A 70242-nucleotide genomic window follows, 5' to 3' on the forward strand; every position below is an offset into this window, starting at 1 on the left:
ATCGATCGGCTGACCGGAGCTCCTCAGGATAATAAAGGCAAAACCCAAAAGTGAAAATCTGAGGGATTTGAACAGCGGGTACGCCTCGTCTGAGAGAAACTGAAAACACGCGCTGAGTGTGGGATATCAACGGGACTCACCTCTGTTGACCGAGACAATATGTCCCGCCATTTCTTGCAGAATCTCGGCGTCTCCAACCCCAGGTGTCCTGTGGTCTGATATTCTCAGGTCCTTCCACCAGCTGACAACGTGCATCTTAAACGCTCACATACTCCACATTTGCATGCAAGTATATCTGAGCTAACCAACAATGGAGGTTCTCCTCTCTGGTCCGACGGGCCTCTGCGTGCCCTGAGAACCCGAGGTCAGATCACTTCCGGAAGAATCCAGACTTGACTCTCGATTCTCACGGTAAGTTGCTGACATCACCGCGTCGCCGACTCCGGCACATGAAAAGCTTCGTATGAACGCCACGGAGCTGCTGCTGGAGCTGAGCGGGCGGGATCAAGTTACGAAGCGGCAGGGCTGCCTCATCCCGTCCAGAATTCTGTCGCCAGGGTTGTTACCGGAGCCTCAGAACCGGAGCGGATAATCCCCGGCCTCGGATCGTCGCGGTGGTTTCCAGTTTCCGGAAGCTTCAACTTGAACGCTCCGCAGCTGATCGGTGAATCACCGAGGAGTTAAGACCCCGTCAACAGATCAGCGGCAGGCGGCCTGCCGGGATCACCGCCCGATTGGCCGCTCGTCTCCTGCGGGGACTTTCGAGGCGACGATCAGGACGTTCTTCAAAGCTGCTTTTAGGACAGCTCATTGTGTTACCTTGATATTTTGCTACGGGGTTATTATTGATTTCAGCGGGATTATTTCCACACATGGTGGCGCAGCGGTGTTTCCTCCGCACAGCGAGAAGGTCCCCGGTTGTATTTCCACAGGGGGCCTTTCTGTGAGGAGGCCGCAGCCCCTCCACCTCTCTGACTTTCCAGAGACATCACGGTAGTGTCTTTCCACTGCTGTGTCACAGGAAGCCGATGGAGATCCCCCATCTCTCAACAAAAATCCTGTTCTGAAACCATGTCTGCAGTGATTACAGCCTCTCTTGCGTTCTCTAAAAGTCATCTAAAACATCTCGATGTTTGAGAATCCTGTGGCCACAGGAGCCTCCATGGATGCATCAGCATCTCGCAAACGTCTTTCTGTGAAATTTAAAGAGTTTTCACAGAAAGCATTGCAGATATTCCAGACATTCTCAGATTTTGGAAAAGGGTGGGGCAGGAGAGCTTTACCCCGATGACGCGCTGAATCTTATTGCTCTTAAAAAATGTTGGACTGTCTTTTGAAACATGGTGTATCGCCAAGTTTTCTATATTAGGAAATATTTCTGTACTGTGGTTTTGACCTTCAGGTCCACCTAAGGTGTGAAGGTGTCAGATGGGATTACGGACGCTTCCTCCTCACATAAAACACCGGTATATCTTCCGGTTTTGTTGAAACGCTGACGTCTCTCCCGGGGATGGAGGTTCCACCCTCACACGAGACCCAGCGCCGTTAATCCTCTCACCCATGTGGCCACGCCGGGCGGGGAGTGTGACGCTCGATCCGAGTCGGACCAAACACTCCACCGCACGCCAGTCGGGCTGAGTCAGGCAATAAGCTGACGGTCTGTCATCTTAAAAGGTTCGGGTTCTGCAGCAGGTTATTGGCTTTTCCCTGACACACGCTTGGATGGTGCGGGAGGCCTCGTGTTCTTCTGCTGCACATCTTTTCCTGTATTGACTGGTCGAACGGCTCCGGCGGAAATAGGAAGAGTCAAATCGCATACATTCAGCCTGGTGACTCGTGATCACGGCGACGTGCCTCCGTGCCTGTGGATTGCCAAGACAACGTTCACCTTTAAATACCTGCAGAGCTGAGAACAATCCCATCTGCTGTGGCTCAGAGGCTTGCTCAGACGCCGATCTGCTTATATAAGGAACCATGTTTGCCCGGTGTAAAGTTCTGCCCGTGTTCATGTCCAGGATCCAAAGGATGCGAGGTTGATATGGCAGCAAATCCACTTGGTTTCCTCAGGAAAAGGAGAGGAAGGCAGAAGGGCCAAAGATTCAAGCGGCTGAATCGAAACGCTTGGGATTCAATCGGCCGGGGGAAAGATGGCTCTTGCATTCATGGAGATGTGACAAGTCTTGTCTCCTTCATGGGTCGATCCTCAAGCAGATCAGTATGGTAACCATGTTGAGGGGAGGCCGGTTCTTTAAGGAGTATGGAGACATGGGAAGATGTCACTGTCACACATTAAAAGCGATACCTGTCTTCGACGGCGTTTTTCTACTCGCATTTACCGCACGCTGTCTCCACCTCAGTGAACTTGCCGGGATTAAAGTACCTACCTAACATGACCTCACCAAAGGATGTTGGGGCGAAACTTCCCTCAATCATGTTTTCTCAGGCATCTTCTCTCCACTGTGGTTCAATTCAGTCATACCCATTACCTCGGGGGAAAAAAAATGCAGTCTCAAAGAACATCTCACTTAAATAAAAGGTGACTCCGTTTGAAAAGAAGACTTCAGGAGCTGAAAAAGTTTTTTTTTTATTATTGCAGCAGCATGTTATATATACTGTACATCTGTCTTCTCAAAGATCGGAAGAATAAAAGGGAGGGGGACTCATTTACAGAGAAGTCGGACGAGTGTTTAGTCGCCATCCTGTGCCACTTAAACACATTTTCCATATTCAGAGTGCTTTTAGACAGAAGACATGACAAACTGAAGTAACCAAAGTACCGTTATGACTTACTGCAGAGATGACAACTACTCGACACCCTTGAGTTTGGATTCAGTAACAGCAGTGTTCCCTGAATCCAGAGGTTCCCCAAACCCATTTTGTAGCTCAGGCAAGTAGCTTGTTGTTCTGGAAATTGAGGGAACCATCGTGTTCTTTTCTTGCTTTAACAGTCCTATGCTAAATGAGACATTCAGTTATTAAACCCACAGGTTTGGGAGTGTCCACAAAAAGATAAGTGTTCATCAAAGCGTGAAGTACATTTTCTTCATCTGGTGCAGAGGCAGTGGAAAGTTCTCCGAACACGGACGTCAGAGTGAAATGTACTGATTTTACGGGTTTTGTTAGGGAGATTACTGGCACGAAAACAAGTACACTGAAGGTCTTCAGAAAACTACATCACTATTTAATGGTCTCCTCTTCACTCTACAAGGTGGTTCCATGGGGACAGGAGTGAAAAAGCCAGAGTGACGGATTCTGGCGTGTTAAAGCGTCTTATCAGCAGCACGAACTGGTACGAAGTAAGGCCCCGGTTATGGTGGTTCACAGCAAAACGCCCACTCAGTCTCTAATGACGGTCCTTCTCTGCAGAGCCTATTTGAACATGGTGTTGAAGCCTCGCCCGATAATCAGGCGGCGTATTTCGCTGGTGCCCGCTCCGATTTCATACAGCTTTGTGTCACGCAGAAATCTGCCGGTGGGGTAGTCGTTGATGTAGCCGTTACCACCTGTTGACAGGGGCGACAGAAGCCATCCCAGGATCAGTTACACTTCAACACACCGAACGTACAATCCGGACGGCAGCGCAGAACATCGGGAGAGAGCAATTAGAAGCCCGAGGGGGGGAAGCAACGGAGGATAAGAAAGTCAAGGTTTAATTTTTGTGCTTCCACGTCACAAAACGCGAACACACGAAGTGAGGAAATTCAGCATGAACCAAACTCCATGCATCACATTTGAGGTCAGTGAGCCACCGAGTCCAGACAGAAGCTGATCCGACTGAAAGACAGCAGATCTTGGACCTGAGCTGGATGAGACATCCAGCAGTGACTTTGGCATCACTTGGGAAGAGGAGTAAAGCTCATGTCTTGGCGATAGATATTTTTCACACCTTTCTCCTCCAGAATGTTCTTGATTCTGGCGAGATGACGTAAAGATGGTCTTCACCGAGGACAGTTTCCTGTAATCGTCCCTTTGAGTTGTTTCTTAGGCCTTCTAATGTGACTGAGCTCGCTGGGATATTCTGTTTAATAATGCAACTAATTGTTTACTTTATTAGTTCTTGAAATTACATGATGTGATCCCGGAGCATTTAGGTGACAGATGTGAAAACATGTCAGTCACACAAAGTGTAACCATGAAGAACGAACAGCAGACTGGTTCCAGAGGGCTGCTGTTTCAATGCCAGTCTGATGCCTGCTGACTCAGTGTCAGGGTGTCATTTCACTTTGAAATGAAGGAGAGGCATAATAGTGACACAAGCAGGGAACTATAATATCTCCACTATCATTAGAGTCGGGTACTAGAAGTTCTCCACAGCACTTCCAAGAAAGGGTATGTGTTGAAGCGGCTGCTTATAACACTGAAACCCATTGCGCATCTCCGAGGTCCACCGCACAGTGACTTCTGCTTGCACAGCCGCCTCTACTGTCATGACCTGTAACTCACTGGCTATTCAACATCATCAAATTGACTTGTGTAATGCATGCACGCATGCACAGAGAGAGAGAGATAGACAGAGAGAGAGAGAGAGAGAGAGAGAGAGTGTGAGTGTGTATGTGTGTGTGTGTGTGTGTGTGTGTGTGTGTGTGTGTGTGTGTGTGTGTGTGTGTGTGTGTGTGTGTGTGTGTTTGTTTCACTGCCGCCTCAGCACTCTGTGCCCTGGGAGAAATGGATTCAAATTACAGCCTCCCAGTGGATCTGGCACTTCTTGAGCAGCACACCTTGCTAATAATGCTGTCTATGAAAGGGGACTGAACAACAGATTACTTTCAATGTAAGACTAGAAATTCAAAAAAAGCCTACGCCACAAAGTATTCTGCCTATTCAAATGCCTTATTCCGAAAACATGGCATTATATTAGTTAACCTTCCATTTGTGTTTACATCCTGCACCTGTGGAATCCCTGTCCTGTGGCAGAGCGAAGCCCTAAGCTTCTGATACCAACCCAAACACCCACCCTGGCTCTCAGATCGGCAAACGGTTCCATCACTTTCTAATCCATGTTTGATCGGCTATTGCTGTTTTTTTTCCCAGAAGGGAAACCATTTTCTAATAGAAACCTTATACGGCTGCTTCCTTCAATGGGAGTCTGGCCACTTACCCAAACACTGAATGCCATCCAAAGCCACCTGAGTGGCATTTTCGGCGCAGTATAGAATTACTCCGGCGCAGTCCTGCAACAGAAGCACAGAGCAAGAGTCACCCCGTGGATTTCAGAACGATTGGAGTATCTTGAATACAGTGATTACGTCACAGTGGATGAACAGCTGACCATGGCGTTGAAGTGGCCCTTGTCACACGCCCGGGCAACATTGTACAAGTACTGTCGGCAGGAGCTCAGCCTGGTGTACATGTCTGCCATCTTGCCCTGCATTAGCTGTCAACCAGACCGACAGAAAACACGTTCATGGAACGCTCATCATCCCGCCTTCTGAAAATGTGTAACCCCAACCCCGAGGGTCGAACCTGGAAGTGTCCGATTTTCTGTCCGAAAGCTTCCCTGACATGTAGGTAGGGGACAGCGTGGTCCAGAACAGCTTGCATAATACTGAGAAGTAATGGCTGCATGTTAGAGGCTGCAGAAGAATACGGATCTCCGAGTAGGATGCTGTGTGTGCGTGGTTGAGATACCGGCGGTGACAAACATTACAGCCTCTAAAAAGGCAAATTCATGTTGTGATATGAACTTACCCGAGGGGTCCGGATGCCAAAACCAGCCTCTCCAGGTCCAGACCGCTCATCATCACGTACACACCTTTGTTGAGTGGACCCAGGATGTTCTCCTCTGGAACCAGCGGGAAAGACAATAGCCGGTGAACAGCTGACATGTACAAAGCATATTACCGACTCGGAGATTTTGGACTTTCACATTTTGACACCAAGAGACTGAAGTCTTGTTAGGTAGCCGCTAAGACATTTTCAATCCATCGGCGACAGAAGTGACCATGTTTGGACAAGAGAGCGGGAGAGAGGTGAACACGAAGTATCTCCTGACTTATCCTGAGGCTTCCTCCGCATAGGATCGTTTTTCACAAACTGACTTCTGTGTTGTATTGAATAAGACATAAACATCGGCGATTCATACCATAAACCCATAGCTGAATATTTCCTGCTGTGATAAGTGAAGTACGGTCATATTTTATTTGCCGTTTATACTGTATAACGTTTTGCAGTTAACCTTTAAACAGGATGAAGGAAAAAGTACTTGAGGGATTGTAATTGGACTTGGCAGCGAGGCTGGACTGGGGAAGGGGGGGGGGGGGGTTAATGACACAGTGGACTTTCTAGCAGACCCATTTCTTGCCTCCCTTTTTACAATAAAGTTCTGAGCTTTTGTTCACTTTTGCTACCACTTTGAGAACTTCGAGACCCGAAGATCGACATGGAGAGGAGGGGTGGATCCTCGGGTCTTCCAGCGCCGTTTAAGAGGTGACTGGGCCAGCGATCCATTCCTTAACCCGTCGTCATGAAGAGTTTAGCTCAACTGTCTCTGGACGAGGAGGACTAGCTATAATTTTCGTCGACCGAACCTCTGAGACGGCGTGCAGTTCAGAAACACACCTGGGACTTTGCAGTCTTCAAAGATCAGCTCACAAGTGTTGGATCCCCTCATGCCAAGTTTGTCGAGCTTCTGAGCTGTGGAGAATCCTGGCATCCCCTGCAGGACAACCAAGACCATGACAGATAGGGCTCACTAGGAGGGAACAAATGGCTGCGTGAAAGCCAGAACGTATGTGAAACCGGACACAGGAGAACTGCATCCCACACTAGCTGGACTTACCTTTTCAACAATAAAGGCGGTGATTCCTCTTTGATGGGCCTCTGGGTTCGTCTTTGCATACACGATGAGGACGTCGGCATCTGGGCCATTTGTGATCCAGAACTTGTTGCCATTTAGGACATAGTAGTCCCCTGTGGAACGATTAGAAGAAAAGACTTGAACTGAAAGGATCACTCGAGTTGATTGACTGTGGTTGCCGATCAGGTTTGAAGCCGCGGTATCGCTGCAGCTCGCCCGGGTTGTCTTACGAGTCTTTGTTTTCGTGTACACACTAATAATTAAGTACATTTAAAAAAAGCATGAAACGAAAACAAAACCAACCAACCACTTCTGAGCATTCAACGGGTATCTTTCTCGACACTGCTCTTCGCATAAACCATTCAGCATCCTCTCTTGGCAGTAACTTAGTCGTCATGGTTATAAAACTGGCCATCTTAAACACACAGTCTGCACTGATCCTGCAGACTAGCAACAGCTTCAATACACCGTGCAGAACATTTGAAAGTCGTTGACATTCAAAGATTTACACCGGACATGATCTGACATTTACATTTCTCCAGCCTCTTTCCATGAGCCAATCAGGCCGACCCTTTTCTTTCCCATCATTGACGGTGACACATCACACTCATCTCTCTGCACCCCACCGAAGAAGGGATACTTAATTCTGCCTTTTTTAAGAGTAAAAAAATGTTCATACTGTTCAAATATTTTACTGTGTCCCCATTAAAAACAAAAACAAATATGTTTACTGAGACAGCTCAATGTGAGGCTTTTGGTGTTTGTGAAAAGTGCATTCAGGAGGTTCAATAGTGAAGTAGTAGGGAATTTGGACTTGCTCTGACTTGCAATAGAGGCGAGTCACGGCCACAAATGTTCATCGTCCGCAAAGAGTCTTTACAACCAGCGACTTATCCCTACCTGTTCATGATACGATTACTCTAAATTACTTCATGTTATGGGGTGCTTAAATGGCCTTAAGTGGCCACGCCGCCATGGCAATAAGCCAGTTGAATATTATTCTAGATGCTGTTTCAGAACATAGTAAAGGGGCAGCTTAGACGTACCTTGTGTTAATCTGATCTTGCGTTCCTAGCGTGGGCCCGTATAAAACAGATTCAAAACGGAAAACAGACAGGTCACAAAACTGTTTTTCGGTTACCACACCTTTGGTTACAGACACCACTGTTTTTAACTGATCTATCATTCACCTGTCAGCATCTGCTACATTAGCCACACAAACAGACAGAACCACAAGCAACCTGTGCACACACACACACTCCTCCAGTATCTACTGGCAGACCGCCCTGCCCTGCTGGCCTGGCGTATGGTCTCTTTGATAAGGCACATGTTGTGTACTTGATACAGACCAGTATCCACACAAAGGGATTAATTCACACAATGGAAACTTCCTGGTCTAAGTGTGACCAGCAAATATGTGACCAAGGAGAGACAATTGTTTTTGGAACAAATCAATGTGGCGTCAGGGCGGCACGGGCCAGTGTGTCCCTGAGCCGGTCCCAAGCCTGGATAAATGCCGAGGGTTGCGTCAAGAATGGCATCTGCCGTAAAACTTTTTCCAAAACCAAACATGCCAATCAAACCTAATAATCTTGTGCCGGATCGGTCGAGGCCCGGGTTAACAATGACCAACATTGGTACCGATGACCTACAGGGTAACGATGGCAACTGGTCTACTGTAGGTCAAATAAGGAGAGGAGGAGGGCATGTTCTGAAGCTGAGAGAGAAGAGGAAAGGCAAGAGTCTGGGACTGAGAGTGAGGACTTTAAATATTGGGTCTATGACAGGAAAAGGAAGAGAGTTGGTTGACATGATGCAGAGAAGGAAGGTGGATATACAGTGTGTCCAGAAGACCAGGTGGAAAGGTAGTAAGGCAACAAACCTAGGAGCAGGCTTTAAGTTGTACTATCATGGTGCTGACAGGAAGAGAAATGGAGGAAGAGTTATGTTGACGGAGGAGTTTATTAGAAATGTTCTGGATGTGAAAAGAATGTCAGATAGACTTATGAGTCGGAAACAGAAAATTGAAGGTGTGTTGGTCAATGTTGTTATGGATGTAATGAGAGAGAATATTAAGGTAGTTGGTGTGCGAGACGAGGATACTGGGGTTAGATGGAGAAGGTTGAGTTGCTGTGGCGACCCCTGAAGGGAAAAGCCGAACAGGAAGAAGACACTTTGGGACAAATCTAGAATAACTTCATTGCTAATTTGTCTGTAGAGGTTCTCAGTCATCCAAGTCATTGTGAATTGTTGTTGAAATCTACTGACAACAGGACTTGAATAACTTCACTTGAAAACATTTCACCCCTCATCCAAGAGGATTCTTCAGTTCTAATGACCTGTTGGGAGTTTCTGAATATAACTGCCAGTGTTTTGGGCGGGTCTAGGTTAATGGCATCTTGTTATGGCAATGTAAGATGTGTGAACGCAACAGTCCAAGAAGACTTCTTCGTGGACTGCTGCCTTCACATCCAACAGGACAGAAACCTGGACATCAGGAAACCAACAGACACCGCCCAGTGTTTACTTTTCAACTCACACCACCCCCTTGAGCACAAACTGGGGGTAATCAGAACTCCACACCACCGGGCCAAGAACATTCCATCAACCGCCGAAGGCAGAAAAACATTGGGAAAGCCCTGAGATCCCGTGGCTACCCTTATTGGGCCTCCACCATATCAGAAACCACCAGACGCAGGAACATAGAACAGGAGGAAGACCTCAACAAATGAAAGAACATTGTCATAACATATGTTGCTAATGTTTTGGAGAAACTCTGATGGGTGTTTAACAAAGACCATATACCGGCACATTTCAAACCCCACAACACCCTGAGACAAAAACTGGTGCACCCCAAAGACAAAACACCCCGGCATAAGATCGAGAATGTGATATATGCGGCAACTTGCATTGAAGATTGTGATGATGTCACCAGAGCCAGCCCCTGGTTACTTCTTCATGAGCCTCAGTTCATGTAATCCAACAGGTGTCACTCCCTGGTTCAGCTTTACCTTTTCAAATTCCAATCCAGAAAAATGTTGCAACCCCCTTAGACCTCGTTTCCATCGATTTACTATCACATTAACATAACAAGCCAACATAACCTCGACCCGCCCAAAACCCTGGCAGTTATAGGTGGAAACTCCCCACAGGTCATTAGAACCTAAGAAGACCCCTGAAGAAGAGGGGTGAACCGTCCTCAAGTGAAGAAATTCAAGTCCAGTTGCCGCGACAAGAATTCATTGCTAATTATTCAGTTCCTTAGTAGGGCAGCCCACTTTGCAAAGAATTATATAACTTGATTTCTTCTGTCCCTATGCCATTTAAAATAAATAATCAAATAAATATCAAAATAATAAATACTTCACTTTAAAAAGCACACATGATGTGAAACACTTCACATGAATACATAAACAACAGAGTATACTCAATTTAGCACAGGATTCAAATCTGGTCCAATAGGATAGAATGCCATCTTTAACTTGTTGAACCTGCATTAGCCTGGACTGTAAAGAGCCACCAGCCTCTCTTTGAAAAGAAATACAGTATTTGGAGAAAAAAAAGCAGAACTGCAGCGCTATTCAAATGCAGCCAATTGAAACTGCAGGTCTATTTACTGATAATTATACAACATGAACATGAGAAAAATTAGCACCCACTGTACAGAGTGACAGAGAGAGAGTAAACACACTCCACATCCTACCTTGTTTTTTAGCTTTGAGTTTCATGGACACGACGTCAGATCCGGCGTTGGGCTCACTCATAGCCAGGGCGCCAATGTGCTCGCCCGTCATTAACTGGAAACAAAACACAAAGAGAGATGAGAACAAAAACAGGCAACGCGCACGCACACACACACACACACACACACACACACACACACACACACACAGGACTACAAAGCATACGGAGGTTGTCTTAACCTTTGCCATGTACTTCTCCTTTTGTCGTTCATTTGCGTGGCGCACCATTTGGTTGACACAGAGATTGGAGTGAGCCCCATAACTGAGAGCTATGGCTGCAGACACCCGTGACATTTCCTCCATGACGATGACGTGATCCAGGTAACCCAACCCCGTTCCCCCATATTCCACTGAAAGAAACACAGTGTGCATGTTTATTCATACAAGCTGCCATAAAAAAGTGTACTTTTTACTTTGATAGGACAAAGAGTCACAGAAATAGGGTAGAATCCTGGGGAGCACTGCTTTGCATCAGTTTATACATAAAGAATATTTCTCTCCGTGATGTCTTACCTGGAGCAGTGATGCCAAGAAGACCCATTTCCCCCATTTCTTTCCAAAACTCCTGGTGAAGACAACAATCAGGTTATTTCAATAAATCAAGAGCCAGTGGACCCTGAAAGTGAAAATTTCCTAAAAAGCGCAGCACAGCAGCATGATCGTGTGTTATCTGGAATGTTGCAACACAGACTGTTCCCTCAAGGAGGGAATTTAACTCACCCGCATTCTTGGGAAGTCATTGTTCCGGTCAATCTCGTCAGCGTGAGGCGCAAGTTTTTCGGCGCAGAATTTACGAACCGACGCCCTCAGCTGTGCAATTGACACAAGACAGATTTAAATTTAGCTGTAATCAACACAAGAGGACCGTCAGTTGAAGTCAAATACTAAAACACACAAGATAAAACAAGGTAGGCATGTTTTCATGCTTCTAGTAACAAATATCAGTAACATATTCTCCCTTTCTAGGTGTGCCCAGAGACAAATTGTATGCAGAACTCCCTGTCCTGGACACAAGACAAAGCTATAACTTGGCAGGTGACAGAAGTGATGGGATGATTTACTGGATGGATGAATTTGCATTCACACTACAGCAGAGAAGGAGTTACAAGATTAAGAGTCCAAAAATGCAAAAGAATAATGCGCAGATTAAGGAATCTGCACAGAGATTACAAAATGCATTCTCCAGAGTTTATTAAACTTTTGTGACTAGTGTTCCAAAGTGAAAACAGTGGATGTAGGATATATTCTTGGATCATGCAGGGAGAATTGACATGAGAGGCCATGATGGAAAATGTGCAGAAAGGAATAACAACAAAAATCAGATAGGGGAATGGCTGGGCCTGAAAACACAGAGCTAAGAAGGAGCTCAAAAGTCACCTGTGGGCTCAGAGGCCGAAAAGACACTCCACGACTGCCAGCCAAAATCTCAGCAAATGAGTAGCGGGGAAATCTCAACCAATCAGATCCTTCATGAAGTTCCCACCCTACTGTCCGGCCTCTCTCTCTCTAAAACACACGCGTTGCCAAAACACAACTGACCTCTCATGTCACTGAGTGTATGACACTTTGAGTCCCAGACTATCAAAAAGTACCAATATACGCTTGGGTTCTCTTTATCATTCACAGTGCATCCACTGTCATATATCGAAAACAGTCATGATAATCCGACTAACTCACCATTTTGATTTTTACGGGAGATTACAGTGGTAATTCGAACCCCAGCATCGTCATAAGAACTCTTAGCTGGTCCACGTATAGTGACCTTTTTCACTTCTTTCTAATGACACCAGATGTTAGCTCGGTCGGCTAACATCAGATGTTGGCTCTTAGCTCTGTCCGCTAACATCTGATGTTAGCTCTTAGCTCGCTCGGCTAACATCAGATATTAGCTCTTAGCTCGCTCGGCTAACATCAGATATTAGCTCTTAGCTAGGTCGGCTAACCCAGGGTGTTAGCTAACGTTATGTCATCAAGTCATGTGCCAAAACAAAGGTTTCCTTTGACCTTAAACCCACGTCCACCCGCGGGTATGCATCCTGCTAGCTTCTGCGAGGGTCAGCGAAAAAACAACAGAAAAGCAACCAGAACTCAATGTTGTTTAGCAGTCGACCTGTATTTGGTCGTCGGTAAGTCCGTTCACGACGTCGTCCACGGGAATGGAGGCACCGGCGCATCCTCTCCTTGCCACCGCCGGAATGGACAACCTGGAGCCGAGGCGCAGTGCGTTTCTGGCGGCTAACATTTTACTTCACTGCTGGTAAGAGAGGCTAAAGGTGTGGAAGAGAAGAACCCCCTGAAATAATATTACTCTGGGGAGAAAGTAGGAGATCACAGCCTGCAGCTCCGTCTCCCGATGCACCTAGACTCTGAGTGCCGCTTCTTCCTCTTCCTCGAAAGGCAAGCGGAGGAACCGTCACCCGGGCTCTTTAGCGCCATCTACAGGGCTCCAGCTGGTACTTCAGCTGCCCTACTGCCCTGGAGAAAGTCAAACAGACTGGAAATCTGACTTCATCTCTTCAGTCATTCATTCAGTCGATATTGGCACGCAAGAAATAAATCCAACTCTGCAAATAGTTATTGATTTTACACTTTTACACAAGTGGACATTGTGGACACCTATAAATACCTGGGTGTCCACTTGGACAATAAACTGGACTGGACCTTGAACACCAATGCCATCATCAAGAAGGGTCAGAGCCGTCTGTTCTTCCTCAGGAGGCTCAGATCTTTCAACGTCTGCAGGACCATGCTGTAGATGTTTTACCACTTGGTGGTGTTCAGACATGAATGAATGAGAGAAAATCCTCAATGTGTCATCGCCTGTTTTCATGTTGTGTTTAATGTTTTCTTCCTGTGGCTGTTCAGCTGCTGTTTCCTTTTCGGCCAATCCTCTGACCTTCCTTCCCTAAGGGCGCTCATAAAAAAATGTGCTGTGAAGTCAGATGCACTTTATCTGATCTACAGGTGCTTCCTCTCTTCTTTTTACTCGTAAAGTATCTTTTTTGAAGCTTCTTGGTGATTGTAAGTAATGCTGTTTCTCCCTGCAGCTGGCAGACGGAGGGTGGTTATAATGGGACATGCAGCGAAGTGCTGCGGAGGGGCCTCATGGAGCCTCGACCCGCCCACGGCAGGTGGGGGCGGGAGGCGACAGAAGAGGGTAAACGGCTCTTGAAGCCTGCGTGTGCGCGTACATGTGCGGGAGAGGGTTCCCCTTCCGACAGCGCGCCAGAGACTCCGCGCCCAAGGAGCCGCGGTGCAGGAAGTGCGCGGCGGACCCGCGGGAGGTTGTTGTTCGAAGCTGACGCCGGGAGATATCGCGGGACTTCCTCAAAATGCCCAAAGAGTTGAGGAGGAAGACCTCCGGGGGCCCCGGACGCTCCGGCGGCGCACTCGCCCAGGCGGCCGCCGTGGACGCGCCCCCGGTGCCGCAGGTCACCATCACCCCGGAGGCGGGCGGCTGCTCCCGGGAGATGCAGCCGGAGGACTGGGACGGCGCGACCGACGGGGCGCTGCGCAGGAACCCCTCCAGCTCTTCCATCTCCTCCGCCGGCTCATCCGCCGTGGAGTCCGAGGACGACCTCCTCAGCGACAACGAGAGCAAAAGCAAAGGCATCATCACGTTGGAGCCGCTGGCGGACACCGGGGAGGTACGTGAACGCACCACCGCGGTGTTTCCGTGTGATTGACAGGCCGTCTATCAATCGAGCGCGGGTTGAAACGGTGGGGTAAACAGGGGTACAGGTCCAAATGTCCCGAACTCTGAAAATAATCTGCATCCTGTAATTACGCGGTAATAGTGGGTGTGTTGTCGATGCCTTTTCGAGACTGTAACAGTGTCCCCCAGAGGCCCACACTCTCACTGGTGATAAAGATCCGTTTGGCTCGACTGCCACTGAGATATTCAGGAAGACGTCCCCTGGAGACTCTGCCCCACTTTGGGTCTCTTCTCCAGAAGTTGTGTTTTCGGAGGAGATGTGAGCTACAGCTGCCGTCTATGTTCTGACTCCGGGAGTGTGCGACTGGCACAGAGCTGGGGGGGCGTCTCCAGGACGGATGGCCTCCTGGTTCTGCTCAGCACCGCAAGGGAAGACACGCTGGGCCTTACGTTGACTTTGCATCGCTGACCTGCCGTGCGAAAAGTCCCAGTGCTCCTGAGTGGGAGTGGGTCGGGCTGTGCATCTGTTGACACCGGGGCGTGGGTTTGTTGACTCTGCACATTCTTCGTGCGTCTCGGTTTGACTGGACATTCAGAGCAGCAGGAACCTTCTCTGCTTCATTTCCACCTCCAGTCAACCCTTACAGCTTTTGAGACGTTCACTATCTTCCTCTCTTCCTGGCAAGCGAGTGTGTTTTCTATTTCCAGCTCACAATGGAATCTGCTTCTTGTCTCTGGTTTTACCAGTGAGTGTGTACGTGTGTGTGCATGTTTGGGCTGGGTCCTATGTCTTTTTGCCTTCTCCATACAAGGTCTGACCTGTCACTTACTTTAAACAGACTGAACACACACCGCCTGCCTGTGTGTGTGCTGGAATAGAAGGTGCGGCGGGACCAGATCTGTTCCTGTGAGCCTCAGCAGAGTCCCGCCCTAAACCTAAAACTGACAAGTGTTAATAATAATGATAATAATAATGAGGATGATAATTAATAATTATAATTAATTCAGTCATTTATTATTTACACCACATTTCCTGCAGTCAGGGTCTCAAAGGGCGGAGCCTATCCCAGCTGTGATTGAACAAGAGGTGGGGTTCCCCCTGGACCAATCACAGAGCCTCATACAGAGACATGCAACCTATTCACCATCTCATCCGCACATCTGGACAATGTTGGGTCTCCAATGAACCTTCTGCAGGTGTCTAGACTGTGGAAGGAACCTAGAGAACTCTGAGGAACCCCAAGCAGACATGTGGAAAACATGGAGGCTCCACACAGAAAGGCCTCCTGCGGGAATCCAACCAGGGACCTCCTGGCTGGAACCTCTCACCACTGAGCCAATGTATTAATTATAGTGATAAACATATTTATAGAGGACATTAAAGTGCTGTAGAAATTAGCAACATAACACCTCTCAAAGTGCCTTACACACACACACACACACACACAAACACACACTCACAAATGAAACCACAATGCTTTCCGAAGGAAATACCAAGATGTTTTGAGAATGAGCATCATCAAGGAGGATTCCTGGATTCCCTCATCCATTAGCTGAGGTCCTACAGGGCCCGTCAAGCACAGACGTCTGAAAGGGACAACCAAAACAAAAAGAAGGGAGTAGAACAGAGCTGCCGGAGCAGGAGGAGGAATCGTCCTGCTCGCCTTACATAGATTCTACTTGTTTAAAGGCCGAGGTTCAATCCAAACCAGGGAAATCAGTGTTTATTGAAATAGAAGAAAAGAAAATAAAAGCATTTTGTGATTCTTCTTCCTGCTTGGCTGCAAACCTCCCGAGCCATGTCCTCCACCTCCACGCCGCGGCTGGCTGTGAAGCAAACAAAGACTTCCAGACCTCCCCTCTCCCTCCTGCCAACGGGTCCCTGTGTGTGTGTGGTGTTTGGTGGACGGTCTTGCCCGACCCACTGTGTGATCTATGCAAACCACACTCCACACAGTCGGGTTCTGCACAGGGACATCTGAATCCATCTGGGTCCTGCGCGTGAGCGTTTCTATATTTCAACCTAAAGGTCTTCAGAATTGCACTCCAGTGTGGTGTTCAGGTATCAGCCTAGGGTTTGCCCTTGTGTGGAGGCACTCCACCTTCAGAGGGGTGCAATCAGTCGAGCATATCACCTGACATTTGAGAGGAGAGGGCTCTGAGCGGCCGAGTTCTGCTTTCATTGCGGACTGTGAGACACACACACACAAACACATATGCACACACATGCCGCAGCCGGAGTTTCATTTCCTGTTTAAATCACCACACAAACACACACGTACAATGAAGTGACCTCTCCAGCGCCTCAATGCACGAACAAAGCGCAGGCGACGGTTTGGTTTCTGTTAAACATGTGAGCTGCTGTGCTCTTTCTGCTCCCCGGCACGTGTGTGTGCACGTGCATGTGTGCACACATGTGTGTGTGTATGTGTGCTAATACAGCGCTTCGAAACATGCGGTAAATTATTTTCGACAGAGGACAGCTGAAATACATCATGCTAAGCTAACACAGTGCTGTCTGGAGGTGGTGGTGGGGCTTTATCTCTTCACTTCCCACACAGAGAAGAGGAGATCGTCCATCTTCTCCTCCTCAGAGGGAAGTTGACACTCGTTTAAACGTTTCCCTCTGCAGGTTATTTCCCTTTTTGCGTTCTCCTGTTGGTCAGAGACTCAGCTCTGTTCCTGCGTGTCCTTCCAGAGCAAGCCCTGGTGGAAGCTGAAGACCATCGTCCACTGGCCCTTCAGCGCCTCTCAGCGGAGGAAGGTCAACTGGGTGCAGCTGGCTGGGCACAAAGGTAGGCCCGAACACCTCGCGGCTGCACCAGAGGACACGGCGGGCGCATGATCAGGACCCCAATCTCGCCCTCAGGTAACTTCAAAGCTGCGGATGAGGGGACCATTCTGAAGAAGTTCTCTGAAAATGAGATGCAGTGCTTTGAGAAGCTCAGAGGGGACGCGTTGCTCCCGTTCGTGCCCGGCTACCACGGCGTTCTGGAGAAGGACGGAGAGGCTTTCCTCCACATGACGGACCTGCTGGTCAACTTTGAGTCTCCCAACGTCATGGACTGCAAGATGGGTGTGAGGTAGGGAGGAGATGTTCATCCTCCTGAACACGCATGGACTTCTTTCTGATCTCGTGTTCCATCTGATGTTCGGTTGAGGGTTTGGGTTCCGGAGAGCAGCGACAGCAAACCTGTTGTTCAAAGCGGTTGTATTCGAGAAAGGAACACCTGTCGGAGGCAGGCTACATGCTTGGCTTCCTGCCACAGTGTGCCGTGCTGCCTCACATGAGCACACACACACACACACACACACACAGAGGCATGCACGCATACGCGCCAACCGAAGGCCTCGTTATGTGTGCAGTTTGTGCCTTTGCATGTGTCACTGTGCAGTCACGGGGCCGGGGTGTTCCCTGGAGACTCCCCTCTGTCAAAAACAACGTTAACCGCAGAGTTGCAAACCTGCTAGGTTGCACAAGCGCAGGCCTGGGCAGCCTCCTACATGCTGCGCTGTGCGGGCAGGAGACTCCTTTCCGGTGCAGAGAGGAAGCTCACAAACAGAAACTGAAATTGACATCTGTTCTTGCACAACATGGACAGAATCCAAGGCGAGCCCAGGCAGCTGCCGGCCCGGCGGCAGCTCAATCACAAAACACCAGGAGCAGGAATGGTGTCACAAAGGGTTAAAATGAAGTGTGTCCCCCGTGTTTTCAGGACGTACCTGGAGGAGGAGCTGGTCCGAGCGCGGGAACGGCCCAGACCGAGGGAGGACCTCTACAAGAAGATGGTGGAGGTGGACAGCGAGGGGCCGACCCCCCAGGAACATTCCCAGTGTGGCGTTACCAAGCCTCGCTACATGCAGTGGAGGGAGACCATGAGCTCTACCAACACTCTGGGGTTCAGGATCGAGGGTATCAAGGTGAGGAGGGGGGCAGAAGACAGGAGGACTGATGTGAAAGTTAAAAATACATTTAGTTTTATGCATCTCTTGAATGCGTGTGGAAATAAAAGTCACACGGTGGCCCTGCACAGAAGCACTCAGGTCAGCCGGTGAAGACCAGAGAGCGGAAACTGAGCAATGAAGACAGTGTGTGTGTGTGTGTGTGTGGGGGGGGGGGGGGGGGGGGGGGGGGTTGAGGGAGTGCTGGGCCTGCAGTTACCAGGATGTTGTCTCTTCCCTTTCTCCATCCAGAAATGTGACGGAACCTGTCGTACCGACTTCAAGAAAACCAGATCTAGGCAGGACGTGATCCAGGAGTTCCAGGACTTTGTCGGGGGGAGTGTCACCATCACAGTACGTGGCAGGCTGTCAGCAGATGCCGCACTTACCGTGCTTTACCGCGGAGCCATGCATGTGTGGAGGCCCGCTGTGAGCCCACAGCCGATGGCCGCGTCCCTCCGCCTGTCGCTTCCTCGGTCGGCACTGATGGACAGGCTCGTTTCCATCACACACAAGAACATCACTGAGGGTGTTTGCTCGGCATAGACAAACGCTTTGAAGGGGTGCAGCCACCGGGCGCAAAGCAAACACCCCGCCCTGCTGTTTGACTTTACCCTCGCGACGTTCCTTAAGACACACACACACACACACACACACACACACCATATCCTGCTGCCTGCAACGGCCGAATCCTCTCTGTAGCTTTAGTAAATGACAGCTAATTTTTGTTTGATGTTAAACACAGAGGTCCTACCTGAGCCGGCTGGCGGATATCCACCGCGCCCTGAAGGCATCGGAGTTCTTCAAGAGACATGAGGTAGAGGCTCATCCTTCCGGTCCATGGGTGGGACACACCTCCGCCAGACCTCCACCTGATCTATTCTAGTCCTTTTACCGGCGGTTAGAAATCTAACTGTGTGGTTTGGTGTGTTGGTATGTGGGAGCATGTTAGTGAGGTGAAACCTAGGGAGGCCTGCTGGACTCTCCTGGAGCTGGAGAATGTGTGATCCCTTCAGGAAAATAAGAATCTGGCTTCGGCTTCTTCTTTCTGTCTTCCTTTTCTTTTCACCGGATAAAACCATATTGTTTGAAGCCAATGCATTATTCTTTGTTTGTGCAAAGCTGATATTTCATATCCCTTGTCCTCTTCCTCCTTCTCCCCGCCAGGTCATCGGGAGCTCCCTCCTCTTCATTCACGACCACACGGGAAAAGCGCAGGTCTGGATTATTGACTTTGGGAAGACCACCGCTCTGCCAGTGGGCCAGATGCTCAACCACAACATTCCCTGGCAAGAGGGGAACAGGGAGGACGGCTACCTGTGGGGGCTGGGGAACCTGATGGGCACGCTGGAATGTGTGGGCGGCGAAGGAACCGGTAAACCTTGTTCAGACGGCGAAGGAAGCGAGCGGGAACAGATGGACAGTGACCCCTGACGTGTCGATTGCTGGGAGGAGCTCCGCCTGTTGGCGCCGAGGGTTCCTGAGCGCTCGGCGAGCTGCCGGGTCAATGCTCGAGGGGGAAGGCACAGCTGAACTGACAGAGCCGAGAGGAAGTGCGCCCATCCCGCCCCTATAACGCCATCAGATTATGGGATAGAGCGGCCCGTGAGGAAAACACGTCGGGGCTAGCTGTAAATGGTATCACACACACACATCAGCTGAGGATGAAGAAGAGTTGTACATTGTCACAACATGACTGTACACCCTCAAAGCACAAACAGTTGGAGTGTCTGGAGGTGAAAGCGCCCCCCTGTGGCCGGGGGAGAACCTGCCTGGGCCGATGTACAGTGGACGTCCCAGCACTTTGTGAATAAAAAAGGAACTACGCCTTCGATGACGAGATTTAATTCCCCAATATTAAAGGTTCTGGTCGGTTCTTGACTCATGGACGTCCCGACCAGAGCCGATCCGTCGAATCCCGGACTCCAAAAGCTGAAGATCGTCGCCATCTTTTTGGGCATGAACTGCTCACAGTCAGGTATTCAACCCCACCTCCCGTCCTCCACCCGTTGGCCGTCTTCGTGTCCCGGTCGGCCTCAGAGTCGCCGCTCACACTTTAACCGCTGTGTTTGTAAATGGAGGTTCAGAATGGAGGGGTGTTTGTGGCAGCAGTTTGCTGGATCTGCTGGGTGACCTCGAGACGATTTCTCAAAAAACGAATTTGACCCCGAGACTCGTCTGCAACTGATCAAACTCACACGAGGGGTAGTTAGTACACGTGGGTTTATTCTGGGCACAGTTAGGCAGGTAGGTAGGTTAGTTACACACCAGTGCGAAGGGCGGTGGATTGCATAGAACGTCGCCGCACATTCAGTAAAAATATAAGAAGTGAACGATTGAAATAAAACACACAGGGCTGAAACGTCTGTTTGTGTGCGAAGGGGATTTCTCCCACGTTGAAGAAATCCCAAATGAGCCTCTAACGGGCACACACCTCCTCCCGAAGGATAACGCATCTCCGACATGGGAAATCGAAGTGTTTTGGCTCGGTATGGCGAACCACGGCGGGAACGAGTATTCAATGCGGTTAAAAAAAAACTAAAGGACGATTTGACGGTCCAGTCTTACGTCAAGTGTTTCCAAATAAAACACACACAGCAGCTTGTTTGGTACTTGACAGCTGACCCCCCCCCACCCAGCTGAGCACTAGTAGGCACTACTAGTACTGCACCGTGGGATGCACCTGCAGTATCCAATGGCAGTGATTGAGCAAACGCTACAAATCAATCATAAACACAGCCAATAAAATGGGAAATAAAAATATAAAACACACGCCAATAATGCAAAGGGTTAGTCCAGTTTAGAGGATGTAAGTACAAAACTAGCAAACGGTTTCACAGCTACGGGGTCATCCTTATCTTCGTCATCCTCGTCGGACGCATAAACGAGAGCTTCTGCGGTCCGGGTGGATAATGGGACGCGACATGTGGCAGAAGAGTCAAGAACATTCCCTAACACGCGAAGACAATTTTCTGCCGCTCGGAGAATATACGGCCGTCAGCATGTCACCTGAGGGGCTCAATCCGCCTGGGCTACTCACTTCCGGATTTGGACAGCACTCGGCCTGCACCTTCAGAAGGTGTCCGGGCACCTTACGGGCTGCCCCTTCTGAGAGCCCCAGCAGGCAAATGTTGGAGATGCTACAATTCATTTCTGGCACAAACACCAAGAGGCTGTTTCAGATCTGCGGGGTCTTCATTGTTAATTTTCCGGGAGACCACTGGTCAGTCCAAGAAGGCACTACGCCCACCAGAACACTAGCAGACGGGGTTACATAGCTACTTGTGTTCCTGGAATATCTACCATGAGGTCTTCCACCTCTGCCCGAATCTCAGTGTAAATAAAGATGTTCTCCGGAAAAGGCGCCCCGGCGAGGCCTGGTAAGGAGGCGGAAGGAAACCCAAACAGACGTGCCGCCTAAACCAGCAGAAGACGAGGGCACAAGGTGGATCGGGGTTCGTGTATTTCCAGGGCATGGGTGTGGAAAGGTGTGGAAGATCCTGCCCGAACAGTGGCGTGACCACAAGGGAGCTGCTCTCAACCCACCGTACCTTCTTTACCACCTGGGGCACAACTTCTTCTGCAGGGCAAAGCTCAAACAGAGCGGTCGCACTACACACTGATAATGTCTCGCCGTGTCAACACAAAGTCTACAATAGAAAAATAGGAAAACATCTGCTTTCAGAAAATAGACATTATTGCCCGGAGCTTTCACATTATTTGGAGGGAAAGAAAATAGGACTTCTGCGACTGTTACCCAGAAATGTGTCCTACATTCCAAAGCTTCTGGATGAGTGATTGTGGAAATCAAAGGCTCTCACAAGCATACCCTGGCTCTGTTCCCCATCGGTAAGTATCTTCTGGCTTCTAAAAAGGCAACATGAACACCGACTGAAAGGAAACACCAAATGAAAAAAAACGGAATGTACTGCTGCCAAAGGTCTCAGGAAGGAAGAGAAGCAAACAGAGGAAGGTGGAAAGGGCTCAATCTACAGCGGTGCTGAGTGGAAGCTGCCGCCAGCATTTTGGATATGAAAGAGTTCAGCTACCGGTGGACCGGAGGCCCCGGGCAGGGCTCGGGTCCGAAGAGTCCAGCTCTCTGTATCACAGTGCAGATGAGTGTGTGTGTTCCAGCATTCCAATAATCGACCGGTGACTCCGACACAAGACGCAGAGCCCTGGCGGTCGTGCTGGTCTGAAGTTTGTGTTTCCTGCAATGAGAAGCGGCTCCAGGGTGAATGGCAGAGCCAACCATTAGATCGGGGTGACGCTGAGGTCTTCAGACAGAGAGAAGCCAGAGTCGCGGTCTCGGGCAGGTTTCTCGGCTTTGGTGTGTCTCTTCACGTCCTCGTGCCCGTAGCTGGCGTGTCGCTTTAGCAACAACTTGGGCATACATGAGGAAGGAGTGTGGAGGCTTAGCGCGAGCCCCAGGCTGGTCCCTGAGGAGACGGCGGGAGCGGAGCCGGTGCTGATGACGGCCTCTGGGGCTTTGGCCACGACCACAGGCAGGCTCTCTGCCTCGTAGCTCTGCTCATCATAGGCATAGTTCACGTTGCCACAGGGGAAACTCTGGAGCTTGGCCAGGTCCGTTCCAGCCCTAGAGGCTCCGGCCACGGTGCCACTTTTTGGACTCTTATGGAAGGATGTGCTTGGTGTCACTGGGGCCTGACAGGAGGAAGCAGGAGAGGCGGCGGTGCAGAGGCTGGGAGGGATCCGCTGGGAGCAGTTGGCACTGTCACACCCAATGGCAATACAATCAGAGGCTGCACTGCAGGACGGCGGAGCCTGCGTACCTGACTTGGTGGATGCAGCACCGGACAGGGGCATAGACTGAGTGTGAGAGAGGCTTTTCTTGCCCCTGAAGTTTTCCAAAACCCAGGAACCGTAGGTGGGGTTCCACAAATTCTTGGTTTTGTTCTTCAGCTTTTGACTTCCTGAGGAGGAGCTGTTTCTGGAGCACGGTCGGTGGTGTGGAGGCTCAGGGTGAAGCCAGTGGCCCGGGGCAGGAACAGTCTCTGCCCAGGATGGCTCTGCCACCTCACGGTACGATGTGACTTCGTGGTGGACGGGCTGGGTTTTCTGGAGGAGAAGGTGGGGTTTGGTGGGCTGGGGCAGGAGCAACGAGGGACCCAGGCCCAGAGGGGAAAAGCCCAACTGTGAGGAGGAATCCAGGGAAGCGGGTGAAGGGGTGAGGCCGGTAGGCATGTGACCAGAGGGGCGAAGTATTGGCCCGCTGTCATTGTCCGTGGCGGGACGATGTTCCACCGGCAGGGGAGTGTTGATAACATCTGGGTCCTGAGATTTGAGACGGGAATTGTAATGGGAAAATAGATTTACTGCTAAATCGTTTGCATACCTCACTCAAATATCTTCCCTTTTGACATGCGTAACGGACAATTATTTACTGATGGATTGTTGAATCATTCGTATTTCTCATTTGAACATCTTCCCATGACGTAATTATTTGCCGATGGACTGCTGAATTGTTCATTTGTCTCACGTGCATATCTACATAAGATATCGTGACACGCGGAGTAGGTACGGAGAAGAAACTGCAGATTGTCTCGAAAAAGTCCTGTACCCAGCTGCATGCAAGATAAAGGCACGGCGCCCTGACTGACGAAACCCTCCCGGACACCTGACTCTGAAGACCTCCAGGGACTACAAATGAGTGACCTGTCCTTCTCGCTAGCGAGATTTGGGTGCAGCCTTCCTAAAAACTCTGTATTATGCTTTTCCCCTCTTTCCCCTCTGTAAGATAAAAGCAACATTGCACTATTTCTTGGGTGTCCTGACTCTTCTGTTGTTTAAGAATCTCTCGGCCTGGGGAAATTTCCACGACAGAACGAAACATACAAATGGAGTGTAATGAAGAATCAAGAAGCCACTGAAACAACTGGTGCAGTCATGCCAGAGACTGAGTCGACTACTCTCATCCTACCTGAGTGCAGTAGTTGATTCTCTCAAGTATGGTGGAGAAGTTGGGCCGGTGCTCGGGACAGTGCTGCCAACACTGGGTCATGATCCTGTAGCTTCAAAGATACAAGTACAGTTTTAAGGGGCCATGTCTTTGAAAAGTTGCACAATAACACTTGGCTATGAAAGTTTCCGACCAGAGCACCTCTGGGCGTTTACAGGCTTTTTTTTTATTTGCATAGACTAACATGCATCTCCATAAGTCGGAAGACGCGGAGTAGACGGTACACTATGTTACTCTGCAATGTGACGGATGATGTTCAGTCGACGCACAAGTACCTTAAGCTTGAAATTAACCACACTCTTTCTTTTCCTTTGGGCTGCTCCTTTCAGTGGCCCCAGCCGATCACCTGACTCCAAACCATCTCAGTGTGACTTTATCTCCGGAACATTTAAAATGTGCTGTCCCTCTGATGGACTCCTTCCTCATTCTCTCTGTTCTCCTCACTCCACATCTTCATCCTTGCCGCCTCCTTGGGCTGATACTCTTTTTTTACCTCTGACACTTTTCTCCATCCACTTCAACTTGCATGCACATGTTTCTCCACCTCTTCTCCACCCTCTCCATTGCTGTGGGCCATTGATCCTCGGTACCTAAATCCTCCACCTTCTTTATCTCCATTCCTTGTAGCCCCACTGTTCAACTTGGGCCCCTCGCATCCACAAACACAAATTCCGTCTTGCTGCAGCTAACCTTCATCCCTCTCCTTTCCAGAGCATACCACCAGAGCATACCAAAGCCTCCACCTGTTCCCTTGCTTCACTAAAGATCACAATCTTCAGCTGCAAACATCGTGGTTCATGGAGATTCCTGTCCAGCCTCATCTGTCAGCCTGTCGCCATCACAGCTGCAAATAAGAAGCAGCTCAGAGCTGATCCCCGATGTAGTCCCGCCTCTACTTTCTTCTCTGTCACACCTATAACACACCTCCCCACCATGGCATACATGTTCTGCACCAGTCCAACATACGTCTCTGTCACTCCAAACATCCTCATACAATACCATAGTTCCTCTGTCGGAACCCTGTTGTAAGGTTTTTCTATAGATTTACAAAGGCATCATCCCTCATCAGCTCTCTCCGACCTCTCTGTACCTTTCTACCGGCATTCTTAAAGCAAATACTGCATCTGTAGCACTCTTTGTAGGCATGAAACCACACTACTGCTCACAAATGCTGCCTCCTGCTCTGAGTCTAGTTTCCACTTCTCTTTCCCATAACTTGACGGTATGGCTCATCGCATAATTTATGCCTCTTTAATTCCTGCAATTCTGTACGTCTCCCTTGTTCTTTAAAATGGGCACAATCACACTGCTTCTCCATTTTCTCACTCTCTAAGATCCACTTGGGTCCCTATCATCCACACAGATGTATTCTGTCTTGTTGCAGCTAACTTTCATCCCCCGCCCTTCCAGGGCATACCTCCCCTTCTCCACCAATGAACTTCCATCTCACTCATCAAATAACTAAAACCGTTGTAGCTCTTTTGGAGTTGAAGTTTTCTTTCTACGGTTCAGTACTCACACAGGTCCTGGGCAGCCCTCTGGGGGGTCCATCCTGCCCCCGCTGGTGACGAACTCCAGCACCTCCTGGTTGGTCTTACAAGGATACGGCATGTAACCCAGGGAGAGGATCTCCCATAGTAGTACGCCAAATGACCTGTAGGGGGCGACAGAGTTTAAGACTTCACGTATCCCGGCTTTGCGAACTGAATGCCTCTCAGCCATAAAATCAATGCTATCATCTGCATGAAAGAATGCAGGACCGGCCACAAATGTAGTTTCACCTTGTCCAAAACCAACCCCCCCCCGGCAGTGTCACTCCGACCGCCCTCTTAATAAAGATGATTGATGATCTCCTCCATTGATGGTCCTCTGACAGGATACAGGGGAAAAAAATCCGTGCCAGGCTTTGGAGGATCTACACACCACCCTCCCCGTCAACAAGTCCATATTTTAGACAGGTCGGACTGTTGCAACCACATGACGAAATTTCAGATGAATCCATGTATTTATGAAAACGGGATTCAAGAAATGAAGCAGGAAGCTGTCGCGTGTTATGAACCACCATATTAAGCATCATGTACTCTGTCAGGTGTTGGTGTGTGTTTGCAGCGTGAGGCGCCCCCTCCTAGCTCCCTTCCATTTTACACCCGGGTTGCCAGGTTAAGACACAGGTTTCAGCCTTCCCGTCCTCACACCGGGAAAAAATCTCATTGAAATTGAGACGCCGATTATGTTCTTATCCAGAATTCAGATTTTTCCCTGCACGAGCTGAACATTTGACCGGTGCTGTCATTCCTGAGGTGGCCCGAGCCTTCAGTCACATTCGGTCCCGTGTGTTTCCCCGGGTTTAGCTAACAGCTGGTTCTGTATTGTAAATGTGTTTTCTTCACGCTGCGCTTTAAACCTTAGGTTCTCTGTAGGTCTGGTTTTGTTCATGCATTAAACACGTTTGGAAATATCTTGTAAATTAACTGCTATGTGATGTGAGGACTTTTTTTTGGGCTCAGAGGAAAATACCGTTCAATGAAAATCTGTAAAACCTCTGGTATCCATTGTTTACTGTCTTGGAATATTAACTAAGACACATGTCCGACGGGATATTAATCGTATCCATTTCTGCCAATTGTTACCAGACCCGCGGTCTCATTCGCACCATGTATCTGTCTTGCAGGTGAAGATGCCCTCCATGAAGGCTTCGGGAGGCATCCATTTGACCGGCAGCATGGCGCGGCCGCCTTTCCTGTAGTAGCTGGCTCTGGAAAAACAAGAGCGGAGACACCGGGATGTGAATCTCCCGGGAGCTCGGAATGAAACTTATCTGCATGCCTATATAGCACGCCATACCTGTAAATGTCCCGGGCCATGCCAAAGTCTCCAATCTTGGCCACCCGCTCGGCCCCGGGGCAGGTGAGAAGGCAGTTTCTGGCAGCGATGTCTCTGAAATGCACAGGGTTTGTTTGTCTGTCCTGAAATTTCACACGTGCCAAAGGTTGTCCGCTTTTTTCGAGTTAGCTTACAACGCGGGACGATTATGTAATACTATATCTGGAGTTTTACAACACACTGTGCGTTGGCTGTGTGTTTTTTGTGGAGAAAAATTTTGGATTTTTCCCTGGGAAAATAAAGCAGTAGCTTCATCCTAGCAACCTCCAGCAGACCCAATATAACTCGGCCAGCTGCGGAGCTGCTAGGCGGAGGGTTTAGAGACCGCTTCAGCCTTTAGCCTCAGGACACACGCACATATTATTTTGAAGCTGGAAGGCGGTCAATCAGGAAATTCAAGCTGAGCGTCGACGAGCAAACCTGTGAATGAAGTGGTTCTCCTCCAGGTAGCGACAGCCGCAAGCAATGTCCCTGGCCATCTGCAGGAGCTCACGCATGGTGAGCGTCCGGGCCTGGCCCTGGTGAGGGGAACGGGGGGTTAGTGCGCCATAAACACATAAACGCCGGGATGGCGGGGGACACACACGACACATACCGCTTGCGGACGGTTCTTTCGCAGGAAGCTCTTCATGTCTCCCCCCGTCATCAGCTCCAGCAGGATGAAGCGCGGCAGTATGTTCAGGCTGACTCCGATGCAGCGGACAATGTTCTCATGGCTGAACTTGCTGAGAACGCAGAGCGCAGAGCGTTAGCGCGCCGTTACTTCTGTGTTCTCACAGTGGAAGTTAACATCTGCAGTTTGCCTCTCCGCTTCCCAAACATCAGGAAAATGTCCGGGACAATTAGCGACGGGTTCCTACTCTCAGAGAAAAACTGGACTCTCCTCCCCAGAGGAACGCGGCTGCAACAGCACAGTTTCCTCAGACATGAATCACCCTGCCAGAGCTGGACGACAGGCCGCTGAGCCTCCCCCGAGGAGAAAAATGATAAATCTCTTGGAGGGAAATAACAGCGGGAGAAGCACAAAGAGATGTGGGACTGATGACGGAGTGCGCGTGTCTCAGGAGGAGACACATCCCAGAGAAGAACAGGGTTCCACTTTAAGCGTTTGATTGTGGTTGTGAGAACGTGTCTGACTGGGACAGATGGGTTCTACGATCCATCCAGGATTATGTCAGAGCTTCCGTCTTCAAACCGAGCTTCGGCTAGAGCTTCGATCCTCAGAAGGACCTTCAGTCAGAGCTTGTGTTAGAAGAGCTCAAAGATGCGACAGCACCCGGTCATTCTGCTTGAAGGTCCCACAGAGCCGGGCCCAGGACCGCAGCGCAGGCCGCTGGCCCAACACGCCCGGTCAACTAGGCCCTCCTTCCCATCACGTCACAGTTTGTCTGTGATGAAGATCTTTGTCATGGGGCTAGAGAAGAAGATGGAATTGAAACGCGTGCAAACACTAAAGAGCTGCAACTACACAGAGAAGAAGCGGTTTCTCCTGGACGGATGATCCAGGTGTGGAGGTTTAAGTATAGACGGACCTCAGATGAGCTCAGAGCTTCACTGAGTGGTTCCTTTCAGAAGCAGATTGAAGGAAGCAACAAGTGAACATATTTTTGGCAGGTTGAAGACTTACTAGTTCCTACAAAGTCACCCTTTTCTCCTCTGGCGTGCTCCCTTCAGTGGTCTCCACCGCCAATCATCTGCCTCCATCTAACCCTCTTCTCTCACACATCCCGTCCTCCTTCCCTCCATCCATAAGCCACCACTATGGTCTCCCTCCAGACCTCCTCCAACCTCAGCATCCTTTTACCCAGATCTTCAACATCCCTCCTCTGTCCATGTTCAAACCATCTTAGTGTGACTTTATTTCTAGAACATCTCCCTTGCTCCTACAAGGTATTTCCCCTAAACACTTTGAATTCAAAGTGAAAAATCCTCTGGAGATAAAAATAAATAGACAGAGACGGCCCCTTTGAAGGTCCTAATCAGATCATCCCCGTCTGGAACGACCGTGTTTCTGTTAATTATACGAAAGGCCAGTGCGGGAAAAAGTGCGTGTAAAACACTTTAACGACGTCTGAGCTTCTCCGGAGCATCGGCCCATCTGGCACCGGTTGTGTTTTCCTTCCAGCGTGGAAGAAGCTGCTAAGCGGAGCCAGCTGCGGTGCCATCTCCTGAGCGCGCTCCAGACGAGCCTGCTGCTTCACTCGGAGCCTGGACGCGGTCATCGAGGTGTGCGCGATGCAAGCGCTTACCTCATGATCAGCGCCTCCATGAGGAAATCCATCTCGTCCTGTTCGGAGCAGATTTCGGGAAGAGTCTGTGGAGCGGAGAGAGGACAGAGGTGAGAACATCGACCGCACCTGTAAACCTGCTCGGCGGGTCCAGATCCGAGGACTAAGAGAAGCGGCGATCCCGACCTCCTCCCTCAGAAGAACAAATATTTCAGAGCTGCGGGAAACCATCTGGGTGTGCAGATGTTTGGATGGATTACTTGGGTGGGGTGTGGTTTTGGGGTCTCTCACACGGCAAGTCGACTTCGAATTCATCGGAAAGAACTGGAATATGTAAATTCAGGTGCTTAACGCTGACGCCTCTCCGCAACAAGATCCCTGATCTGATTCCCACCTTCCTGTGTGGAGCCTTCATGTTCTCCACATGTCGCTGTGGGTTTCTCCCACAGTCCAAGCACATGCAGGAGGTTCGCTTGAGACTCTCCATTGTCCAGCGGGTCTGAAGCGGCTTGCTACTTTTTTTAAAACCTCATAATGTTTAGGGTCTATTTTATGGGTCAGAGGAAGAGGAAGAGAAAGAGGAGGAGGTGGAGGCTGTCATTGCAAGGGTTTGTGTTTCGCAGATCTGAAACTGTAATCAGAAACGTTGTTGTTTCCTGGATCAGATTATATCTCCTGTATTAACCAGACTTGTCTGTTTTGTGCGCGTGACCTTCGGATCATCGGACTCTGGCGACCCTGTGTTCTTACATAACATTCAGACGTAAAGACCGAGCGCAGAGGTCGGGGCTGACCTTTACGGCCACCTGCATGGGGCTGTTGTCGCTGCTCATCCCGAGAACCCTGCCCTCATAGACCTCGCCGAAGGCGCCGTGGCCCAGAGCTCTGCAAGGAACAGTTGGACGCGGGTCATTATTGGGTCGAGGACCGGTGGCCCGTAGGCCCTGCACCGACCGGGGCGGTCTCACCTGAGCAGCGTGATGTTTTTCCTCGGCACCTCCTTCAGTTCGCTGAGGGAGGACGCCTTCCCCGCGAAGCAGTAGTTGGGGTTGTAGTCGGTCATGATGGTGGACGAACGGATCTTGCTCAGCTTGTACTCGGGACTCTGCAGGCGCCCCCTCACCGCATGCAGGTCATTTTTCCAGCGGTACCACACTGCAGACACAGGCCAGACAGGAGTGGTGAATGTCTCCGTGCCCCGTCTCCAGGAAACGGTCAACCTCACTGAAATTAAGATCCCTATCTTAGCTAATGCAGGAGCGGTAACACAAGGAGCGGTCGGCCGGCCAATGAGTGCTCCCGATGTTCGGCCACTACGGCCAATCCCCGGGAGGCTGTTTTTTTTTTTTTTTTTTTTTTTTTCAAAAAAATCCATCTGTGCTCAAATATTTCTGGGACGTCTCCGTGGTTACCGTTCCTTGACCGTCGGCGCCAGTGAGTTTGGACTCACCCGCTGTGGAGGCTGCCCATGTCCCTGATGCAGGTTGGTAGTCTGCCAGGGAGGGGGGGCGTTGCGTGCAGGTAAGAGTTGCCGTCGAGCCATCGCCCGGTGCAGGTGCTAGGGTCTCGGGGATTTGGGGTGAGGGGAGGGTGGACACGGGATGGATGGAAGGAAGAGGAGGGGGTAGGGTGGGGGGGTCAGGGGGGTCAGGGGGGTTGGGGGGTGGAGGAGATGGGGGCGCCCAGGGAACAGACTACCTCCCTGCATGGGGGAGAGCTCAGGTGAAGACACACCATTAACCTGGAGGGATTTTTGTGTATGTGTGTGTGTGTGTGTGTGTGTGAGGGTGTGTGTGCGCTTTGCAGAAGTGGCTGGTCACTAACACAACCCTGGGGCTGCCTCAGTCAAGCCTGGGGAAGACATGGTATCAGTTAACCCTAGTGTTTTTGTTAGTAAGTTGCAAGACGAAGAGGAGGAGGATGATAGTTGTAAGAGGAAGATCCGAGCCCCTTCCCCTCCCCCTGAACCAAGCCAGCGCTTTGTCACAATGACAGGAATGTCCACGTCATCTGTGTGTGTGTACTTGATTTATTTCTTTAGGAGCATAATCACATGGTTACACAGCTGCAGAGCTTCTTGTCACCAAGGGAGCAAAGCCAACTCCTGCCTGCTCGGAGGTGAGGAGCGTGTTGTCGTGCAGTCGCACACCAGGCGTGTGTGTGTGTGTGTGTGTGTGTGTGTGTGTGTGTGTGTGTGTGTTTGTACTAAGGCCACGGCACAGGCTGATACTCGGGCGCCTTCTACTCTAGAGGTAAAACCGACAGAGGGGCCGGCTGCGCCTCATGTCGCTGAAAATGTGAGTTTACATGTCGGAACACATCGGACGAAGTGTACCTCTGCGTGGGGGTGGGGCGGGTGGAGGGTCCGGGCCGACACCAGGATCCATCTGCCGATGCTCCGGCCTGGATCTTGTTTCAGCCCCGAACCATAAATCTGACTAATATTCAATAACACGTCTGGGAAACGTCTCCTTCCGTTTTTTTTTGTTTTTTTTTCCAAAGAACAACTGGTTTCTCCAAATTTCCTGAAAAGCCAGCGCACCACGGAGACGGCGTCTAAATGGCTTCCATGTGCAGGAATACAATAAAACAAATTTCTCAAGCGCTCCGGTGCATTTTTTTCACTGTTGTAATGAAACCATGGTGTTTTTCCCAAACAAATACGAATGTACAAATGTGAGCAACCACATCCTGGGAACATCATCTGAAAGAGCTGCTCGAGCAGCCGCCATTGTTAATGTCAAGAAACCCAAATGTGACACTGCGTGAGGCGACGCAGAGGAGCTCTGAGAGACCGGAGAGAAATGCTGCGGGTGCGTCCGACGACACGGGGGCCCGACGGGGCCGAGGGCCGAGACGGAAAGCGGTGAAGCAAAAAGGTTGAGTTTGGATGGAGAAGAGGGGCCGACGGCTATCGGAGCGTTGGAGCCGAGCGGCGCTGAAACAGAGCGGGACGAACGAATGGATGAACGGACCGCTCAGACATCCGGAATCCCTTCCCGTCGGCAGACGGCCACGATGCCGAACCGATCCCTCATTGTCCCGGTTGGTCGAAAAACGACGCTTGGATAGATGTAACATATATCTTCAGTTAAAAACAGGGTATAGAGGAGTATATAAGTTAACACTGAATCGACTATAGCAGCTTTAGAACACACGACATTAGAACTATCAGCCAATGTTATAGAAAAGTTATGCCTTTCAATAAACGGCGGTTATCTTCCCTCCCTCGGACTCCCACATTCAAACTAAGCACTATTTCGTCCCAAAATTCCTCCTGTTTTTGTTTATGTGCAAGAAAGCCCGGCTCCTCCTGGGTCGCATCCGCTCCCCGCCGCGGAGCGAGTGCAAACAAACCGGAGAGATAAACAGAAACCACGAGATGGAGGAGGCAGCTCTCATTCGTCATCTGTCTCAGCTACTTTCAGGTGGATTGGTCCTGACCGCTGAGCGGTCCGAGGACCCTCTCGAAAGTCCAGGAGTGTGAGATTGGATTAGCGCGGCGAGAGGAGTCGGATACGTCCGACTTGGTCCGAGCAGTCTCTCTGCCGCCGCACCGAATAAAGCATCCTAAAACGATGAAGCCGCGTCCTCCCGTCAGCTTGGCTCTCGGCCTGCTGTTTGTGGAGGTTTGCGGAGAACCGCTGAGGGAGTTCATGTTCTGCTTTCTACACATGTGATGGTCTCTGGAGAACAACGGCCCCTCCAGAGCCCCGGCCCACGAGCGGACCCGCGTCCGGCACCGTAACATCTGGAGGCCGGGGCTCACAAGCGGTGGAAGGTGGAGGGAACGGATTGCACACAAAACTGGAAGAGTCTCTTACTGAGGATGACGGCGGCGCAGATCAGGGCGACGCCGCTCGCTGTGGTGGAGGTGACCACGGTCAGGATCAGGGTGGTGGACATCTGGCCCTGCGGGGAGGGAACCTGAGGAGCTGCTGAGAGAGGAAGAGGTTGCCGTGTTCATCGGGAAAGGAGCGGAGAAGGAGTCGGGAAGCTGCTGCGGCAAGCGTTACCCGCGGCTCCCAGACATGTCACGTTGTCGCTGGCCAAGACTTTGCCCTCGTGGCAGAGACACACGACCAGGTGGCTGTCGTCTTCCCGTCTGCAGCTCTGGGACTGACAGTGACTGCAGTTCAGCTGCACCTTGATCTCACACTCACCGTGACTCTCCATGGCTGGGAGGAGGAGGAGCGAGACACACACACACACACACACACACACAGAAGATAGATATTTGAACGCTGTGTTTTCAAATGATCAGAAACCAAAACCAGCATATCTGTGATCGCACTTCCACACCTTTACACACTCCCACACTGCGATAACCACATAAATTAGACTCCGATAATCCGAGAGGCTCGAACCCAATCCAAGGAGTCGTATATTTGCCCCTGAAACTCAATTATGATCCTTTGAAGGTGTTTTATGTCGCGGAGGCGGCAACAGCAACGGGACAACGGGTGACTGTGTGTGAGGCCGTGGAGGGAAAATGGCAGCGTGAGGCTGTGAATTAGCCCGCCGCCTCCCTTTCCCGCCAGGAAATGACAAGAGTCACGTGGGCGGTGGCGTCACGAGCTAACCCACCGTCAAAAGTGCCGGCCCAACCTCGGGCCTCGGTGCTGAGAGGCCACATGTGAGCACTAGACGTGAGTGTGTGTGTGTGTGTGTGTGTGTGTGTCAGTCTCACCTGCAAGGGGCTGCAGGTAGATCTCTCCCAACGGGTTGATGAACGAAATTCCGTCCTGGCCGTCGGCTGTTATGTCATCGGTCGCCGCGGCGTCGCCTCCTGTTGCAGAGAGCGGGCCGTTAACTCCGACTCCGGGGGGTGGGATGATTGCCGGACATGAAGTGAGAGGAATCGAAATAACCGCTACCTCTGTAACCTCCGCCACCTCCGCCAGCAGTGCAAGCACCGCCTCCGCCTCCGAACCCCCCAAAGGTGGACCAGCTTAGTTTGGACAGGGCCAGGGGGCAGGAGGAGCCTCCCTCCGCCCCCTCCACCAGGGACCTGCCGGCCCTCAGGTCTGAACTCGAGCTGTCCCTCCAGCCTCCGCCTCCACCTTCCAGAAACAGACAGCGGAGAAATGATCCCAAAGCGGCTCTCAGGTGAAGAGGGAGACGATCAAAAGCCATCCGTGTTGGATCGAAGAGGAAGCCATCTAAATCAGACGGCCAAAAGTTTCATTGTCAGAAGAAGGATGTTGTGGAATCGGTTATCTTGAGGGGATCCTCCATCCCCCCGGCTGAGACACGTAACAGAATAAATAATAGAATAAATACAGTAAAAGGTTGTTTAGATGTGCTGTCCAGCACATCTGTTTGTGTGTGTGTGTGTGTGTGTGTGTGTGTGTAAGAGATACACTTCTGTCATTTTAGAACACTGTGAGAAACCACGCGGTAAAACTGAAGACAAACTCCTTCTGGGTTTTTTGGGTTAGCCGGAGGATGTGTTTGGTCCTGCAGGCATAGGCCGAGGACCTGAAGGACCAGGACCAGGACCTTACCGGGAACCCTGCTGGATCCTGGTCAGGTCTTTAAAGATGTTCAACTAAGCCATGAATCCATTCAGCTCAGAACATCTGCAGTTTCACAGTTTGACCTTTGACACTGAAATGGAAGAGATGACCTGTCATGTGATCTGTTAAATGTAATTTAACTTGGTATGTGTGTGTGTGTTGGTGTCAAAAGCGGGCTCTCTGCCACAATCGTTTTTGTGAAACGTTCTACTTTCTTCGCTGCGCTAACAGGCGGCCATGTTGTTCTTCATGTAGCGAAGATCCACTGAGACCTGGAGAAGGTTGCACCTGATGTTCTGCCAGGAAAGACCTTCACAGGAAAACTCAGGCTGAGTGAGGAGCGCACACACAGTGAGGGTTCTGGTACTCAACCACGTATTTAATCTGCTCTTTCACGGTGGCTTGCGATTATTGGATCTGTAACAATAAAACCCCCAGCTGCATCTCGTCCGCCGACCTCGTGCACGTACAAGCACACATCTGTGCCCGCATTCGTACATCTTGGTTTAAATGGACCAGAACAGCAAGGTCGGGGAGGATGTAAACACGCCCGCGTCGCCGGGCCGAAAGAGGCTGCGGAAGCAACACCTGGCAGCAAGACATCATCACTAAAAACTCATTTCTCATCCATGAATCTCAAGATTTTCACTCACTCCATTCTGTACTCCTCTCAGCCTGCACTCGGGGTACTGGAGGGGCTGGAGCCTATCCCGCCTTTGATTGGATGAGAGGTGGGGTTCACCCTGGACCAATCACAGGGCTGGATATAGACGTACAGCCTTTCACCCTCTCATTCACGCATACCAGAGACAAACCACACTGTCCTAATCTTTAAACAGAAAATAAACATGCTTGTGTTTATTTCCCCTTCATCACAAACGGCGGTGTGAGTCCGGGGGGTGACGGATCCTTGCTCAGCATGCAGGAGGCCACGTGCACGACAGAAATGCCAACATTCTCAGGATATTCTCCGGAGAGAGGCATCGGCGTTTAGTTTGCGTCGGCGCGAGCGCGTGCGGAGGAGTCTCACTCCGAAAGCGTCACAGCTTCGACTACCCTCATGCCACCGAAGTTTGATGACATTTGTCGAAAAAAAAGCTTTTACACAAGTGTAAATATTGTAAAAGCGCTGACTTAACGCATGTCGGCTTGGAGGAGGCCACCATATTCGGAATATGCGCGTCTCTTCCAGCTCTGGACCAACTCGGACCGCTGGAATGCAGCTAGAGATGTTTCCCTCTATCTTCTGGACTCACGTGCCCGTGGGCGCAGAGGTATGGGTGCATCCAAATTATTTTCTCTCCCGACTCATAGATGGAGCAACAGGGATGGAAAAAACACACCTGTGAGGGCTGGAGGTCACCTGCCTCCATCTGTCCAACGGCCAATCGGCTGCCTCCATTTAACCCACAGCCAATCACCTGCCTCCATCTAACCCTCTCACACCAACTACCTTCCTGTGCTCTTTCCCCTCCATCCATAAACCTCCTCTCTGGTCTTCCTTCAGACCTCCTGCCTGGCAAGTCCAACCTCCTTCCACCCAGATCTTCTCCATCCCTTCTCTGTCCATGTCCAAACCATCTCACTGTGATTTTATCTCCAGAACATCTACCATGGGGTCAGTGGACTTGCTGCCACATCTAAAGCGTGATGGCTCCACCCTAAGATCAGACATGTGGGTCTCTTCTGGTACCTGCAGCTCCAGTTTGCCCGTTGATGCTGAAAGCCAGGGTGCTGTTCTCCAACTGCTCCAGGGGAATCTGGTCCAGGCTGGTCTCCGGATCTTCCAGGTAGGCGTTCCCTCCTCCACCCGCCGCGATCAGCAAGGGCACCATCTCATCACCCTCCATCTGGCAACACGGAATCACCCGCTCACTGCATCTCCATCCTTATGGGTTTAGAGAATGTTCTCTAAACGGGATCCGGGATGCTCGGCGAACGCGTGACGAAAGAAACCGAGCGGGAGTCGGGAAAGCAGCCTCGTGGGGTTCGGGTACAATTCTTCAAAAATCAGGCACCGTGTTATATGCCATCACCTTGAAGATGTAGGTAGCTCCTCCGCCGCCGCCTCCTCCTCCAGCCCACTCGGCGCCGCCCTCCCCCCTGGCTTCATCTTCAATCACCGAAGACTCCCCCAGGCAGATCTTCTGGGTTTGGGTGTTTCTCTGCACCGAAGGAGGTAAGACAGTCAGAGGCGCAAAGGAGAGATGATCCTCACAGAGAAACAAATCCGCCAATATTTCATGGAGCTCCCGTTCCAGGCTGTCTCCTCCCCCGGGGGAGATATCGAGCCGGCGGCTGGTTCTCGGCACACTCACCCCGGGGCACGCGTCCTCTCCTTGGTGACCCACCAGGATGTAGAGTATATCTCCTTTCTCCAGAGGAAACACGGCAGATATGAAGATCCCGTGGTTCCGTTTGTTGTGATTCTTGGCTCCTTTCCCCCCGACCGCCCCGTAAGCCGAGATCCTGAGGAGGGTCAGAAGACCACGGGAGGGTCAGGCGCTGTGACCGGAGACGGGCCCTCCATCGGGCCACGTTCCCCGGGCATTACCTATCACAGGGGTGGGCAAACCACGGCCCGCGGGCCAAATCCAGTCCGTTGGTCTTTTTAAACCGGCCCGCCAAAGATCGGGACAGATTTCATACTTGATATGAATGATTGAATGATTGGATCAATGAATGTGGGAGCTCAAACAGGAGATTATATCATTTTTGGAGCTACTCGAGAATTTTCCTGAGCTGAATGACACAGATTGGCCTTGTGATTTAGCCTTTACTGTGGACATACTGACACGCATGAATAAAGAGGACGTGGAGCCATAAGGGAAAAAGCAGTTTGTGCATGAAATACAAGAAAACGTCAGAGCCTTCAAAAACAGGCTGGTTTTATTTTCAAAGCAAATGTCGGAAGAGTCTGATGTGTAACTTTTAAAAGTCAAAAGGTTTGCCCACCCCTGCCCTATCAGGTCTTCTGGTGGCACCTGGACTTGGTTTCTCTCTTTGAAGACTCCCCTCTTCTCGTTCCAGAGGGTCCTCGGTTCTACCAGACCGTAGCGGATGAACACCGGAGATGCCCGACAGTCTGTTAGAACTACAGAACGACTTCGAGGAGAGAAACTAAACTAAGGCTGGAAGTCTGGAGGAAAGCGAACTCAATGCCATCACCCTGACAATAAGCTTGAATCTGATCTGATCTGATCCAATGAGACCTTCGTGGTCTCATTGCCGCTTTGCTTTCAGCATGAAAATGGTGCTCTCCTTCTTTTCCAAACCTCACTTCCATCTGGGCATGCATTTAGGAGAAGCAAAACTCTCACTGGTATCTGTTGGTGGCAGGAACCCTCCACATTTGGACCCCTTTCAGCGGCCCCTCCTTCCCCACCGTCACGTTGACGTTCTTGTTCCTGTAGGTGCTGTCACACTGGGCCTGGGTTGGCCCGTATGGGCCGCTGGCGCCGCACGAGTTGAAAACCCAAGTCATGAGGGAGACCTCTGCGGGAATACAACCGGGGACCGAGTCAGCGAGGTGCTGGTTCAACCAGACAGATGTCAGAAGGCTCACGTGCGTCCGGGTCAGGGGGTCGGCCGCCCGCGACGAGTATTGATTTCGAGTTGATATTATTTTAGATCGAAAATTGTGGCGATGGCGTAACATTACAATTTGATGCTGCTCAAAGTAGCACATGACTTACTGAGTGTTTACAGCTGTGACGTGCAGACGCTGCGCTGAAGAGGTTCACGAGAAAACATCACATTGATCGGATAAAGGAACATGTTGATTGGCTGTTTTTTTTGCATATATATATTTTACATCGTTCAGTGAGAAAGAAGTTTTTATCGGATTGACAACTGATTGCACGCACAAGCAGACGCCAACTTTGCTCCTAAATACAAAGAGAACTCGAATAGACAAGTATTTTATTTGGAAGTAACTTTCAAACCAGTGTCTTTTTTTTCCCCACTTCAGTTTTGTTGCATGCAGAAACGGAATTTCATTTTCTCCGTGGATTTCATAAACGTAACACACAATAGTTCTTTTTTTTGCATATGTAGGAAAAAGGTAAGAGCTGTTCAGAATTAATCCTGCATCCGATGCTACCTGAGGCCGACGGCTCGGGGAGGGGGCTCAGGAAGTCCTTCAGGTCTGCCATGGGCATGATGGAGTTAAGATCTGCAGAGAAAAAGCCAAAAAATATCTGAAAAAATAAAACATTGAAAGAAACAGTCGTATTTGAATGTCAAAGCAATTTCATAAATTGAACATCATATCGGTCGTTAAAGTCTCACCCAATAGGAAACAACCACATATCACTTTTATAAGCGAGCTTCTCCACTATCATTCAATAGCAGCTGCGTTTGAATTGGACCGAACAGAAACAGATGGGGCCACATCTGCTCTTGGTTAATATTAATGGTCAAATTTGTCAGCCGTGTATCAACCATGGGAAAAGCTGAAATCCATCTTATACCATCTCCGAGGAGCGCTGAGGGCTTTCAGCGTCCTCTCTCATCATCTTAAATGTCTCCCTGCGAAGAGAACGTGCTACGCGTCGCCACATCGGCGATGCCTCGTCGTTTGGACTTGCGTCCACGTTATCGAGAGCTCCGACGCTTCACCTGGATGCGGGCGGATTTTTCACCTGAGCAAATCCCACAGGGTCTCAAAATGGCTTCCGGAAGGAAGGAGCACGCCAAGCTGTAGATTACATCTAGTTCGTAATGAATGACAGAGACCTCCTTGCATAAAGCCGGAGATCACACGGCAGAGCTAACTTTTGTCTCTTTCCGCACCAACGTGATCACTTCCATATTCTATTATGTCATCGACATCGATGGGACATTGAGACATTTCATTGTAATCGCCTTGTTAATTCTTCGGTCGTGTCCGAAATATGTTGTGTGATCTCGCGTCGACTTTTTGTCTTTTTTTTTTTTTTTTCCCATCCAAATTGAGAACATTCGCCCTCAAAGTCCAAGATGAAACTCCGAGCGAAATGTCAAGACATTCCTATCGCGGGAACATGTGGTGGTACGAAGAAACAACACAATGACACCGCCGAAGGAATGCGGGCGGACGCTTTTACTGTCCTTTGGAAGCTGCGTGCGCGCAATAAAACGCATCATTATTTACCCTTATGTCACATCCAATCCTTGAAATTGGCATCAAACGCACTGGCCGGAGCGAAAGACAGCAGTTATCAATTAATCATCTGCCAGCCTTAGCGTGCAGGAGGAGTCCTAATTGGCTCCATCAGGCATTTAGCTTATCATCGTCGAGCAGTTAATGAATCACCAGCGGCAGCGCAGTCAAATGATCACTTCTCCGAACATGAATATCTCAAAGTTCCCGTTGAATAGTAACCAGGCGACCCTTCAAAAAGCATACGATTAAATGCCCGGGTTCGTTCTCGAGAACTTCTTGAGATGTTACGACTCCACGCAAGCGTCAAGCGGCAACCGGGAACCGGCTTCACACTCGCAAGAACCCTTTACCTGTGTCGAAGCAGGCCGCGCCGACGGCAATGTCATCGAGGGCGATGTCAGCCACCGAATCCCGTCCCCACACGGCCTTCACCTTGATACGGAAGCTGGAGCGCAAAACGTCACGTCAGTTGGAGTCCCAAATTGCGAGATAAGAGTCCACGGGTGTATCGTGTACTCGTCGTTACCCGTGATGAAGGCCAGTCAGCTGTAGGATGACATCCTCCCAGTCGTCTCTGGACTGGCGGTTCCTCTCCCACACCAGCGGCGCTGAGACGGTTCCATTTTCCTCGATCGCCACCAGCAAGGAGCCGTTAAAGTTTCCAAACAGATACAAAGAAAAGTGCATCTGCGCGGAGAGAGCGGACGGTGAACCAGCAACTCCCTTCGGGGAAATAGACTTATTAGGGAAAAGGAAGGTTTGAATTATGAACCTGACAGGCAGCGGAGGAGACCGGGGGCGGGAAAAAGGAGCTTTGAATGGACGCCTCTTGCACAGAACTGCTCTCTTTTACCCGTAGAAGCAGAAAGTGCCCTGGAGGAGGAAAAAGCCCAACAGCCGTGAGTGAATATACACTTACACCTTATGAAGTCATCCAGCAGACGTACTACACCGGTAAAGAAAATAGCAACGTGGTTGAATTTCAGATTTGAGTCGATTTTCCGCCGACTGAAGGGGAAGCCGGGATCGTCCGGAGGGGGAGTATTTTGTCGGTGCCTCGGATGGATTTGAAATGATACTAAACAGCCATTGCTGTTGCGCTTACTTTCATGCTGGCTGAAGATAACAATCGGTTTCAGCGGGCACGCTTGTTGTCAAAGATTTCTAGAAGGTTGGGCACCGTGGCGGACCGGGAGATAGATCCAAGTCATACTTCTTCTTTAAGATAAAGCCATCAGTTAATGCTTAGTTTGGCCGGTGCAGACATATTGCGAAGCTAAATTCACGTGACCTATATAAACCTCCAAGGTCATAGGGGGCTTATGCCTGTGGCTGAACTACAGCAGGGTGGCTGTCTGCTTTGTTTGCGGAAAGTACGATGACAGACGAGAAGAAAAATAACAGCTGATGAAACTTTGGGATGTTGATTTATTATGTCCTCACCACTAGAGTCTTATTCAGTATCACTAACATTGCCACGGTGAGTTACACTCCAATAATAGTGTCTCATTTTCAGCATGAATATTGTTTCAATGAAACAGATGTGTTCTGGAGTTCCAGGAATGCGTGTTCAACGAAGTGAAGCGAGAGTGTCTTTAGGGGCAAGGTTTGTGTGAGGATTGTTTTTGGGTGGCGAAACCAGTGCCAGCGCATCCAGAGAGCCAGAGGAAGCCTTGTTGCTCAGTATGACTGAGTGATCTCATATGGTAGCAGCGCCGTGAAGCGTGCATTTCATCTACATCTGGGCTTGAAAAGGAAAATCCTGTTTGAGACAAACGGGGTTTGACACGAAGGTATGAGCAAACACACATGCACACACTCAACCGACCTGGAGTGCTCTGCAGAGTGACGCCCTGCACGTCCCCTCTCTCCAGCAGCTCCTTTCCAGCCACCCTCCTCCACGCTGAAGGTTGCCTGGACACGGACCACCCACATGCGTCCTGGTCAAATGAACAGTAGGAGCCGAACGGAAGAGCACCTTTGGAGGGGAGGAAGCAGACACAAACAAAGCTTTCAGCTCGTCCACCGACTCACCACTTGGAGTGTTCGAGTCCCCTCGGAAATAATCCGCACCGAGGCGAGGATCAGATCGAGTTAAAGTCGTTGTAAAACGGCACTTTGTTTACTTCCTCACAGAAAGGCCCATCGTCAGAGGCTACTCGAGGATCACAATTCAGGTGAAAATAATCAGGATTCAAAGGGAAAGGAAACGGCTGTTAGATGACATCTATCGTGACACCAGAGCAGAGAAGGGGAACAAATGCCCTGCTGAAAAAAATTCATTTGTAAAGGATATGATACCATAATGAGGGAACTTGTATCAGTCAAGGGTTGTGGCTAACCAAATGCCTGGGGCCGACGCCTGACCGGGTCATCAAAAACCGAACCTGTAATCCCTGTAATCGACCCAAATTTGTGGCCTTTGGGATACACCCCGCCGTCCCGGTGCTTCCAGTGCGTCTTCGTAAGTCAGAGAAGCATTTACAAAGCAGCAGTGTGGCCGTCACAGAAAACATAATACCAACTGAGCCGCAGGTCCAATGGTGGTGGGCCACTGGACAAATTAAATCTGGACTGCGTCTGGAGCCCTCGCCCTGGGGTCCCCCTTTAACACCCGTGACGGCCAGAGGACGCTGATTTCATTGCTGGCTTGAGATAGGCTGCTCCGGACTCCGGTTGGTATTGTGCTTCTTCTTCTCTGCATGGGTTACTGATGTTTTCCAAAGCACTTAATGAATTGAAACATGTAATCAAATAATCTGCTTTGTATTGGAACACCAGATTTTGCAAGTGCATGAGAACGAAGAAATGAATATGTGTATGTATATGATTTTGAGATGGCTATTTGGTAGAGTGGTCACCTCTGACTTCCGACCACTGGTAATTCGGATCTATGTGGCCGAATTGCACTTCTCGTCGGTCGCTTTGGATAAAAGCGTCTGCCGAATGATTGTAATGTAATGTAAAAATGTAATGAGAAACACTTTGGAAGCTAAGGTTATGAGGGTTCTGCATCCCATATTGGCGGACAGCACCATACGACCTCGGTGTCCAGTATTGGCAGTCCAATCTTGGCTTCTCGTGACCACTGAAGTCTTTTCTGACTCTCCTTCATTATGACGCCGGCTGAAAGATACCACCTGTGCTTATACCATGAACTTTGCACCGAAACCGTGATCCGGTGCAGAATGGATCTCGGTTAGGACGGCCCTGCACCTTGAATCGCTCCGACCGCATCTCATTTTCAAACACCCACCTGGGACAAATAGTGACAAATATGTGCCGGGTGAAAGCATCTCAGAGGCCCAACACAATTGCACTATTCACACCATTGGTGCCGAAGTCACCCTCCCTTCCGGGATATCCGGCGTGCAGATAATAAAACTTAGCTGCGAAGAGGGCCGACTCAATCTGCGATGAGGTGTCACGCCGCCAAGCTAACCGTGAGCATCATGAGGTTTCCATCCGAGCAGCCGGAGCACTTCAGTGGGGGGAAGCGTACAAGGTCTGCCCAGAGCCCGGAGGAGGGAGGACAATCAGACGGCCTGATTAGGCCGCTGCAGATGGAAACTCATCATTTCCCTGCATGATCCAAGGGTAATTTAAAAGAAAACAGCAAGTTTCGGAGAACCTGAGTCCAACCGCAGACCAAAAGGGCGTGAAATTCAATCAGATCAACATTTTGGGAAGAGCATACAACAGATGTTTTAGGTTATTGTTTTGTTTTACTTTTTTTTTTTTTTTCAAAATCTTAATAAAAACCTTGAATGTGATATTTTGAGCACTTTAAAAAACCGCAAACACCCTCAACGCCAATTAAAGACCGCAGACAATGCAACTTTATCTTATAATAAATGTTATTATGCAAAAACGGGTTCCATATAGACTCCACACTTTAAGATATGAATCCATCATCTGCATTTCCATTCATATGCGGGCGAAGAGGTGGCACTGATGCATCAACTGTGTGCATAATTTCCGGTGCCTCCAGTTCACGACTGGACAAGTCATCAGGGTTTTACAAAACAGCTATTTATGGATCATTAAGTGTCTGTATTCCGGGGGGGGGGGGGGGGGCGCTCTGTGAGTCACGTCTAACTGTCCACCCACAGTCGCAGGAGATAAAGCCCTTGACGGGCCGGGCATCCAGCGAGAAGACGTCATCGAAGCAGTACTCACCACAGAGGAAGCCCTCGTCTTCTCCGAAAGGACAGTCCGTGTGGAAATTACACACCAGGCTCGGGTCAACGCAGTATTCGGAATCTCCGCAGAAGAAAGACTCCCCGCAGTCCATGCCGGGGTTGATGAAGTCTTCATCTTCATCTGCACAGTCATAGGAAATATACACAGAGCTCAACATGGACACCCCACAGTCTGTACAAATCAGTGTCAGGAGCTGAATCTGTGGATGGAATGCGGACCTCGGTTTCATGACAGGAACAGGTGGACATTCTGGAGAGATGTGGTGTTTAGTCTCCTGTTATGTCCAATGCCTCCACCATTTTGATGTTAGCTCAGGTAATATAAAGGACTCTCAGAGTAACCTCCTCCACCTTCTTCATCTCAACCGTGGTTCCTCTCCTTCCCAGAGCATATCTCCTCCTCTCTAGATTCTCCTCCACTAGCTCCCCACGCCACATCACATCACATCACAATGTCATCTGCAAACATTATCATAGTCCACATAGGTTCCTGTCTCGCTTTATCTGCCTGCCTTTCCATCACCACTGCAAACAAGAGGGGGCTCGGAGCTGATCCCTGATGCACTCCCTTCACCGTGGTAAAGTACCGGTACAACCTCAGATCTGCTTCTCCTCCAGCTACATCTATTGGATGTAGCGGTGAACACACACCCGGAGCGACCCCTGTGAATTCAAATGAAGAGTTCCTTTGGATTTGTCCGGTCGGTGCTGTCGGGAGGCTGAGGGCCGCTGAGCTGACGGGTACGTCTGCAGCACGTGTGTGACTGATATGATGGGATATCTTGAAGATATTACGAATAACGCTCCAGCGCTTCATGAAGAAAGCTACATCCTGGCCCGCCACCCTCTGGGCACCCGCTGGCTGACCCCCGTGTACGTCCATCTGTCCGTTCTCTCACCTCCCGCTGTCTTTCTTGCTTTTAGCATTCACTCGACCTTTTGTCGTTTGTTTTGGGTACCTCGCTTTTTAAATGCAGCGTTTCTTGAACGCCTGCTTTTCAGCCCATCACGCCCTGCTAACTCCACCTCTATTCTTCTGTCCGCATCGGGAGCTTTGGTTACATCAGCCCCTCTCAGAACCGGATCCGCTCTCCTTAACACCCTAACATTGAGCAAAAAAGCCTTGGTCCTTCACCAACTGGTTCGTGTTGGGCAATTGTTTACAGAAACCTGGCAACAACCGAAGGGTGAATCACTTTCTGCCTGCTAGAACCATGAGGCCCATCCATCTTCTCAGTGATAGTCACTTTAATTCATCTGGGATTACAGGCTCTGGGAATTCACCGAAGATTCACTGAAGGACGCCCCCATTTACGTAAACCTACTGATATTTCCTTCTGGAAAAGGTCTGATTCCCACGGCACCTTCTCCTCTCGCTATCTAACAACTCAATGATGTCAAAACTCAATGAACATTGATTCACCTCCCTGCGGGACTCCGTTCTATCTTCACAAGATCTACTGAGGACCTCTGTTAGCTCTCAGATCTCACGCAGGAGTCTCTGAGGCAACTCTCAGCCTCCAGGAACCTTCTCCCTGAGGCCTCACAACCTCGGACTCGGTCGCCCACCCCTGCTCCATACTTTACCCTGCAAAGGGTGACGCTACTTTGGGCTACAGAGTGCTTGGAGAAGATCCTCCTTCTCGCTTTTATAATCGATTATTCACCTTTGATTTGGAAGCCTATCCTTCCATCAGGTGGCAGGAAATGTCCGCTGACCCACCTGATTCACAGTCCACAAGGTCCAGGGAGTCCACAGCCACAGAGACACCACCTTTTCCCACACAGGAGTTAGGAGAGTAGAGGAGAGTCACCTGGAAGGGATAATCCACCTGACCGATGGCAGCCTCCAGGAGGTTCCACCCCGCCCTGCATCAGAAAGATATATACAGGTGATATATGTGACTTCCTCCTGGAGTAACCACACACACACACACACACACACACACACACAAACATGCACAGTCTCCTCCACTTTTGATTACTGTGCAGACCCGCGACAAGCTAATGCAAGGACCAGCGAATTAACATGTATCTTTGTATTGGATTACATTTCCTGTTCTCCAGCGGTTAAATGTCATACTCACAGGCGTGTGCAGAAAATTTTATGCGACGACACATCTTTCATCTCTTACTTTATCACGGTATCTGCATATCTAAATATGCAATTTTTTTTTTTTTTTGTAGAAAAGCAAAGAAAATACATCTCCGTAGCAGGAGGGCACGTTCACTGCGATGGACAAGTTCTTTACATCCGAGAATAAATGATGAAAGCAAATGAATGCAAAGCACCGCCACGGCATTCGGCTAAAAGCCGCCCCTCGTGGAACCCGGGGGCTGCTTTAATTGTTGAGTACATCTAGAGACCCAATCTATAAGGGTGTGCGGAGCAACATAGGGCTGGGAAAATGAAACCGCAGCCTGTTTTCTTTGCCGTAATGGAATTGCGAAGTCCATTACTGCGACACACACTCACACACGCATATACTCAGAGGCCATTGCACAGACTTATTGCCAATGCTGCTCTATCCTCTTGCTGTCTTGAGCAATTATATATATGAATAGAGATTCAGACACAAGTGCTTTAGCTTCTGCTCATTAGATGAGTAGGAAATACCTGTCTTCTAACCACAACAGTTTTTGTTTTACGGTGCACAGGTGCAATGATCTGTAAAGATACGGGTTATTTGGGCTGCGCATGTGTTTGCCGACCTGCGCTCGCCCCCCCTCCGGCGGGCGAGAGGCGCGGCGCTCTCGGCCGAGCCCGATGGAATCCGCGTGACCAGGAGCGTCAGGTTTCCCGCCGCCGGCCCGGCCTCGTTTACGGCCAGGCGCAAAATGCAGCGCCTGTCACTCCTCCGTAGAACCGGGCTGGTCAGGCGGTACGTACAACCCCCGGCAGCCTCGGGGGCAGGGCTGAGCAGGAGGAAGTGCCCTGGGGAAATAAACAGCAAAGGTCGGACAGTTTTACGGGCGCCTCGTCATCCTGTCGAGAGCTTCGGAGACGAGGCAACGAGGAGAAGCGCGGGAAGGACATCGGCGCATTCGACCCCCTGCGACTCACCATCAGAGCTTCCCTCTGAGTGATCCGTCGCCGGCGTCCTTCCGGCGGCGCCCCTCTCCAGTTCGCTCGGAGAAACCACCGACCAGTCGCTTTGGCCGCTGCTGTTTGACGAAGTCCAGAGGCACGGGGACTCAAAATCGCAGGAGGAGACTGGAAGGCGGAGGAGACCAGAAGGGAAGAGCTGAAGAGCTGCCACAGCCATCAGGGTCCGAGGCTGACGGGATACCCCGGGCGCACAAAGGCGTTTATATCTTTGGTGGGTCTGGCGTCCGGGAGCCGGTGCTCATACAACCGGAGGAGGAACAATGTGTGCCACAGGCCGGGAGTCCAGGTCATCGCTCCCACCGCATATCAGGACACCGACGCTAATCACTTCCCGGCTCGTGGCTTCGGATTTCCTCCCGCTTTAATTGAACGGGAAAGCCTTTTTATGAGTCGTGTGTGTGTCGCCGGCGGACAGGATGGGAATGGAGGAGGCGTGTGAGTCGTCATGTGATGCCGGCGGAGGAAGCAGCCGCCGCCTTGAGGAGCCCCTCTGGGGGCCGGAAGCCGGACATGTAGCCGGGCACATTATGAAGGGCTGATGAAGAGCCTGGGCCTCCTCATCCTCACAGTAACTCTGTCATTACCAGGGACTGGAGACCGACTCTTCACTGAGGAGGTGGCTTTTAATACCACCAGTCTGTCACTGGGTGCGTGAGAGGGATTTTTATGTGTGTGTGTGAGTGTGTGGATGGATGCATGTAAGAGACTTCATATGTGTGTGTGTGTGTGTGTGTGTGGGTTGTGTGTGAGACTTCATATGAGTGTGTGCACGAGTGTGTGTGAGTGCGAGAGAGTGATTTAAAGGGAGAAGATGAATGGGACACTCACTTTGTGGGTCACCGCTTGTGTCGAGGTGATGAGCAAACAGCTGGTCTGAGATGTTCTCCTCCAGGAACCTGTCCATCAGCGCCTGGCAGGAGCTGCTGACTGAGAGGAGAGAGGGAGGTTCTCATGAGTTCTCCGTCTGCAGGCCTTCAGAGAGGAGAGATCTGTGAGGGGGTCCCTGCTCTGGGACCTCTGACCTCTGAGGACCAGGAAGGCCAAACCTGAGAGCAGGTTCAGCCTCCAGGATGAAGACCCTCTCAGTCAACAACGGACTAAATATACTCACACATTACAAGAGTAACGTGATATAGGCATACAACCATTCACACAGTTAGATGATGTAGGGTCTCCAGTGAACCTCCTGCATGTTTCTGGACTGTGGGAGGAACTTGAAGAACCCGGAGGAACCCCGCACAGGAACAGGGGGGAACATGGAAACTTGGAATCCAACCAGGGACCCTCTTGCTGCAAAGGCTCTAAGTGGGTCTTCAGCTTTGTTTTGAAGGATGACCAGATCAGGCCTGCCGGTCAGGAGGCAGACGGCTCCCCAGAGGAGGCTTCGGCTGCTCCGTCAGCCTTATTTTAAGGATTGCCTTAAAAGATTGATCTCTGCTTTCTACTGGCTGACGGTGCAATATCACATCTTAGCTGTTTGAGGAGAACGTAAGCTGAGAAGCTCACCTAAGCGTTTACAGGTGTCACTCCGAAGACCCGATCGAACGCGGCCGCAGGTTTTGAAGGTGTTCAGCCCGGTGGCTCCCCGACCGGTGTCCGAGCCCGATGCATGCCGGGACGTGGAAGCTGGGGAGCCGCTCCCGAAATAGGACCGGCAAAGAGTGACCGAAGCAACAGATCTGGTTTTGTTCTTGGGGGCGGGGGGGTCTCCGGACACGGCTGCGACTCTAACACGAGCGAGTGCACGTCACACGTGACCCGGCATTCAGCGCACTAACCGGCATGACCGCCAAACAATGAGGAAGAAGCTGGTATCTCTGCGGGTCATCGTGACTCGGCCCCCCGCCGCCGCCCCCCGAACACTGCCGGGACTGTGCCGGGACGCCCCGAGGCAAGGTCACGCAAGGTCAAGCAGGACAAATCAAATTACTATTAAGGCGATTTATTAAAAGCAGTCATGTCGCTGCCATTCAATGGCGGTCAGGGAAGAAAAGGAGGACAGATTCGTGAATGACGAGAGCGGAAGAAACATTAAGAGACTATTATTATCAGAAAATTGCAGTTTTTTTTGGTGGCGGGGGGGAAACCCCCTGATAAGTCCGACCAGCTTCCGCCGACCGCCGGCCCGGGCGTCCGCCGTTTGCTTTGTCCAGCTTAGATTGAAAAAACAGCGGCCCGGAAAAAACAAGATGAAAAAGGAGCTGAAAAGACAAACGGAGAAGGGAATGAGCTGAGCGGACGTCCCCACCTCCGGCTACGGCCCGGGTTCCCTCCTCCGGGAGGAGGGGAGCGTAGGCGAGAGGACGGTTTCTGGTCGGATTTAGCCGCGGGCCGGATCTCTGAAGTCAAAGTTTGACGAGTACGGAAGCGGCTGGTTGGCAGGGGCCCCGGGGGTCAGCGAGGGCCCGGCCGCCGCCGCCGCCGCCACTGCTCAGCGCCATCCTTTCTCTCCCTCACACTGCCAGCTATTTTTCCATGGTCCCACCACATGACCGGGCTCAAAGCACAAGGGAACGCGTCACATCTGCTCCGATCCTCGGGCCCGTCTGAAACATGTCATGTGAACACTGGTTGGCTGTCATGTCGAATAACGGCGCGGCGCTCTGCGGAAAAGGCACCGCAGGGACGGCTGTTTGAACGTGTCGGCGTCGAGGCATCCTCTAAATGACGCTTGACTGGAAACAGCGGTGTGCGGCGGCGCTCGTGACTCGGCCCGGGCCGCGCTGGCACGGCAGAGCTGCGGAGCGTTTGGAAACCAGCACGGATCGGGCGTCGGCAGAAAAACGTCCCCGTGTGTCCAAACAGAGGGGAGAACATGAATCCGGCCCGCGGCCTTTGAATACAAGGATACGTGAGAGAGCGCCGCAGATTTGGGCCACATGTGAAAGATGGATGTCTGCAGAGACTCGATGAGCGGCAGACGGCCGGCGGGCTGGACCTCCATGGTTTGGACCACTCGCACGGACACGGAGACACATCCGACCATTCATCTTCTCATCCACACATCTGGACAATGTCGGGTCGTGTTTGGTCGTGTTTGGACTGTGAGAGGAACCCGGAGGAGCCCCACGCAGACACGTGGAGAACATGGAGACTCCACACAGAAGTGGGAATCCGACCAGCAACCAACTGGCTGTGAGGAGGAAGCACCGACCACTGCACCACCTCCACTCCGACGGCTGTTGATGTTCACGTGATATTATCTCATCTGAACTGGTATGAAGACTGGAGCAGAGGCTGACAGCATAAATAGACAACATAAATAAAGGGCTTGTAGGAAAAACAAATAAAAATCAAGCTAAAACAAAAAAGGGCATATTTAAGGAACATGATGAATTATAACATTTTTTGTAACACAATTCTACCACTAATGATCAGCGCTGGAGGTTGATGGCGCTCTATGAAGATCGTTGCTGGACGGAATCAGCAAGATGATCCATGAATGGCTGCCAAATGCCAGAGAATTGATCAAGACTGTCCATCAGACCATATGGAATTCTCTCCGTATCCAGTAGACCAGTGAGCACAGTTGACAGAGTTTTAGATTCAGGTACAACTTCCAGAGTCTTAGTATTACCGTCTTTGCCATTACCGGATCGCACATATCGGTACTTTGCATGGAGGCACAGCGGCTCAGCTGGGAGGAAGGAAACCCAAAGCCATCTCAGGATCGGGTTCAAACACACAGGCATACGTGTCAGCAAACCACCGGAGTCTATTAGTGGATTAGTACGGAGCTGTTGGATGGATGGATGGATGGATGGATGGATGGATGGATGGATGGATGGATGGATGGATGGATGGATGGATGGATGGATGGATGGATGGATGGATGGATGGATGGATGGATGGATGGATGGATGGATGGATTTTGTTTTTTTTACTGTTTATACAATTTCCTGCTATTATTTATTATAGTTATGTTTGACTTGAAACTCTGGCACAACAATTTCCTTCGGGATGAATAAAGTTGTTCTTATTCTTATTCTTATTCTTATTCTTATTCTCTTATTCTTATTCTTATTGATGGATGGATGGATGGCTCACAGACTGTAAGCAAGTTCACTCAATCATTATGAACTACCCCCGTTGAATGCAACCTCCTGAATAAGTAGGAATGAATACTCGATTATTTCAATCGAAACATGGACGTTATTTCCTGGTTCTGGGGATTCTTCGCTTCCCAGCTCTTGTCAGTCCGTCAATTACACCAAAATTAACAATTTCCGACGGCTTGCGGAGGAGAGGCCAGATGCGCACCGAGGTGGAATGACACCGGACACTGTTAAATATGGGTCAAAGAATGCTTAGAAATAACTCTCTTCTAAAGAATGTGGTCCACATGCAATCTGAGGAGTTCAGTGATCATCCACACAGATAATGTACATCTACCTCTTGGCGTGGAAAACCAGCGGAATGGATTCGAGCGAGCGTCCGTGCCAAATCAGTTATCTCCCTGGCTTCGCTTCTTCTCGGCTTAACGATCACAATTCCTTGAATAAAAGAGTTTGGAGTTCAGAGCCTTTCTGGTGCCTTTGGACCGGCATTGGTGTTTTTCAGACTCTTGATTCATCATCTCCCTGCAACTGTTTAGCATGGTCTGGATTCTCTATAATCCATATAATTCCCCCAGAGGCCGGCGAAGAGAGAGAGCTGCTGATCTGACTCGAATTCAACATTTAACAACTTCACTGTAACAAAGTCGAGCGAGTAGAAGTCACGGTGAGGTGAAAAAAACAACTTCAATGAAAACAAGCCCCAAATTTATACGAGACAGACAAACTACTCACAAACGTGCCGTGGATATAAACTTCAAAAGGAACACGGCCATGTGTGCGGCCAATAGAATTTAAGTATTCTTTGGGTTAAACGGTAAATACTTTCCCATGTCTTCGTGTTTCAGCGTTGCAACTGCTTGCAAGTGTGCAATTAATAGGCTCGATAAAGTGGGTGAGAGAACATGTTACTTCTTTTACGAGAACGGCGTAAAAAAACAGAATAAGTAAATGAAAAGGTCCCAGCCGGAGTCAACTTCGACCCTGAGGGAAGCGTCATTTGGACCGAACGTTTGAAACGCAACGCTGGACACGGAAACACAACAAGACATCTGCTGGGAGACGACGGCTCTACGTCTAGTTCTTTGTCTCGATGCGCGGCCCTGTGGTCGATGCCATCGCACCTGGGATAGGCTCCGCCCCCTCCACCACCCTGAGTGCAGGATAAGTGGCGTGGAGGGGGAATAACTGAAAGATGTCGCGTGAACAGGTTCCACGGAGCATGCGGGTCGTATTGAATGTCCCACAGAGTCTCACTCTTCATGAATATACACTACTAGAAGGTGGATGTCGCCCCGATCCCTGCCGAGTTTCCAAATCTCACAAGGCTACGTGTTCAGTTCCTGGTAAGAATGAGCTTGTATGTCCACCTAAACCAGCCTGTTGCTGAGCCTTACCTTATCGGTCACTGGACGACCAAGAAATGGAGACAACAAATACATGTTGTGCTTCGCTTCTTTACCTCATGGAGTGAGACAGTCGGACGAACGGGGTCAAGAGAGATTACCGATGGGAACCGTCGGACCCGGCGCCGATTGGCCGCGGAGGACCGGGAAACTGATCAGACCAAGACCGCCATTCGAGGGACACGGACGACCTCAGGACACAAAACTCGCGGTTTAAATCATCCGCGCATGAAAGGAGACGCTCTGCTGCAGATTCTGACGCCGGAGCCAAACGAAACGGTTCCCGCTGCCTCATCCCTTAGGTGGTTTTACACCGTAAACAGAGACGCCGAATCCCAACCAAGAGCATGTGACTTCCAATAACATACCAGGCATTCTGTAATCAGAGGCGTGATGCGTGTAATAACAGCGAGGGGCTGCTCTGCCGGTCCGCACTTTTTACAGGCCATGACTCTGAAATGAACAAGCGGCCCCCTCTAAATTTCTCCGTATTCTCCCGATATTCCAGACTCCCGAGTGCACAAGCACAGCAACTGAGGGGTGTGCAAGTAACATGTGACCAGACCTGCGCTGACGGGCGTCATCTGTGCATCTGGACGACAGACATACGGGTTTGTTCTGGAATAAGAAGTGGGTCTGAAACAGATCCCAGACGAGGGGAAATGGCGAGGGAACCTCGAGGACTCCGGTTCCCAAAACCGCTGGAGAGGTGGTTCGGGACGATGTGCCACTCACACTCGAGCAGAGATACAAAGTTTCTGATCTTCCTGGGGGTTTCATTCATTCATGAATTAATTCTCACAGAGCCTCTCGGTTAAATGCATGAACCAAGCCAAAGAAAAAACTCCGGCGTTCGCGCAGAAGAGGTTCGCGCTGTCGTTTGACGTCCACGTTCCCGCTTGATTGAATTTAGTACTTTGTCTTTGTTTGCACGACTTTTCATGAGGACTCCGACCAAACTGTGCGCACTCTTGCTAAAAGTACGGTATTTTCATCTTCACGGCGACCTCCGAGAGGCTTTCTGCGCCAACACGCTCCTCTAAATAAGCCATTCATGCGCAATGAATCAGACTTTTGGTATTTCCAAAAGAATTAAGCCCCATAATTCAATTTGCAATTTAATTGGTTGCAGCTTGGCTCCGGTTAGCTGCGACAGGGAACCGGTACGCAGTAGTTCGCACACATCCTTGTTTTTTTTTTTTCCATCGTGTCTTACATCCCTCCCCGCTTTTAATCGCTTGTTACACGCCGATAAAGGAGCACTTTAATTTGGAAATATTCGGGACGAGCGTGGCGATAGATTTCTTTGTCCCAGACGGAAAAGTCTTCTCATTGAGAGCTGCTGCACGTCATCTGATGCGACTTCGGCAAAAATAAACAGTCCAAAGGGTGGGACTTGTTTTCACTGGAATGCATATTTCATAATTATATCCAAATACCGCGGTGTCGAGTTGATATCGATCACATATATTTCGGGAGGACGGTGAATACGATAGGGTCCAGTACAACAAACACCCCGGTGGAGTCGGCGGTAAACGTCGGAGAGAATTATTACATTCTGGGCGTCGATGCGTGAATCGAGAAGCAATAAATGCCGGCGAAGTGCAAAAAGGTGAAAAAGATCGAGATGGACGATCCGCCACGAGCGCTCGGCTCTGGAAGCAAAATAAACCATAACTTATCCTTACTTTAATTTGTATGATTGTAGAAAATATGAGCTGTAAGAAAAGGCGCGTTGCCAGCGCCGGAGCCACGGTCACGTCTCCGACGCCCCGCGGTTCCCCTCCGCTCTGTGATACTGCATGTTTCATCATCTTTTAGTTTGCGGGACGAAAACGCCGCAGATTTACTGCTTTGCTTCACTCAGACGGTTCTCATCGGCCGTGTCTCCAAGAGAAGGCAGCTGTTTCCCCCTAAGAAGGTCGGACGAGCGAGCCACCAGCTCGCTGGGAAACATGTGGCTGCGAAAGGTCCGTATGTGGACGACGGAGCCCGTAAAAGGAGATTAAAGAGGGCTGAAATTCGATCCTATTAAATCTTATATTTATATACTACCATTTGAGCAGTTGTTGCGAACACATTCAGGTCATTTCGCTCTACACGAGACCAGGCGTGACCCCGAGGGGAACTTCAACTCTCGGGGTCTGCATCGGGTTAGATGGAAAGCGTCCGAAATGCAAACAAAAGTGATCGTGTCTCTCCAGTTCGTGCAAAAAGCGTGCGATCCGGCCGTGCACTCAGGAGATACGTGGCTACGGAGCAGGCTTCCGCATTCCCCACGTCTCCTCCAATGCCTCTGCTCTCCCTATGACTCCTCCGAGGGGGGAAAGGAGCCGGCCGTCGCCCTTTCAGACTCACATTTTTATAATTCACCATTTCATCGCCGGCATTTGCAGGAAATCTGGACAGGATCAGCTGCGGGTGTCTGTCAGAACATCCGCCGGACTCGACCCAACCGGCATCGGCCTCTGACGGTAGCGCCGGCGCTGCGCTTGCCGGTCGCCCCCGGCGACGTGAGGTACCGTCAAAAAAGGCTTGCGTTTGTTTTCGTCCACTCTCCGTTTTGTTGTTCGCGTCTTTCGATCGACGTCGACAAGTTTAACGCGCCGATCCATCCAAGCGCTGCGCAGAGCCACGCCGGTGGCCAGCTGGACCGCCGGCCGTGCAATCTGTCAAAAGCAGCGGTATTTCCCGTCCACAGCCAGCGCTGGACGGATGCACTCTCTGATAGGGGTACTTCTCGGTCTCGTGGCGAGCCAATGCGACCCTTACCTTTATCATAGAACAAACAGCAGAGTCTGACAAAGCCAAAGCACTGATTTAGGTCACAGCATCGCTCGAAACAACCACAGGCAGACCCTGGGTGACTCACTTGTTTGCCTCAGTAGAATTAATGAATATCTGCGACCCGCTGATTTAGAGACTTTTTCCCTGACAGTACGCCGAAGCAAGTTTTGCTCCAGCGCAGAAAAATTCAAAACACAAGGTCAAATCCATTCAATTGTTGCCGGGTGACCAAATATTTGTTGCCTTTTTTTTTTTTTCCGCGCGACGTGACCAACAGAATCGCACTGCGAGGCGAAGATGTTTCAGATTCCCCCGAAAGACGGACGCAAGCTGAATGCGAGCCGCCTGCCCGTCCGTCAGCCGTTATCATGAATCTAAGCCCTTTTCGGGGCAGATCGGGATCCGCGGAGCTGCGCTTTCACAGAGAATCCACGCCCGGCGGTCGTGACGTATTCGGCTTCCCTCGGCCGGCATTCACGCTTCCAAAAACTCTGGCCTGAGCCGCTGTTGGTGCCGCCTTCGACCTCACCTCTCCATGGGATGACCTGCATCATGAGAGATGATGGAAGCCCAGCAAGAGCTTGAATAAAGAATTTGAATGATCTCTCATAAATGCTCATCTTCAGCTCCAGCATAAGGAACTGTGAAGGTCCCGTAGTTAAACCATTTTCCTCAGCGGTTTCAGACAGATTCATCCTCTCCAAACACTCGTCCTTCTTGACGATCAGTAAACAAAAGCTTTGGCGATATGGAAAAGGAAGGAATCCTGGTGAATTTTGAGAAGTGAAATAAGTGTACTTGGAAGGTAAAAGCCAATATATAGAGAGAAAAGGGTCTGCCAGCTCCGGGCCTGGAGATCAGGTCACACATCAGCAGGACATCTGAGTCCTGCAGTGCTGCAGATGTTCAGCAGGAACCTGCAGGACACACTGGAGATATTTATTGTGATGGTCAAGCACATGTAGACTGACGGAGTTATAACCGGTTCAATATTTCATCTCTGGAGCCTATCCCGGCTGTGATCGGACAAGAGGCGGGTTCAGCCAGGACCAATCACAGGGCCGATAGAAAGACATCCCTCTCATTCACACGTCTGGACAATGCAGGGTCTCCAATGAAGCTCCCGCATGTGTTTGGTCCGTGGCAGGAACCCAGAGAACCCTGAAGAACCCCACGCAGAAACGAAGGAGAACATGGAGACTCCACACAGAAAGACCCCTGTGGGAATCCAATCTAGCGGTGAGGAAGCAGCGCTGCTGCTCCACCGTGGTGAAATGTAACATTGATTGCTAGTTGACCATTTTGCTCCTCACGCTTTCCACTGTCAGGTCCCCTTGAAGACCTTCTCTGAGCTGAGGAAGCCTCTGGGAGGGGAGGTGAAAGGATGAACCACGACTCGGACGACTGAGGACCTCCATGGAAATCTTCATAACTTGTGTCGCTGAAGTTTTTCATGGAGCCCCTCTATGCTTGTTTGCAATGGATCCTCACACACACACACACACACACACACACACCATGAGTGGATGGAGCACTCCATGAGTGAGATGGATGGGAAGAAGAATGTTGAATGAATGTGAAGACTGATGAGATGTCAGAGGTGCTCCACTGGAGTCTGGTGTTCTACAGAGTCACGGCAGCATCTGCAGCATTGAGATCTCTATCTCAGAGCCTCCTTGAGGGCTGGAGACCTCTGGGAGGACAGGATTGACATGGTGCTTCTTTCTTTTGGCCTCGTAGCTCTTGCCTGTTGCTGTTTGAACGGCAGGGAGAACAAACGCGTCTGTAGCCTCCACTGCACGGTGGAGTTGATCAGGTGTAAGAGAAGGTGGGTCTGCCCAGCAGGGTGTGGACGTGAAGCTCCCATCCGATCTTCAGATTCTGATCATGTGTAGATTGCAGAATAAGCACACAGGCTGGCACGGCTTTCACGGGGAGTGTGAAGGACGCTCACGCTTAGTGGTCAATCATAACAAACACAGGGTTTTCGCTAATCAACCCGTGAGGCGCAACTCGCTGCCGAGCGAAGCTTCATCACACACTCGTCCGGGACGAGCCGGACCGAGCCCGGATCCTCCCGTGACCTCACCGCTCGTATGGTTCGTCAGGACGCCGAACGATCGAAACGCCGCCGGCCGAAACGACGCCCTGACGTCCGCGGAGAACAGGGACAGGGGCTCTTTCTGTTACGGGGATTCTAATGGACGGGAAAAATATACGTTTTTTTTTGTCTTGTGGAATAGATCCGCCGGTGACGCGCACGCCTTCCAGGAAGCAGTTTCAGACTAGAGATGGGGCCGGATGGATGTTTGTCTCCGTTCGGTGTGGAGGTTGAACTCCCCGGAGAACCAGGTTTCCCGCTGTGTTCCATAAATACCAGGAGCTAAGGGGAGACACGGGCCGGAGGTGGCTGGAGGCCTCGCTCCAGAACATGGAACCTCAGCGTTAGCAGGTTTCCCGCTCCCTGCCGTGATGAAGCGTGTGTGAGGTGTTTCCGCTATCGCCGCCGGAACGATTTTCCCGGCCGCGGCTGGAATCTAAATATGTGGCCGCCGTCGAAGAACACGATCCTCTCTGCCGAGCGAAGCTTCTCACCGGCAGTGTTTCTCCACAAAGCTACATGGTCAAATTCTGTCCTTGAAACCCGGGTGAATTATTTTGGCTAATTTATTACGGAGCTTTTCACCCGCGGCCAGATACGTCTCCGTTTTCTGGCCCCCTCTGAAACCTCCATGGTTAACAAAATATCGGTAGAAGGGTTTTTGTTTTGTTTTTTCTAAGCAGAAGCTGCCAAAAACCAGAGCGACGCCAACATCTCCAGCTGCATATTTACAAGTTTTCAACTCAATACCCCTGAAGCTGCCGGCGGGTCCCGGCGGCTCGCTGAAGACGATCACTTAGACAACGTAGAACAATATGTTCGTTAAATATTTATCAAACTCCGAGAACGATCTGTGTCGAAGGCGGTAGATTACGCACATGAAATATTCCTATCATTTGTTTCCATATTCCACAGCGCGCAAGAATTTACAATTCTTCACTGCCTAGTTTTCCACCGCAGTCCTTGGGGTTCTAAATCCAAACCAAACGGGCCTGGTTGCTGATACTGGACCGGGACCCGCTTTTCAGAATATTTGCAATGAGACAAATCACCGCGGAGGCTCTTTGAGCGGGTTTTCAAAGGGGATGTGGAAAGGAGCTTCCAGAGAAACATCTTCCCGAACCTAAACGGCGGAGGGGAGCCGGGCGGAGCACCTGTGAGCGGAGGAGTTAACCGCTCTCCTCCTCCTTGCCCACAGCTGTCTGCAGGGCATTCACGTAAAAATCGAGCTCATAGACGCGGACGTCCCTCACCCTGTCGTTCAGTGTTAGAATAAGGAGGAGAACGCAGAGGCGGTTCTTTGCACGGCGCATCTCTGTCTCACAACATCTCCCTTTGCATCTTCACACACAAACGCCATCCAGCCCCGCAAAGGCAGCAGATACAGAAGCTCTGGAGAAACACTCGACAAGCGCCGGCTTTTATTCCAGTGTGTCCCATTTAATCATGTTTTTACAGGAGCATCTTCATGCCTCCGTTAAGAATTGAGGTAAAGCTTCAATTCGAAGCCCAGGAAAGTCGGCAGAAAAGCACACGCGTCTGCACGTGTGTGTGTGTGTGTGTGTGTGTGTGTGTGTGTATTTTGATGCAGTTCAGAATCCAGGAAATGTACCATTTCCTGTCGTTAAAACGGAGGCCCGGGGTCTCGTGGCCCCCCGTGACTGACTGACCCGCCGTCTCCCGCTGATTATCGTTCGGTATTGATGGCCCTTTTTTCTCCACGGACGCTCCACAGATGGAAAACACGCACCGCATTTCTTTCTTTTTCACTTGAGTTTCCCCGAAGACGCGATGCCGGTCGCTCCGAGCACAGCAGGAAGTCGGCACGTCTCGACATGGTTTCGGAGTCATCGAAAAAAAAGCCGATGTCCGGCGTTACTGGCCTGGCGCTCCTCAAACCTCGGGGTTCCAGGGGGCCGGAGGGGGACCTTCTCACCGCAGAAAGGTCATCACCTTCTATCGGATTCTCTCGCTGTTTAGGTGAGAATGATCGGTGTTTTCACTGCTACGCGATCCGACGCTCTGCTCCGCCAAACCGAACACGGTCAGACGGATCGGATGGGTGCTCCGCTGGCTCTGGAGGTCCAGGGAGGCTGCATCTACATCCACAGAGGCGGGCAAAGGTCGTCATATGGGAGTTGTTCTACCAAAAGCGCGTCCCGGCCTGAGGTCCCGGCGTGGTCCTTCACACAGCAAAACCAAGAATAATGCTTGTTTTCTCAAGACCGGCCGCCATAATCCTGCTTGAAGACCAATGGGTCCAAACCTGTGGGCGCGGCAGGAGGTTCAGCGCCAGTGAGGTGACTCACGCTGGTCGGGAAGAGGATAAGGAGAGGAAGGGAGCGCAGGCAGAGAATTCAAAACTAAGCGGTGGCGAATCCGACCCGGGCCGACACGCCTGAGGTGAACTAACATGGGAACATCGGGGCGGACTCTGTGACGGCGCTGCGAATGGAGCAAGAGAGATGGTTATGGTGTATGTGTGTGTGACCACAATGCCCCTGCTGGACACGCACGCACGCACGCACGCACGCACGCTCGCTGACACACACTTGGCTCAGATGACCTGAGGGCCCTGGGCAAACATAAGCCTCCTCCGGTGTAAAATGTCACATTTCCTGCAGGAAAAAATGGAACCATGCGCAATTTCAAGTCCCCCAGGGTCTAACTTCCCCCCTATACTATTCGTCTGGGGGAACTATTACTGGATGTATTGCTGTTGTGCCTCAAGAGGTGTCAACTTTTCCAACTGTCCCAAACGCACGGCGGGGGTGCGAAGCCCCGAGCCGCGCTGCGGGACTGCGAGGCATCGGGGCTCCTCCCGGCCGGCCCCGCCGCTGCAGCCGGGCGCACCCTCCGGAGCCCGACGCGTCCCGAAGCCGCCACAGCCTCCGGACCCACAGCTCGGCGTGCACGGCGTGCACGGTAGAAGCGGACGCGAAGCGAAAGCGGCCGAAGAGCGACCGGAGCGGACCGGAGACGGAGGCTCACCTATGAGCAGCACGGCCGGGAGCAGGGTCCTCTGCCGGCCCCTGCGCTCCATGGCTCGGCCCCGCGGAGGATCCGGCAGCAGTCCGCGTGTTTCTCGGCACCTTCACGGCCTCATCTACCATTCCCCCCCGGGAGAGGAGGAGAGCAGGAGGAGCGGAAGAGAAGAGCCAGCTTAGATCGCTCCTGCGGAGTGCAGCTGTTGCGCCAAGTTGCGCACTGATACTCATTCCAGGGATGCTGATGCTGCTGCCGGTGACGACAGCCCTCCTCCCTCCCTCCCTCCTCCCACCATCCCTCCTCCCTCCTTCCATCCTTCCCTCTCTCTCTCTCTCTCTCTCTGCACGTGTGTGCGTGCGTGTGTGTGTGTATGAACGTGTGCGTATTGAGAGCTTGCTGTAGGAGACTATGATGATGTTGCTGTAGTTATTATTGCAGCTGATGATGTTGTTGCTGTAGTTGTAGTTTCTGATGATGTTTTTGTAGTTGCAGCTGCAGCTGTAGTTTTTTCTTCTCTTGTTATTGATGATGTCCTGCGTCAGTGTTATAAAATTCGCAAAGGAAATCAGATCGTTGCCGGGATCGTTGCCTGAGGTGAATTCGACCCCGAGCCTTCATTTAAGGCCTGGCTTTCAATCCATGACAGTTTCTACGGCATCTTTCCTTCCTGTAGATACATCATTACTTTAGACAGTGAGTCATACTCAGGGGGGGTTGAGGGGATGATAAGTAATGTTGCAGGAATACAACGGAGCTGCGGCCTTTCCTCCACTTGAAAGCTTGGATCGTCTCCGTGCCTCCGGACCCAGACGGGGGGAACGCGGGGAACTTCTGAGGCTTTCCACTCTCCTGCTGGGAGGGCGGGCGACTTTCAGACGGATTAAATGTAGAGAGTTTGGATTCCGTCCCGTTTGAAAGCATTAGTGGGGCTCCGGGCTGCGGCGAAAGAGATGCGAGGGCTTCCGTGGTTTGAAAAGCAGACAGAGAAGCTGGGCGGTGAGGAGTGATCTGCAGGAGGAGCGGGTTAAAGCCTCAGGAACATGGTCACCGTGAGGTTACCGAGGCGATACCACACTAGAGCTTCTCATTCACTTTCACCCATCCCTCTGTAACACTCACTATCAATGTCACTGAGGATTTACAGTCACTTGCTCGTTTGCTCTCGGTGTGTGTCTCTGTGTGTGTGTGTGTGTGTGTGTGCGCATGTGCATGTTTCAAACCCTCACAGATTAAACATAGTCTTCTTTGGGACGCTCCCTTTAGGGCCCTCAACCAATCACTCGCCTCCATCTAACCATCTTCCTCCAGATCTTCTGCCTGGCAGCTCCAACCTCAGCATCCATCTGTCTATGTCCAAACCATCTCAGTGTGACTTTATCTCCTGGACATCAACCATGGGCTGTCCTGCTGATGGACTCCTTCCTGATCTTCTCCACCCTCCTCGATTGAATGAATATTCGTTCCCAAAGAGGAACCTCCACACCATCTCTGTTGCCTCCAACTCTTGGTCTCCAAACCAGACATCATGGCTGCTCTCACTTCCACTTTCTCCACCTTCCCTTTCATCACCCCTGACACATTAACTCCTCAACCACCTTCATCTCCGCTCCTTGTAGCCTCACCATTCCACTTGGGTTCCCTCTCATCCACACTTGTAAATTGCGTCTTCCTGCAGCTCACCTTCATACCTCCACCTCTCCAGACGTTCCTCCACCTAATCCCTGCTCTCGCTACAAGAACGTAAAATATGCGAAACACAATTAAACATCGGTATCGGCGTGTGTTCAACAGCACTGGCAGTGGCAGATCGCTGGCTAAGAAAAGGAAAGTACCGAGTACGACTCTAATGTAGTCTAATGATACTTCCATGCGGCAAGGAAACCCAAAGTATCACTACGAGACCAGCTGGAAACACACAAACACACCTTTGTGGAGAAGCATATCGTATTCGGTGTCAGGTGCCGTTGCTCGTCCCAAACACCGTCTGCTGCTCTCTGATTGTAATCCAGCCGGCGGACGAATCTTCGCCGGAGCCTCGGTGCAAACATTGTCTGAGCCACCGCAGGGGGATTGTTGGCAGCGGAGCCGCTTATCAAACGCTTCACACGGAGCTCCGCCAGATCTGCCGGCGTCCGAGCGGCGCTGCCACCGTGTGGCTGTGAGTCGGTCATAAAGACGCACGCGACGCCAAAGACCATCCCTTCTTCACGTTCCTGTCGATTACGTTTGAGTTCATTCATTCATTTCTCTTTAAAGTTCCGCTCCGTTGACACGATCCCGCAGGGATCGGTCAGTAAACACGTCAGTGAGCTCCAGGAGGCTCCGGCTCCCGACCCATGAAAAGAAAACACATTTTCCTTCGAATGACGAGGGCCTGGAGTTCACGGTACCCCAGCTTTCACGGGGACCTGTAGCTTCTCTTTCCTCTTCGTCAAAGAAATGGGTATTTCCGAAATCAACAGTAGACGAAAACTGCTGCGTTTCCCCAAATAAATCTCCTCTCACGCACCTTCTCACCTGGAAGTCGACCAACCTCACCGTGAACAGCCAAGCGAGCGGAGGAACGGAGCCAGGAAAGACAACGCTGTAGGGAGGATGACTAAAGATGGTTGTTGTCTGATAGGGAGCCGGGCCAGAGAGAGGCCAGATGGTCAGCTGCTGGATTCCGGCGTCCGAAATAAATCAAATCATCACCTGTGGTGGAACGTCGGACTGCAGGGACGCCTTTTCTTGTGTCGTTGTGGTGACTAGACATTATTCATGCAGGTGTTTATGAATGTTGGACAGAGTACTTTGTTTTTTGTTTTTCTCCAGACTTAAGGTCTTTGTTCTTCGTCATGTCGAAGTGCTCGTCGAAGCCGGGGGCACGTTTGTGTTCCTGCTGCAAGTGAGAGTCCCGAACAAACGCCCGCGCAAGGCGGCCAGGAGGTCCGATGGAAAAGAGGAGTTAGTATCAAAGGCCAGCTTTCATTATGATGGTCTGCTTACACGTTTATTTAAATGCGAAAGCATCTCCTTGTCATCTGATGGAAAACACAAACAGTTAGTGACTGACAATTTCAAGAGATGTTTTTTTTTTTCTTTTGAAAAACATCCACCCTTTAAGAAATAGGGATATTTGTGCGATAAAATGCGGCCAGCAGCTGCGTAGCGTCGGAGAACGAGGCAACGCGATGGACTAAAATGAGGCGTCCCGGTGTCAGCGGAGGTTGGAAGCAAACATAACGGATTAACGGCACCGTGAAGTCACAAGTCCGGAGTGGCGCAGTTCGGTTTTAGTTACTGTGCTAATAAACCCCTGCTTACTGGCACTTTTAATAGTGCGTCACAAGATGTTTCTCTTTTACCGGTGGCCATCAATTAACTCCATATCATAAACCATTTTTGGTGCGCTTTCGCTTTGGGTTTGACAAATCCTGTTCATTTCTCAAGAAAGAAGGGAAAAAAGCCATAATTGGGGAAGAAAAAAAAAACAAAAAAAAAAACGCGATCCGCTGTCTTGATGCGAAGTTAGCCGAGAAACGAGTGGAGAACCGCATTTAAGAAGCCTTCTAAGCGGCCCCTCTCACCAGCTGTCGACGCAGGTACCACCCAACCTTAATTCGATCCAGACTAACTGCTAGGTGCCAAGGTAATTAGTGAGGCTGGTTACAACCTGTTTTTGGTCAACGCAGCTTTGGAAAACAAGTTGTTTTTTACTGTGGTTTTGTGGGCCATGGTATTTTATTGGCGGCTGCCCGACTGACTTACGTTTACTGTGTAAACTTCAGCCATGGTACTCTGTCCCACAATAACCCCTTTTTTCACCATTTGCAAACCAACTGAATTTACCAGGCATCAGAACCAGGAATGGTTTGGAGTATTAATGCTAGGCGTTCCATCTGGTCATGTAATAAGTCTTAGACGTGGTTATGGGTGTGCAGCAGGGCTGGAGTGCATTGCCTAGAGCAGGGGTGTCAAACTCATTTTAACCGAGGGCCACGTCAGTATAATGGTTGTCCTCGACGGGCCACATGTAACGGTAATAGTATAAATGTAACCAAATGCGATGTAAAATAAATGTAACTACTCCTTAATGTTAAAAAACTCATTCAAATCCAAAATATTACACATGCATTCCCATCTTTCTTGAAACAGCCTTCCATCTGCATCAACTTTTCTCTTGCCGGACATCTAGGGATCATTTGTATTTCTCAATTCCACTCATTGAAAATGGCATCGATGTGGCTACACTGTGATCTAATGGCAGGACACCGTCTCGTCGCGGGTGACGTGATCAGCGTGAATTGTGGGAAATATCGTTTTGCATGGCATCTTTTAAGACAATCGGCCCTTTTAAGACGTTCTCGCGGGCTACATAAAATGACGTGGCGGGCCACATTTGGCCCGCGGGCCTTGAGTTTGACACTTGTGGCCAAGAGGCTGCAGAAGAAACTGCTTATATTAATGCGTTTGACTCTTTGCTATCATAAGACCAACCCTCTTGACCACCACCACCACCACCCCGCTGCATCCCAACCCTGTTTCTTCAATTTCTGGGAAAGAGTTTGAACAGCCCCTGTGATAATTGTTCACAGACATCTGGCTTCAGGTGCGGCAAGAGCAGAAATTAAAACACATCCAATCTGATTTTAGATCAACATCGGTTTCTTAAAACGGGGGAGTCGAGAAAAGTACAAGCCGACAGATCTTTGTCTGTCATACTTCATGTGGATGTAATTTTAATTTCTTTCTTCGAATGCCTCACTTGGACCCATTCGAAGGAGGCAGTATGACATCTCCACTTTTATGCAGATAGCATTCGTCGACGCCTACTTTTGGAGAACGATTGATCGGAATTCTCGTCAATCTGACTTAAATGGCACGAAAACCATTTTTCCTTTTTTTTTTTTTGTTAGAGTCTGGCTTTTTGCGGCCCTTACGCCACTGTCCGTCCAGAAACCCCAACATGGATCTGAAAGACCAGCCGTTAAAAACGGGAGACGCTAACAAGATGCTGAATTTAGCCCCGAGGAAATTCCAGCCTTCAGTAGCAGAACACAAAGCAGCGCACGCAGTTACACACAAGAGAGTAAGCTCAACAATAAAGTAAAATATAAAAAAATAAAGAGATTTGAATATCATATGTAGGTAATACAAGTCTTCGTTCCCTCTGGGCTTTTCCCCTCAGGGATCGCCACAGAAAATCAGACTCTTCCATCTATCCATCCTATTCTCTTTATGGTCTTCTCTCACGCCAACTTACTTCATGACCTCTTTCCCTACATCCATGAATCTACTCTTTGGTCTTCCATGAATATAATTTGAGTATAAACGGTTATCTACAGATCCCAGAGCAAACACTTCAAATCCATCGATGGGAGATTACACGGATGTTGTAAAATATTCATGAGAATATAAATATGAAATGTGGTGAACCAGTGTGAATAGCCGTGTCCGCCAATATCCCTCCATGATGTTAGTTTCGGTCCGGCCTCCACACACACGCAGTCTGCAGAGTACTGGAACGTGTCTGTCGACAAGACCGAGCTCCCCCTGCCCCTGGCCCCCAATTGGCAGTTGCTCGTGCGTTTACTGATTGATTTTTCAATTTTGCGTCTTACTGCAGCATGGTTTCATGCTTGCACTCTCCTGGACGCCCCAACAAAACAAGCATAGAAGTGGCCTGCTTTCCGTCATCTCTGATGGCATTTTTTTGCATTCTAGAGCTTTGGATTCAGTATAACAGTCCTGTTCGGGAGGCGTTCAAGTGGCCGGTCATTGACCAGTCACAGTGGTCTCCTTTGTGCTGTTTGCCCCATTCTTTCAAAAATAAAACGATCATATCAGCACTTTTCTTTATCAGGCTTCGGAGAAGAGGTACAAGTCCAAGTCAGCTTCATTGGCCATTTCTCCACAAGTACTAGACATACAGAGGAATCGAGGTGACGTTTCTCACTTTCCCCAAATTAGCAGTAAAGTGCTCGATGAACAAACAAACTATAGGTCACAAAGTGCACGCCTCTGCTCTAAAGGGTACAGCGCACATTTTCTATGTGACCGTCTCATTTTCGACCAAATCCCTTGCTCCGCAGAACAAGTCAGCACCGGTCTGAAGAGCAACTTCCATGTCACACCTCTAAGCAATATTCTATGGGTGTGTCTTAACTGTCATAAAACGCCTTTTATTAAAGTTGAATTCCACCGTCGTGTTTCTGCCAACTTAATTTTCATCCGCGCACAGAACAATGTGAAAATCGGGAAATCGTTATTAGGAAAGATAATAAGAGTAATAAATAAAATCTAACAGGGTTGGAGTCACACGAACGGATTGCAGCCGAACATCTGTCATGGACATGTGACCGGCCAAGATTAACAAATTGTCTTAAAAGAAATAGCCGGGGTATGTGATGGTTGGGTGTCTCAGGCATCACTGTTGGGTAACCCGGGTGTGAAAACCAGCACATTACAAATCAGATTAATTTGCGTCACACTACGGGAACACCTGAGTGTCTGCTCACATCAGCTTGACATCACCTCACAACCCCCGACACTGCAGCCCTCCTCCTGAAGATAAGGATGAAGAAAATCCCCTCAAAGATTCCCTTCACCATAGACAGTACTGGGGAGTGTTCTTCTGCAGACTTCACCTCTGAATCAAAGAGGTAAACAAGATCAGTGTTTTTGAACCCTGCGCCTCGGTACCCTGGCCAGTTACACTTTCAGCAGAAGCATTGCGGGTCCCTTCACAAGATGACGATACTGCCCAAAACACTTCAATCGGTGAGCCGCAGAAGACCAAAAACAATGGAAAATGCACTCTGTGCTTTTATGACGCTTGAGAAACGACAGCACTTTGGTCTAGTTTGGTTTTCGGACCGCACATCTGGCCTGCTAATGCGGCCCAGCCGGATGACTGCTGATCACTGGCTCCAATACGAATCAATCGAAGCCCATTAAATCCTGGGATTCGTTAACTAAACAAATCTCACAGGTCCGAAATTCAGACCCCATCGCCGATCTGTCACGTAACTCTGACGTCCGGAACCTTCTCCAACGGTCGCGACCTGTAACCTCAGAGCACGCGGAGCGGCCAAGAAGCGGCCAAGAAAGCTGCTTTTGACTCTCAACGATGAGCAAATGCAGACTTGAAGACGAGGCTGATTTGGCTTCCTTGACTTCACGCAGTTTGGCAGCAGTGCATTTGTGGACATTTTTTCCTGTCTAAGCGCAACGTCGAGAATCCCTTCACACTGACTCTTGTTCAACCGCCTGTTCAGTCACTGATTGGTTGTCATGTCACCTGTCCTTTTACTAGGACTGCGTATCAAGCCTGATCGGTTCAAGGCGCTGTTTAAGGTTTGTGGACATGTTTAATGACCCTGGAAACCTGAAATTAACTGAGGGAGACCAGATGCCAGACTAATGTCAGCAGTTCCATCATCGGATATGTGCATGTACTTGGCTCTGGAACCTACCTCCTGTCTGAAACTTAAAACTCCCAGCAAGGCTGATTAAACAAGCCCTCGCTGCGGGAGTGTTCCCGCTGGAGTAATCATTGGCAGACCATCGCTAAGACGCGAGCATCATGCATGCATACCTGCGGTGGCATGAACCACAGAACTGGCTTTTATGAATCTCCTGTTGAGAAGCGATCCGGGTCCCGGTCGGCACAAAATTCCTCTGCAGGCTCCGGCTCGGTGTCCAACGTGACACGGGCTCGTCGTGGACGGAGTTTGATCGTCAAACTGAAGGGTCCGACACAAGTCAGACTGGACAACTGGGGGAATTAGGGGGCATTTGTGTCTCAGCTTGCAGAGCGGGCACCCTGCATGTCAGAGTGTCCCCTGACAAGACGATGACGGTATGCCTAGCACAGGGGTCGGCAACCCGCGGCTCAGGAGCCGTATGCGGCTCTTTCATCCTTACACTGCGGCCCCGAGGGGCCTGGTTAAATAAATTATAAGTATTTAGTTGAAGTGTATTTTATTTGTGTTAGTTCCTTTTTTTTAATGTTAGATCTAAATTGGAAGAGTGTTGTGATCTTGATATACTAAAATAAAATGACATTGTATATTTTTATTTTATCGACACTCGAAATATACGTCACACTCGCGGAAGCCGGCACACCAGCCACGACACCGTCAATTCAACCACAGGTAGGCAAAATACAAAAAAGCAATATATACAGCGATACCTTTTATTTTAGACGTCACATAGTAACTGCGGCTCCCAGTGTTATCTTTACCGTGGAAACCGGGTCCAAATGGCTCTTTGGGTGTTGAAGGTTGCCGACTCCTGGCCTCGCACCTTGCATGGCAGCTCTGCCGCCGTCAGTGTGTGGGTGGATGGGTGAATGTAAGGGGATGAAAGTGCTACATAAGTGGAGATCATTTAACAGAAAAGCTTTTATCTGCTTCCCTCAACCAGAACAACAATCTCCTCTTCAGCGTATACACGCCCGTCCCTGATGGAGAACTTATTATCTGCTTCCAATGTAAAAACTCACACTGATAATGGCAAAGTCCGGCTATAAAAATACCACGAGGCCCGCTCTGTTAACTACCGGTTAATGCGGCATTGATCAATGTTGATTGTTTTTGGGCAGTCACCGCCTGAGGTGTTTTTGAGGTATTAACCGCGCATGTCACGTGTACTTAGCCGTTACTGCGATTCGGTTGGTCGCTGAGGGTTTGGGGGTCGAACGATGTACGCGGCTGAACTGGCTTTATTTACAGAATGTGTCCATGTACGCGATCCACGCGGAGAAGATGGGATGTGTGAAGCAGTCCGCACCGGTCTCGAGTGTCTCGCCCACCCCTGAACCCGTCGCCGGCAAAGAGGCTTTGGGCCGAAAGACCAATACTTGTCATCTCCCAGTGTGAACAGTGACTATTCGGGGGAGCTTGCTCGACACAGGTTCTGATCTATTCGCCATTTGCCTGGAGTGTAAAAAATGAAGATGAACTAGAAGCTCGACAGGTTGCAAGACAACATTCCCGTCAGTGTGTCCTCCCTTCTTTGCTCATGGTCCAAACAGTTTAACAGTAACACAAAAACAAAGCTAATTCCAAAAGAAAACATACCTGTTTATAGTTGTGTACAACCAAGGGAAGATACGTTGTATTTGGATGCTTTGAATCTCAACCATCCCAGATGTCTTCGGGAGGGTTTTTGTGACTTCCACCGTGCCATCAATTGGTAACTGCTGACTACCAGGAGGGTCTTCTGCAAATAGAGTAATCAAGCTCCTGTTGTCAGTCGGCACTCCCAGGCCTCATTAAGTCAGATTCCATCAGACAGCTCAAGCTCAGCTGTAGGTTTCACGAGCCCGATACTCCGTCAAATCCACTGCGTTGGCGACCCCGAGCCCAGCATGAACCCAGCCTTTCCTAGAAATAAACACCAAGTCGAGAGTAATGTTTGAAAGAATTCCAAATGCTTAAATGACAGAAAATATGTTGTGAATAAGGTCTTGTTGAACGGTGCAATATGGAACCGCAATGTATGAGATAATAGATAACGTTTTGTCATGAATAACCACAAGATCGGCCCCATTTTGAACCAAAGAGCTGGCTCAGAGGGGTGATCTGATAGCTACATCATACATGAGAGACACTTGCCGAGGCTTGGAAACGACCCACCGTGGATTCCGTCTCCTGCTGTGTTTACTGTTCACCAGGGGTTTTCGGGCGTTTCTAATTACACAGTACTTTGACGCCA

At 50.3% G+C, this 70242-nt stretch overlaps 3 protein-coding genes across 4 annotated transcripts; 1 reads left to right on the forward strand and 2 right to left on the reverse strand.

Moving 5' to 3' along the window:
• Positions 1 to 2568: 2568 nt before the first annotated feature.
• On the reverse strand, positions 2569 to 12929 carry ivd (isovaleryl-CoA dehydrogenase). Its single transcript, XM_086153262.1, has 12 exons — positions 12650 to 12929; positions 11260 to 11349; positions 11053 to 11104; positions 10720 to 10889; positions 10500 to 10593; positions 6779 to 6909; positions 6559 to 6655; positions 5689 to 5782; positions 5464 to 5545; positions 5270 to 5374; positions 5099 to 5171; positions 2569 to 3503 (listed from the first exon to the last, which is right to left on the reverse strand). Exons 1-12 carry the CDS (start codon positions 12779 to 12781, stop codon positions 3370 to 3372), a joined length of 1254 nt encoding a protein of 417 aa, XP_086009388.1. The 5' UTR covers positions 12782 to 12929; the 3' UTR covers positions 2569 to 3369.
• An 803-nt stretch (positions 12930 to 13732) lies between these two features.
• On the forward strand, positions 13733 to 20498 carry itpka (inositol-trisphosphate 3-kinase A). Its single transcript, XM_086153304.1, has 7 exons — positions 13733 to 14186; positions 16893 to 16989; positions 17064 to 17277; positions 17911 to 18115; positions 18389 to 18490; positions 18882 to 18953; positions 19304 to 20498. The coding sequence occupies exons 1-7, from the start codon at positions 13872 to 13874 to the stop codon at positions 19568 to 19570; spliced, it is 1272 nt and encodes a 423-aa protein (XP_086009430.1). The 5' UTR covers positions 13733 to 13871; the 3' UTR covers positions 19571 to 20498.
• Positions 20499 to 22236: 1738 nt separating this feature from the next.
• Positions 22237 to 60733, reverse strand: ltk (leukocyte receptor tyrosine kinase). Of its 2 annotated transcripts, none has more exons than XM_086153288.1 (29): positions 60544 to 60733; positions 48032 to 48130; positions 47159 to 47308; positions 46807 to 47029; positions 45818 to 45963; positions 44072 to 44215; positions 41721 to 41870; positions 40665 to 40765; positions 40419 to 40579; positions 40243 to 40337; positions 38849 to 38920; positions 38067 to 38241; positions 37065 to 37215; positions 36783 to 36911; positions 36440 to 36596; positions 34105 to 34290; positions 33918 to 34016; positions 33244 to 33405; positions 33052 to 33162; positions 30196 to 30382; positions 30022 to 30112; positions 29249 to 29313; positions 27595 to 27724; positions 27420 to 27517; positions 26961 to 27053; positions 26770 to 26871; positions 25636 to 25770; positions 24078 to 24168; positions 22237 to 23431 (listed from the first exon to the last, which is right to left on the reverse strand). In XM_086153288.1, the coding sequence occupies exons 1-29, from the start codon at positions 60593 to 60595 to the stop codon at positions 22391 to 22393; spliced, it is 4596 nt and encodes a 1531-aa protein (XP_086009414.1). In that variant the 5' UTR covers positions 60596 to 60733; the 3' UTR covers positions 22237 to 22390. The 2 variants fall into 2 exon arrangements, with proteins under 2 accessions (XP_086009414.1, XP_086009403.1); XM_086153277.1 differs by having other exon boundaries at positions 33052 to 33165.
• Positions 60734 to 70242: the final 9509 nt, after the last annotated feature.

The sequence above is a fragment of the Fistularia commersonii genome, chromosome 1, assembly GCF_037954325.1.
Source record: "Fistularia commersonii isolate RoL2024-O1a breed Wild chromosome 1, RoL_Fcom_v1.0, whole genome shotgun sequence".
Classification (NCBI taxonomy): Eukaryota; Metazoa; Chordata; class Actinopteri; order Syngnathiformes; family Fistulariidae; genus Fistularia; species Fistularia commersonii.

Bases quoted from the DNA above. Each gene is read 5' to 3' on its own strand.
- itpka (XM_086153304.1), top strand. From the start codon at position 13,872: ATGCCCAAAGAGTTGAGGAGGAAGACCTCCGGGGGCCCCGGACGCTCC. The intron at 14,187-16,892 runs GTACGTGAACGC...GTGTCCTTCCAG, and splicing joins CGCTGGCGGACACCGGGGAG to AGCAAGCCCTGGTGGAAGCT. The intron at 18,954-19,303 runs GTAGAGGCTCAT...TCTCCCCGCCAG, and splicing joins AGTTCTTCAAGAGACATGAG to GTCATCGGGAGCTCCCTCCT.
- ivd (XM_086153262.1), bottom strand. From the start codon at position 12,781: ATGTTAGCCGCCAGAAACGCACTGCGCCTCGGCTCCAGGTTGTCCATT. The intron at 10,890-11,052 runs GTAAGACATCAC...TGTTTCTTTCAG, and splicing joins TCTTGGCATCACTGCTCCAG to TGGAATATGGGGGAACGGGG. The intron at 6,910-10,499 runs GTAGGATGTGGA...ATCGTTCCACAG, and splicing joins ACTCAAAGCTAAAAAACAAG to GGGACTACTATGTCCTAAAT.
- ltk (XM_086153277.1), bottom strand. From the start codon at position 60,595: ATGGAGCGCAGGGGCCGGCAGAGGACCCTGCTCCCGGCCGTGCTGCTC. The intron at 38,242-38,848 runs GTAGCATCGGAT...GTATTCCCGCAG, and splicing joins CCCCGAGCCGTCGGCCTCAG to AGGTCTCCCTCATGACTTGG. The intron at 36,597-36,782 runs GTGATGGCATAT...CCGTGTTGCCAG, and splicing joins GAGCTACCTACATCTTCAAG to ATGGAGGGTGATGAGATGGT.